This window comes from Clupea harengus, chromosome 22, assembly GCF_900700415.2.
Source record: "Clupea harengus chromosome 22, Ch_v2.0.2, whole genome shotgun sequence".
In the NCBI taxonomy this organism is placed as follows: Eukaryota; Metazoa; Chordata; class Actinopteri; order Clupeiformes; family Clupeidae; genus Clupea; species Clupea harengus.
The window spans coordinates 17,695,613-17,756,560 of NC_045173.1; the positions used below are offsets into that span (position 1 = coordinate 17,695,613).

The 60,948-nt window shown below is 46.3% G+C and overlaps 2 protein-coding genes across 2 annotated transcripts; both read right to left on the reverse strand.

The window, feature by feature from the left end:
• Positions 1–44,485: 44,485 nt before the first annotated feature.
• fndc7a (fibronectin type III domain containing 7a) lies at positions 44,486–52,936 on the reverse strand. The gene is made up of 12 exons (XM_031559921.2): positions 52,735–52,936; positions 52,374–52,634; positions 51,387–51,644; positions 50,517–50,771; positions 49,999–50,253; positions 49,309–49,566; positions 48,733–48,987; positions 47,860–48,114; positions 47,226–47,486; positions 46,874–46,903; positions 46,716–46,758; positions 44,486–44,912 (listed from the first exon to the last, which is right to left on the reverse strand). Exons 1-11 carry the CDS (start codon positions 52,838–52,840, stop codon positions 46,727–46,729), a joined length of 2,226 nt encoding a protein of 741 aa, XP_031415781.1. The 5' UTR covers positions 52,841–52,936; the 3' UTR covers positions 44,486–44,912; positions 46,716–46,726.
• A 3,752-nt stretch (positions 52,937–56,688) lies between these two features.
• Positions 56,689–60,350, reverse strand: LOC105893089. Its single transcript, XM_031560367.2, has one exon. The coding sequence runs from the start codon at positions 60,348–60,350 to the stop codon at positions 56,892–56,894; it is 3,459 nt and encodes a 1,152-aa protein (XP_031416227.1). The 3' UTR covers positions 56,689–56,891.
• Positions 60,351–60,948: the final 598 nt, after the last annotated feature.

A 60,948-nucleotide genomic window follows, 5' to 3' on the forward strand; every position in this document is an offset into this window, starting at 1 on the left:
CGTGGAGCTGCAGGGGATGGGCGTTTCGAAGAAAGTGGCGTCAGTCCAGTAGGAGTACAACTCGAACAGCATGTGGGGGTCTCCCAGCATACTACCAGAGATTTCCAGCAGGTACTGGGCGTCAGGGCAGTCCACACTGCTCCACGAGGCCACCAGGACCTGGCGGTCGTCCTTCATGGCCCTGAGACGGACCTGCAGGCCTTCCGGAGCACACGGGACTGGGGGAGGAAGGGGGACAGAGAGGGAATAGGAGCCGGACGTTATAGAGCTTCATGGTGAAGCCCAGGCAAACAAATGACCCATATTATCCAGTGCACTCTCACTGCACTCTGAGCAAACCCATATTATCCAGTGCACTCTCACTGCACTCTGAGCAAACCCATATTATCCAGTGCACTCTCACTGCACTCTGAGCAAACTCTCTGAGTTGGAGACTGCTTTTTATGTTTTGCTGTTTTTCACCCAGAATACACTTAAATAAACATTTTTAAAGTTTTGTCCTGTGATATTTAACAGATGAGATGAAAACCAATGACCATGTAAAATATAAATCAAGTTAATCAGTCAAAACATACACATCAGCTGTAGATGTAAAAGGTTGTGAGAGTACCTAGTCCGTCTGCCAGCGGCTCACTGAACGATGAGTTGCACTGCCCGTCAGAGGCCTGGACGGTGAAGTTGTAGATCACGCCACACTCCAGCCCCTCCATCACACAGGACGCCTCTGAGCTATGGCAGTGCAGCATGCTGGCGTTCTCCGCCTGGGCACAGCCTGTGTAGCCCACCGCGCCGGCGCTCGCCCCCCACGACAGCACAGCAGAGCTGTTACCACACTCCACAGCCAACAACAAGCTCTCAGGTGGACAGGGCACTGCACAACACAACAGGGTTAACAGACACAGGGTCACCTTCAAAACAGTTACACACCCAAACAGCAAGAGAAAGTGAAAACGATAGACTGGGCCAGAATATAGTATCCAGTATGTCTAAACTTTAAAAGAAAAACTACCACATTGCTTACATACTTCTAAACAGCTTGAGCATAGTACGTTGAAAGTATTTTGTGTCCTTATATCAGGGCCAGATACATCATGCTCTGGACTGGATCTGGTGAAGATTTTAGGGATCTAGGCCAATTTGGGGCCCCATGCATTCAACAGTCATTGGCTATCTAGAGTCTAGATTCTAGACTGTCCTTTCTATTTCCTTTAAGAGAGACGTCTAAAGGGGATTGACCCCCTACCTGTGTTGCTGGTGACAGGAGCACTGGGCAGGCTGGAGCAGTTCTCGTGACTGGCACTGAGTGTGAGGGTGTAGGCCTGGCTGCAGTGGAGGTCAGACAGGGTGCAGTTACTGTCGGAGGTGTTGCAGCTGCGCACGTCTCCATCACCTGCGCTGGCCGTCAGCTCGTAGAACTCGGCCCCCGGTGATGGGCTCCAGGACACGAGCAGCGCATCTGACTCACAGAGCCTCTTAGTGGTCATAGCCACAGGGGCACAAGGAGCTGAAAATAAGAGTGATGATCATGATCATTCACATCTTACTGTTTTCTGCAGGTTCATGTTATGAACCATGTTGTGATTCAAGGTGTGAACGAAAGTTGTCAAGATTTTGAGTTATTCAGATTAAAATATATATATAATTTGATATTGCCTCAACGGTCTTGACCCATGGCTCCAGTTGATCTACGCAGCAATTTATAACAGACCCAAAGCAATTAGAACTTATGGGTACCACTGCATCAGTACTAACTAGTCATGATCTACGCTTTAGTCTTCCCCTCCAGCCTTGTCTTACCCGTGCTGATCCTGTAAGGGGGGCTCCTGAGGCTGGTGCATGTGTCGGAGGACGCCGCCACCACAATGGTGTACTGCATGCCGCAGCGCACCTGTGTGAGGTTGCAACAGGAGCTGCTGCTGTTGCAGGAGAGCAGGGTGTAGTCGCTGGCCTCTGCCGTGGCCACATACACGTGGGCGCTGTCTGAGGACTCCCACACCACCTCAATGTAGTCCGCATGGCACTCATGGGAAGCCAAGATGGAAGAGAGGGAACAGGGGGCTGAAAGACACAACAAGAATGTTATGGGACAGTGTAACGTATTGTAAGTATTGTAAATGTCATAAACATATGTATACAAAGGCATATAGAGTTCCGGGAGTTTAACTGCCGAGCTAGCAGCTAACTACTGGGTTTCATCCCCAGAGGTCACACGCACAAGTAAAATACACCTGAGTTATGAGTTGCATTAAATTAAAGCATCTGCAAAATGACTGCATGTAAACTAATCTGTTATATAACTAATTTGCTGAGTAAAACTGCTGTGACTCTAGGTGTACAGTACGTAAAATACAGTACAACCAAATAACATACAGTACAACCAAATCTCTAATTCGTTTAAAATCAATGAACAATAACTAGTTTCTCATGTCACAGGATCCTAATCCTGAGCTTTGGGTGGGGGCTCTGAGTCTGCGCACAAAAGCATCCCTACCTGTCTCCATCTCTATGGCAGGGCTGGGGGGGCTCATGCAGTGGTGGTGCGTGGCGATCACGTGGAAGGTGTAGCGATTGCCGCAGCCCAGGTCGGGCACGCTGCAGGTGGTGTTGCTGTTGGTCGCGGTGCAGGAAGAGTTGTGCCCATCCTCGCCCACGGCCAGCACCGTGTACCCGTGGGCACCCGGCGCCTCCTGCCATGACACCCAGGCAGCGTTGGTCACGCAGTCCAGATGTCCAGATGCGTTTGCTGGGGCACATGGAGCTGAAACACACAAATAAGCCAACGACCTTCTGGATTCACAACTTTCAGGAAAAGTCCTCCTAAAATATATGACTAGGTTTATGGTCATGTTGTTTGGTAGACAAAAAAACAAAACCTATTTGAAAAAATAGCAAATAACAACAACAAATAAAGTACAATGCCCAATACAACGAAATGTGTATAACACTATTAATGATATATGATCATTAATAATGATTAATGATTCTGTATCTGGAATCAAAACCCTTCTACTAAACCTTACTTTGGGGCCTTGGGTTTTCTCTTTTGCATCATTTTACAGACAGACCCTTCTTTGCCAGCTTCCAGCATGGTGATTACTGGTACATCACAGGGAGTGGCCTCAGGTTCCTACCTGAGGTGACATTGATAGGCAGGCTGGGTGGGCTGTGGCATTCCCCCCTGACGGAGATGACCCTGACACTGAAGTCCTTCCCGCAGGACAGGGCGCTGATGGTGCACTGCGTGCCCGTGCTGTTGCAGGTAAACGTACTGCCATTGGCCGGCGTTGCCTCCATCATGTACGAGTCGGCATCCATGTAGGCGTCCCACGTCACCTCCATGCCCGAGGAGTTACAGTCCAGAAGGTAGCCCACATTCAGAGGTGGACACGGAGCTGAAAGGTGAAAGAATCGTCATGTTTTTCAAAAGGTTCAAGAATGCTTGTAAACAGAAGCACTAAACACACACGCAAACACACCTGTATGAACATGTGTAACACTGCTCTCCATACTGCTGCAGGCATTGTCCATCGAGTAGACAGACACGTTGTAGGTCTGTCCACACTGTAGTTCCTCCAGGTCACAGGAGGTGGCGCTGCTGTTGCAGGTGGTCCTGTGCCCGCTGGCTGCCTCACCCACAACCATGTACAGCATGGCACCACTGCTGTGCTGCCAGCTCACCGTGGCCACGCCCTGGTCACACTGCAGGCTGGTCTGGACATTGCCAGGGGGACAGGAGGCTGAAGGAGATGGGAGCAGAGGTCAGCACAGGTCAGATTTCTCAGGATTGAGGCAAAACAAAAAAGGCGCACACAGATGGACAATAATGTTCAGTCAGAACTTCCCTCAATAGGTGATAGGGTTGCAACATGTAACATATTACAACAGAATAAGTATGCTAAAGCATAACCAACATGTGGGTTAGACCACTGGAAATGAGCAAAAAGAATCAAAAGCAAAAAATTAAAACATTCTACAACATTTGAATACAACTCTGATGACCAGACAAGGTTATCATATGAATACATTTCATGTGGAGCTGCGTCTTGAGAAGCAGTACCCTGCAGGTCTGTAGTAAACCCACCTGACTGCAGACTGAACTGTGTGTACACACTATCACACACCCCATCCAGCACTGTGACAGTGATGTTGTAGCTCTGGCCGCAATGCATGCTGGGTAGAGAGCAGTTGCTGGATGAGCTGCTGCAATTGATGTGGTGCCCGTTTGCACCCACTGCCTGTACCAGGTAGGCATTAAAGCCGTCGCTGGCCTCCCAGGACACCAAGGCACCACGGGTACTGCAGTCCAGCTGGGCACTGGCATTCTGAGGCTCACAAGGGACTAAACAGGAGGAAAACCGCTTGTTAACATTGATGAACAGGAGAACACGGTCGAAGGACATGCTATTGCATTAGTCATTACTATTTGTTCATGCACTATTGTTACTATGTAGAAAAACAGTCAATTATGTGAATACATTACACAATATGTGAACATGGGAATCTCTGTCCTTCTCTCTGTCTATCCATCTGCCTTGGTCTGTCGCTCTTCATGTTTATCTTTCTGTCGGTCTCTGTGTCTGAGTTTTTCCCTGTTTCACTCCCCCTCTCCCTCTGTCCGTCTGTCTCTGTGTCCCCGTCTCTCTCACTCACATCCACACCCCCATTCACCCCCTAAGGCCCATGGCCTGTTGTGTTCACCGTACCAGTATTTATGCTGATGGGGCTACTGAGTTGACTGGAGCAGGTCTGGCCTGATTGGGCACTGAGAGTGATGTCATAGGTCATGCCGCACAGCAGGTCACTGAACTGGCAGCTGGTGCCGGTCGTGTTACAACTGGACGTGTAGCCACCGCTGCCCTGAGCGCTCGCGGTGTATGAGGCGGCACCATAGCTGTGGTCCCAAGTGACCAGAACGACACCCGTGGAACAGTCATCACTACTCGACACGTTGACAGGGGCACAGGGGGCTGAAAGGAGAGGTTAGGAGAGGTGATAAGAGCCTCATAACTTAAATCGGACATTTTGATTTGCTTTCAGTGGCCAAGGCTTCATTTCAAAGGTTCTGTTTTCTCCATCTGTACTGGTCCCTTATCGTTAGCTTAACTTTAGCATTTAGCTTCACAGTACCTGTTTGGAACAGCACCGGCTGGCTAGGGGTACTGGAGCAGCTGTCGTCTATGGCGACCACCTGAACACTGTAGTTGGCACCGCAGGTGATGTTGGCGAGGGTGCAGCTGAGGCTGCTGCTGTAGCAGGAACTGTTGCCATGGCTACTCTGAGCAGTCACCTGGTATGAGAGTGCCCCTACGCTGCGGTTCCAGGACACCAGGGCATTGTTGAGAGAGCAGTCCACCTCCACAGACACGCCCATGGGGACACAAGGTGCTGCAGGGACATGAAGACAAGTGTGGGTGAGGACGGGGACAAGAGAAGGGTTCAAATCGGTCTTTTCTTAGACACACTGCATTTGTTAAAGGTTCAGTCTGCGATTCTGGCGAAAAGGTTGTTGATATTTGATCTCGACAGGCAATCAAATGAGACCTATCTCTTCTGCGCTCCTAAAGCAACATGTTGGCTGTAACAGTTTATGGCTTGGTCAGAGCTACTATGTTTGTTTACAGAGCCAGGACTGTGTACGAGCACCAGAATGGACAGCTACAGGATGATAAAGAGCGATTCGCTGAATTTGACAAAAAGTGTATTAGATTAGTGTCGTGGACTGTACCTTTAAGTGACTATTACAACCCTACGACAGACTTCCTACACTTCACATGACACTGACTAACTTACCTGTGTCCAAACTAGAGCCAGTGGTTGTGATGTTACACTGCATGTTAGAGGCCGTGACAGACACTGAATAGTTCTGCCCACAGGTCAGTGTGGAGATGCCACATTGACCGGAGGAGGACATGCAGCTCTGTGATTGGCCATTCGAGTCCTGGAGCGTGGCTGTGTAGTAATCTGTCCCGTTGCCATCCTCCCAGGACACCACGGCGATATTGGACACGCAGTCTATGGAACTAGAGACTTCAGTGGGCGCACACGGCTCTAAACATCCAGAGAAGATACAGGAATTACCAATCAGTCATTCCAGCATCCGTTAGTAAACTGTTTGTTTGAATGTGAACAGTTAAAAAGTTCATATAAAATCATAAATATGTAATATTTGGTTTGTGCTGTTGTTTATTTTCTGTATTAAAAATCACTTTGTATGCTACAATAGCGAGACAATAGCAAGAGCAGACCTGTCATGAGGCTAGCAGGTGTGCTCTGAGCGCTGCTGCACTCCATGTTGTGTGCGGTCAACGTGAGGCTGTAGTTCTGCCCGCAGGTCAACTCAGAGAACTGGGCGCTGGTGCTGTTGGTGCTCAGCGCAACCATGGGGCCGTACGCCGCCTCAGCCCTCACTGTGTAAATCTGGGCCCCGGCACTGGCATTCCAGTACAGAGACGCCATTTTAGAACCGCAGTCAAACATGGGCATCAGAGACTGAGGGATGCACGGAGCTGAGGAAGTGAAAACGTGATATAGCTTTATTATTACAGAAGCCATAATCCCATGTGAGCACAGAGTACAATACAAAAATAGTTCAGCATTGAAATATGCTGATTTGAGGAATAAAAGTCCCAAATCAGTAAGAATAAATATGACTTCATCTTGCCCTTACCCATGTGTATGGCAGAGCTGTTGCTGGGTAGGCTGGTGCAGTTGTTGTCATATTGTATTGTATTAGTCATTACCATTTGTTCATGTAAATAATATTTTAACAGTCAATTATTTGTCTACATCACACGATATGTGAACATGGGAATCCCTGTCCTTCTCTCTATCTATCTGCCTTTGTCTGTCTCTCTTCATGCTTATCTGTCTGTCGGTCTCTGTGTCAGAGTTTTTCCCTGTTTCACTCCCCCTCTCCCTCTGTCCGTCTGTCTCTGTGTCCCCGTCTCTCTCACTCACATCCACACCCCCATTCACCCCATAAGGCCCATAGCCTGTTGTGTTCACCGTACCAGTATTTATGCTGATGGGGCTACTGAGTTGACTGGAGCAGGTCTGGTCTGATTGGGCACTGAGAGTGATGTCATAGGTCATGCCGCACAGCAGGTCACTGAACTGGCAGCTGGTGCCGGTCGTGGTACAACTGGACAGGTAGCCACCGCTGCCCTGAGCGCTCGCGGTGTATGAGACGGCACCATAGCTGTGGTCCCAAGTGACCAGAACGACACCCGTGGAACAGTCATCACTACTCGACACGTTAACAGGGGCACAGGGGGCTGAAAGGAGAGGTTAGGAGAGGTGATAAGAGCCTCATAACTTAAATCAGACATTTTGCATTGCTTTCAGTGACCATGGCTTAATTTCAAAGGTTCACTGGATGCATGTTTTACAACAGATATGCAATACAACTGTTTTTCAAACAGCTATTCTACCATTAGATTTGTTATTTAGTGTAAGGACCTTGGTTATGTCAACAGGCCAAGGCAGGCATTATCAGGTAAATGAAAGATATTTCAACAGTGATCATCAGCGCTTCAAGGTCCGGTATTTGGCAGACACTTTTATCCAAAGCGACTTACAAAGGCGGTAACGCTAGCTATGGTACCCCCTTTCCAGCCAGAGGTGGGAAGGTATATTTATTATTTGTCCTCTAATGCATATTCAAGACCTTAAAACAACAGAGCCATTTCATTCCTTTGATCACTGCTCTCTAATGGATGTAGGAGATAAGATAACATGAGCAATACTGTTATCCCCATCTGTACTGGTCCCTTATCTTTACCTGTTAGCTTAGCTTTAGCATTTAGCTTTACAGTACCTGTTTGAAACAGCACCGGCTGGCTGGGGGTACTGGAGCAGCTGTCGTCTATGGCGACCACCTGAACACTGTAGTTGGCACCGCAGGTGATGTTGGCGAGGGTGCAGCTGAGGCTGCTGCTGTAGCAGGAACTGTTGCCATGGCTACTCTGAGCAGTCACCTGGTACGAGAGTGCCCCCTCGCTGCGGTTCCAGGACACCAGGGCACTGTTGAGAGAGCAGTCCACCTCCACAGACACGCCCATGGGGACACAAGGTGCTGCAGGGACATGAAGAAAAGTGTGGGTGAGGACGGGGACAAGAAAAGGGTTCAAATCGGTCTTTTCTACTGCATTTGTTATAGGTTCAGTCCACGATTCTGGTGAAAAGGTTGCTGATTGGATTGGATTGGATTTCAACAGCCAATCAAATGAGACCCATCTCTTCTGCATTCTTAAAGAAACATGTTGGCTGAAACTGTTTATGGCTTGGTCAGAGCTACTATGTTTGTTTACAGAGCCAGGACTGTGTACGAGCATCAGAGTTGTTTGAGCGCAGACAGAATGGACAACTACAGGATGATAAAGAGCAATTTGCTGAATTTGACAAAAAGTGTATTAGATTAGTGTCGTGGACTGTACCTTTAAGTGACTATTACAACCCTACGACAGACTTCCTACACTTCACATGACACTGACTAACTTACCTGTGTCCAAACTAGAGCCAGTGGTTGTGGTGTTACACTGCATGTTAGAGGCCGTGACAGACACTGAATAGTTCTGCCCACAGGTCAGTGTGGAGATGCCACATTGACCGGAGGAGGACATGCAGCTCTGTGATTGGCCATTCGAGTCCTGGAGCGTGGCTGTGTAGTAATCTGTCCCGTTGCCATCTTCCCAGGACACCACGGCGATATTGGACACGCAGTCTATGGAACTAGAGACTTCAGTGGGCGCACAAGGCTCTAAACATCCAGAGAAGAGACAGGAATTACCCATCAGTCATTCCAGCATCCGTTAGTAAACTGTTTGTTTAAATGTGAACAGTTAAAAAGTTCATATAAAATCATAAATATGTAATAGCTGGTTTATGCTGTTGCTTATTTTTTCTGTATTATTATTTCTGTATCATTATTATCACTTTGTATGCTACAATAGCGAGACAATATCAAGAGCAGACCTGTCATGAGGCTAGCAGGTGTGCTCTGAGCGCTGCTGCACTCCATGTTGTGTGCGGTCAACGTGAGGCTGTAGTTCTGCCCGCAGGTCAACTCAGAGAACTGGGCGCTGGTGCTGTTGGTGCTCAGCGCAACCATGGCGCCGTACGCCGCCTCAGCCCTCACTGTGTAAATCTGGGCCCCGGCACTGGCTCTCCAGTACAGAGTCGCCATTTTAGAACCGCAGTCAAACATGGGCATCAGAGACTGAGGGATGCACGGAGCTGAGGAAGTGAAAACGTGATGTAGCTTTATTATTACAGAAGCCATAATCCCATAATCCTCAAACATTCTTGCATGATTGTGAGCACAGAGTACAATACAAAAAATAGTTCAGAAAAAAAGACCCCAATGAGTAAGAATAAATATGACTTCATCTTGCCCTTACCCATGTGTATGGTAGAGCTGTTGCTGGGTGGGCTGGTGCAGTTGTCATCACTAGCCATGACCCTGACGCTGTAGTGCTCGCCACACTGAAGGTCATTCCACGTGCACGACGTGTCATTAGTCACACACGGGTGGGTTTCGCCGTTACTACCTGTTGCCATGGCGCTGTACAGCTGCGCCCCGTCGCTGGGAGACCAGCTCACAGAACCAGTGTGAGCCTCACACTGAACGTAAGTCTCTACATGAGCTGGGACACAAAGGCCTGTAGGCGAGAACAAGGGGTAGAGTGAGAGTGAGGTCAAATGTGAGACTATGTGTCTCTAAACACACTGTTGTGCAAATGTACAAATGTATCTGTACCATGATGTAGCGTATCAACACTTTATAAATGCGTATCTACATTTGGTTGGCTTTGCTGGCTTAAATCATACTTTTTCATGGACTGTGTTTGTTTAGAGTACGTTAATGAATTCTGCACATAATACACGTAATATTGCTGTCAATCGGTTCTTCATCATTAACCCTATGGGTTGTTAAGAAGTACCTTACTCATCTGGGTTACCACAGAAACCGAACACTAGCTACACATATGAACACATATTGTAAGTGGGTGTTTGGACTCTACCGGTCTTGAACTGTTTGGGAGCACTCTGTGGCCCATCGCAGCGGTCGTCCTGTGGGGTGACGGTGACGTTGTAGGTCTGCCCACAGGGCAGGATAGCCTCCATCTGGGACTCTGTGCTGTTGAAGTCCACCATGTATCCCAGACACCCAGAGACACTGATGATGTAAGACATGGCTCCTTTGGAGTCGGCCCAGTCAAATTCCACAGTGTCATTGTTGCAGGCCACGTGGGTTGTTACATGTCCAGGTTGGCATGGTTCTGAAAGATGGGAACCACAAAATAATGTACAGATGCACATGGATAGTAGAGTACAGGCAAATCTACTTAGTAGAGTATCCAGTGTCCCTTGTACAAAAAGACACATATTACATACAAGACAAGAGATAAGATATACGATGAGATCAATGATATATGGCCCTAGAGATAGAAGGCCCTATATAAACTCTTGTAGAATCTCATACTTTCTTGTGAGGTGCATCAAAAAGTGTAAGTAGAAATAGAATATGCTATGATACAGAATAGAAGAGAAGCGTTAAGCAGTCACACACTTAGAGAGACCAAACACTGCCTGTCTCACCAGTCTGGATCTCCACAGCACTGCTGGCGTTGCTGGGGCACAGCTGGCCGTGGGCAGAGACGGTGAAGGTGTAGCGCTCCCCGCAGGCCAGACTGGGGAACACACAGCTGGAGCTGTTGGAGTTGCACATCACCACGTGCCCGTTGCTGCCCTGTGTGGCAGTGCCCGTGTAGTCCTCCACCCCATCCTGCCCCCTCCAGGACAGAGTGGCACTGCGGGAGCCGCACTGCTGCTCCACAGACACGGACGTTGGAGCACAGGGGCCTGCGCAGGAGTCAGAGACCAACGGGTGTCAGAACCATCTCCCACAGAACATTAGAGAATCAACCTCATTCAACTGCTTTAAAAGAAATCTCAAATCACGGTTAAATATATAACCAAAAATGTGATCATTAGTGGGTAAGCAGTAGAACTTGTATATTGGGATTTTATTTTATTTTATTTTATTTTTTATTTATTGTCAATGTTATGTTTGATGGTTGTATAGCCTTTTTCACTCTGGCAGGGGGACTGCCAATGGAAACTAGCATTTTGGCTATAATTGGGTGCATTTACATTTTAATGTTCATGAATGTACACTGTCCCTCTTGATCAAATAAACTAATTAAATTGATTGATTGATTGATTGATTGATTGATTGATATAATGTTTATCAGTTGTGTCGCACTGCATTGCATAGATGGGCTTTGTCAAAGGGGATTGCTGAGGCTCACACAAACAGGAATACTGAACTGTATCTCGCTCTGTCCGGTATGTACTCACGGGTCTGGAAGATGACTCCGGTGTCGCTGGTGAGGGCACAGGCCTGGTTGGTGGCAGTGATGGAGATGTTGTAGGTCTGGCCACACTGTAGCCCAGTGATGTTGCACTGGTTCTGCTGGGTGAAGCAGGGGGCCTGCTGGCCCTCGGAGCTCAGCGCTGTGACGGTGTAGTTCTTCACCCCCGTGCTCCCATTCCAGTGCACCATGGCTGAGTCCTGCTCACAGTCCACCTCGACCGTCACGTTACCAGGGAGACAGGGAGCTGAAGAACACGGACAGGGATCATGATCGTCTCAACTCATTCAATGTTCTGTGCTGTTCTCCTGCTAGGTCAACTGGTGCTAACAACACTGTGGTCATGGGATAGATTCCCAGGCAGTTCACTGTCCTGTGAGTCGCTCTGAATAAACTGCATCGGGGAAATGCATTTCACGCAATGCCATGAACATCCAGACTCATTACAGAATAGATAACAGCAGACTTTAACAGCTCTTAGTCACTCCACCTAACTGGAGCTAGTGTCTATGATGTCTGTCCATAAGTACCTGTTATCAGGCTGGGTCCACTGCTCATGGAGCTGTTGTGTTCTGATCCAATAGCCTTGACGCCCACAGAGTACACTGTGCCACACGCCAGGCCGTCCATACTGCAGTACGTATCCGAGGTGACGCAGGAGGCAGAGTGGCCATTCTGCCGCTCCAGGAGGACAGAGTATTCCACGGCAACCAGGCTCTGCTCCCAGGAAACGGTGCCGGTGCTGGTCTGGCAGTCCATGCTGGACTGGACGTTCTGAGGGGGACAGGGCTCTACAGTGAAGGAATAAAACACAGTCAACAACACTAACACTCACATTAACACTCACACTAACACTCACACTCACACTCACACTAACACTCACACTCACACTCACACTCACACTGACACTCACACTCACACTCACACTCACATTCACACTAACACTGACACTCACACTCACACTCACACTCACACTCACATTCACCCTCACCCTCACATTCACATTAACACTCACACTCACACTCACACTCACACTCACATTCACACTCACACTCACACTAACACTCACATTAACACTCACACTCACACTCACACTCACACTCACATTCACACTCACACTCACATTCACACTCACACTCACACTCCAACTCACACTAACACTAACACTCACACTCACACTCACACTCACACTCACACTCACACTCACATTCACACTAACACTCACACTAACGCTCACACTTTTCAAGTGTTTCAACCCACAGCAATCCTCACAGACATCGATAGTTTTTCAGTATTTAAAACCAGCCAACTCAAGACACAATAAACACACTGTATATGTTCTCAGTGATGTTTCAAAAGGCTGTCAATATCTCAGGCAGAACCATACCTATATCAGTGGAGAGAAAATCTTTCCTGTGATTGGACAACAGCAACACCTCACTCCTGCCACTCACCTGTCATCAGCTGGTACGCCTCAGATGTTTCCTGGCACACCTGGTTGTGTGCTGTGATGGTGATGTTGTAGACTTGACCACACACCATGCCAGAGAGGGCACAGTTGGTGGTGTTGGTGCTGCAGCTGGCGTTCAGGCCCTGGGGGGTCACGGCCTCCGCGGTGAAGTTGGTGGCCCCCTTGGTGAAGTCCCAGTAGAGCTGGGCAGTCGACAGGCTGTAGTCCACTCTCAGGTTCAGGGGCACACAGGGCTCTGGATGGGAAGGGAGCACAGAAGAGTACGTTTCACACAGACAGTACTCAGTGATGATGCAGGATATCAAAATACAACCTTCTTTGGTATATGAATGTGAATTCAAGATGAACTGTTCTCAAACGATACATAAAAAGAATACAGAGCAATAGAACCACATGTAGCAATGCTGATTTGTTTAATATGCTTATACACCTGGGAACAAACACACATAGCATAGCATGAATAATGCATGCTACATTGTACTTGAAATCCACTGTTCTGAAAGATATAGAATGTGTCATTTTGGCTTCTATCATCTCTACAACAGATGATACAGATTGCCCTATGTACTGCATCGTTGTGTCTGTGGTCAGTAACTGACCTGTGATCAGGTATTCGGGCATCTGTGCTGAACTGTAGCAGGTGTCTCCATGGGCCATCACAGTCACAGCATACTCCTCCCCACAGGCCAGCTTGTCCATCTCACAGTTAGTGGCGTTCGTGTCACACGTCATGTTTTGCCAGAGCGAGGATGTTGCTGCCACTGCAGTGTAGGACACGGCTCCAGGGCTGTTCTGCCAGGACAGAGTGGCAGTGCCCAGATTGCAGTCCACGATGGCTTGGATGCCCGTAGGAGTGCAGGGCACTGAGGGTGAAAGAGAGACAGGGTGTGAGATTCAAACAGTGGCATACCTTTTACAGGCTGGAACCTCATGTTTTCTGTGAGATCTGCCTCATGGTATTTGTCCAATTCAATTCAGTTAAACTCAACTCAACTCAATTCAGTTTTATCGATTTATATAGCGCCATTAACAATAAACGTTGTCTCAAAGTGCTTCACAGAGCCCAAAGCCTGAATCTATTGAGACAAACTAGACTCAGCTCAGCTCAACCCAGAATATCATCTTGCCATGTGAATCTGGTGTGATTTTTGCTGATGAGTTTAAACAGAATGTTTCCCCCTCACCAGCTCACTCTAGCAAGCAGTGAATATGGCTGCGTTTTGTGCGCCCACTATAGTACACTATCAAGTATCCTTCTGGTGTGTACTAACCTGAGTGAACAGACACGTCTGTGCTGGAGGCGCTGCTGCACTGGGCATCAGAGGCTGTCACAGACACGTGGTAGATCTGCCCACAGTGGAGGCCAGAGACATTGCACTGTGAGCCCAGGGACTGGCACGTGGTGGACAGGCCATTACTGTCCTCTAGGGTGGCCGTGTAGGTGTCCCCTCCAGCACTCTGAGTCCAGTTTACCGTCATGGAGTTAGACATGCAGTGGACTGACGCCATAACGTCGCTTGGCACACATGGTACTTAGGAGAGGGAAGAAATTGACAGCATGGATAAAAAGATTTCAGTTCAGTTACAGCGTTCCACTATATGTGACATCTCCTACGCTGGCTATTTCTTTAAAAAAAAAGATTTCAATTTAGTTACACTGTATGTGGCCATCTGAGCTGTTCCATATGGTTTTGTCCTATACTTAAACTCCATGGTCTAGCCATAGGGGAGTTTAAAAGTACCTCTGCAGCAGTTAAAAGTCTAATACCATTAATAAATGGTTAGTTGACTTTCAGATGTTGTCTTACCTGTGTGGATTTCCACAGGTGGGCTGCTGCCACTGCTGCAGTTGACATGCTCAGCAGACACAGTGATGGTGTAATTCTGCCCACAGTTCAGAGTTGAAAGGTCACAGGTTGGCATGGTTGAGTTGCAGGTGGCAGAGTGACCATTACCAATGGCATCCACAGTATAAGCCACTGCTCCGTAGCTACTGTCCCAGGTTACTGTTGCTATGTTACTGCTGCAGCTGACATTGACCATGAGGTTTCCTGGTACACATGGTGCTGCCAATACAAAACAAAATACAAACTCTCAATATATCACAAATACCTGCTGTGCCTGATCCTAATCACAAATACCTGTTTGTTGTCCCTAACTCTCACCTACCTGTGCACTTTTCCTGATCCTAACCTGATCCTCACTCTTACCCTCACCTTTAGCAGTCTTTTTCCACAACAATGATGAGCCAGTGTATTTCTGAGATATTGTATTCACTCAAAACTTTAACTTTTTATGAAACTTTCCCCTGTTCCAAACAGTTTACCAACACTGCCAAGCACCATCTCCACCACTGTACATCACTACAAGGAAGCCTCTACCATCCATTTCACATACCTGTCATGATAGGTGGGCCTGGAATCTGAGAGCTGTTGCAGGATTGTCCCTCCGCAGCCACCGTCACCATGTAGATCTGTCCACAGAGCAGGCTGCTGAAGTCACAACTGGACCCTGAGGTGTTGCAGATAGACTGGTGTCCGTCCGCCTGCTCCAGAGTGGCGATGTAGAACATGGCCCCAGAGCTCGGGGTCCAGGAGATGGAGGCTGTGTCATTGTCACAGTGGAGGGAGGACTGGACATTCTGAGGTGGACAGGGAGCTGAAGACAGTAGGAAATGGAACAGAGGAGCGAAGAGAGTGTATTTGAGAGAGTGATTTAGAGGTGATGATAAGATATAAACGATATTTTACAAACTTATATTTACAAATATTTCTTTGAGGAACTATGGAAACACTAGACATTTGTAACTGTTCAAATTAAGAAATTCAAATTAAGAGCCTTTAATTATTTTTATATTATATTTCTTATAAATTATAGTGAAATCCAATCTTTTATACAATCTTTTCTCGCAACACTGTTTTTGAAGAAATAAAAACATGAGTGTGAAAGTGTTCCCAGAACATTCCTGAATATTCAGTCTACTGAGCATTCCAGAACATTCTGTAAGATCTCCATGGTGCCTCTATCAGGTCTCTCACCTGAGTATTTCTGCAGCGTGCTGTTGGGCTGACTCTCACACGGTGACTCCGTCGGCGTGACACTAAACGTGTAGAGTTGACCGCAGCGCAGGCCACTGACCTCACAGGATGTGTTGCTGGAGGTGCAGTTAAGCCTGTGGCCGCCACCGTCCTCCGCAGTCGCCATGTACTCGCCTGCACCATCCCACCACACCAGCGCTGAGTCCGACTGGCAGAGCATTTCAACCCGCATCAGAGTGGCAGAGTGGCTGCAAGAGGCTGTGTGGAGGAGGTAAAAAAGAAACCTGCTTAGTTGCACTAAACACCACAAAAGCCCTCTTCCCAGACTGGGTGGGCTAGTATATTATGGCCTAACAAAAGCTACAGTCAATAGGCCACTAATCACCACATTACATTGACTGATTACAAATCAACCAGTCAATCATTCACTATCAAACAAAGTCGGAGTACCTTTTTAAGTTTTGGATATTATAAGATGGTGGTGCTTTTAATCTGTGTGTCAGTGTGAGGATGACTGACCTTGGGTGAGGGTGTGCGTTGCGCTGGGTGCGCTGGTGCAGCCGTGAGCAGAGGCTGTGACGGTGACGTTGTACTCCTGTCCACACATCAGGCCACTGAGGGAGCAGTTGGAGTTGGAGGTGCTGCATGTGAACACAACACCCTCGCTGCCGCTCACATTCACTGCGTATGTGATGCCGAGCGCCCCCTGAAGGTCCCAGGAGACCAGCGCCACCTGAGCATTGCAGTCCAGAGAGGCAGAGACGGACGACGGAGGACATGGGGCTGTGATGCGGAGAAACACAGGATATCAGGTCACCATCTGTCCTAGGGTTTAGATACTGCTATATGCTCTTCAGTAAGACCTTGAGAGAAAATAAAGCTCTGGAGAGTAATGACTTGAATTTGAAGTGAGCCGTGTTGTTTCACAAAAACGTAAGTATGCTTGCGCTTGCATTAAACCTGTTTCTACCTTACGATAAAGGCCATATATCGCTCAGTTCTTAGCAATGTTCAGCTGAGAAAAAACCTTTATATAAAAAAAAAAGCTTTAATGTTCTTCATAGAATTTTTTTTTAAAGAATTTAACATTTTCCCAAAGTGAGTCCCAAGAGTGCATAGGAAAAATCAAATAAAAATAAACATAGGATATCATATTACTGTAACACTATGATTTCTATTAGTATGTGTTAAAATACCAATGGAAAGCAAGCACAGGATACTGCATGATTAGACCCCCATCACCTAGCGGCACTGCACCCTTACCTGCCATGACCTCCTGGGCTGCACTCCTGGAGCTGTTGCAGGTGTCTCCCAGGGCAACCACGGTGAGGTTGTATGAGTGGCCACACGGCAGGTGAGGAATGTAGCACGTGGTGCTGGTGCCATCGCCACTCTCACACATCATGGGCTCTCCTGTGCCCTCCACCCTGGCACAGTATCCCACTGCCCCGACGCTCACCTGCCAGCTCACGTTCAGCCCGCCAGCCTGGCAGTCCAGATGAGAGGTCACGACCTGAGGGGTGCAGGGGGCTTTGGAGGCACACAGGCACACAAAGGGTTAAACACATCCTTGTTGGTGATTAAGCAATACTAGGTGTGCTGTAGTCCAACAGCTTTTACTAAGTGGATGGTATGGTTACATTTCATTATATGAGAGGTAATTTGATGTATAGTTGGCTTATGTTCATTAATGTTTCATTTAAGTTATGTTTATCATTATATTAGTATTGTTTCCTATATTTGCATTACTTCCTATCCCAATAATCAGGCTCTCTAAATGCATTAGCCTCTCCAATATTGATTCCTATACATTTCCCCATATGTTGTGCTGTCTGATGTATGCTTTACTCCATTTCTATGATCCCCTCACCTGTCCTCAGTGTCTGGCTGGTACTCTTGGTTCCATTGCAGCTGTTATCCATGGCTGTTACAGTCACCTCATACTCCTGGCCACACTGCAGGCCGCTGATGTCACAGGAAGTAATGTTGGTGCTACAGACGAGTCGCTGTCCGTCAGCCATCTCTGCAGCAGCCAGGTAGCTGAGCGCTCCATTAGCAGCTGTCCACGATACGGAGGCGGAGTCTGACTCGCACGCTGATGTCACCGTCACATTGGAAGGGGCACATGGAGCTAGAGGATGCATGAGAAAGGTCAAAGGTCAAAATAAAGACATGAAACAACTCCGACCAGTTAAAGGTGCAGTCCTCGAGCAAATGGTTGATTTCTGAGCTCAACAGACAATCAAATGCACCCCTCCCTTCATTGCTCTCTTCAGTCTAATATCTTGTTCACAGATCCACACAAGGGTAAGCCTGCAGTTCAAACATCCATCTCCCTTCCCTTCGTCCGGTTCTGACCATACCTGAGTCAACATAGGTGGATTCTCCAGAGGTGGCGGGGCAGGTGTGTCCCTCCCCACTGACACTGACTGTGTAACGCTGGCCACACTGCAGCCCGCTGATGTTACAGGAGGAGCCGCTGCTGGAGCAGATGAGTGGATGGGAGGTCTGAGGGGACTCAGCCGTGGCGTTGTAGGACACAGAGCCATTGCCTGGCGTCCAGGAGACAAGGGCGGAGCTGGTGAGACAGTCCAGAGAGGCCTCCAGGTTAGAGTGAGGACAGGGACCTGTAGGAAGGGAGGAGATGGGAGCCATGAGGTGAAGCAGAGTAGTTATTCAACTGTACGCAAATAAAAATGAGTTTTGCTCCTTCATTTGGAAAATGGGAAATGCTACCCCAGACTACTCGTCCGCTTCCACTGTTCCATCAAACCCCACATGAGGCAGCTGTGCTTGTGATGCTTGTCATGTACCCGTCATTTCCCAACTACTAACTATGGTTTATAAATTGATTTATGCAGCCCTGCGGTTAATATTCGGGTGTGTAAAACATGTGAGGTCTACACTTGCCATCTCTAGCTTAGGGATCCATCTTAGTAGTTGCTAGCGTGTGTAATATGAACTCATTTTAATATGAACTAAATATGAACTCATTTTAATATGAAGTGAATATGAACTCATCTTAATATGAAGTGAATATGAACTAATGTTACTATGAAGCTCCACAGGCTTCTACCTATCATAGCTTTTAACTTTCCTAGCTATCTCATGCTTAGGGAACCATCTTCATAGTTGGCAGCTGCTGGTATAATTAATATGAACGCATGTTAATATGATCATGCACAGGCACCCTGATGGTTTATACCTTTTACTATTATATTTTGAGTAGACTGTAACGTCAGCAAGATAACTAACTAGCTATCATGTCATGCAAATGGCAGGTTTAAGAAAAAAAAAATTTACTCACAGGCAGCGAGACTATTGACCTCAAATTTTGTTACTAAATTCACTAAATTCACTTTAGTTTTTAAATTCAGCACTCTTTTTTTTACACAGTGTGGAGCGTAGACCCTTTTTAATATTTCACTACATGTTTGTGTATGTGACAAATAAAGCACTTGAACTTGAACTTGAACTTGAACTTGAACTTGTGTCTGAGCTGTGAGACTGAATTTGAACCGAATCCACCTGCCAAACAAGTTAACTGAGACCAGTGTGAGACTTTACATCTCTTCCATCTAACACTCTCCAGCTTACCTGTGTTAAAGGTCACAGGTGCACCCACAGCACTGACACACTCCCCGTGCAGGGCCTGGACGGTGACGGTGTACTCCTCCCCACATCCCAGGTCACTGAAGGAGCACTGGGTGTCCGTGCTGTTACAGGAGCTCCTGAACCCACTCCTGCTGCACTCTACCATAGCCACGTAATGGCTGGCCCCCGGAGCAAGGCTCCAGGACACAGACACGGCGCTGCTGTTGCAGTCCAGGAGGGGAGTCACAGACATGGGCACACAGGGGGCTGCATAGGAGAGCATAGATTACACAGATGAGAGCAAATGTCATTTCAGCCAAAGCCCATTTTCCCTGATCTAGGATGCCTCCATTGTGGTTCTGTGTGAGAAGAGAGTCTTTACAATAGAGACTGAGGGGAGACCTTTGACGAGATACTACCCAAAGCATTTTCTCTAGCCGATGTGCTTTGTCATGTTGTCACAGTTTTTCATATCTGCTTAGTGTAAATCATACATTATGACATGTGGTTTTACATTATCAGTTGAGGACAAAATTATAAGGATATGAAAGCCATTGTTTTCTTCTTATGGGACCTGTGGGTCTTATGGGTCTTGTTGTTCTCTACCCATTACTTTTCAATGCTGCCTTGTCTAACTCTGTCCAGAGGGTCCCCTACCTGTCAGTAGCTGCATGCTGTCACTGGCTTCGCTCACACACTCCTCTGTGAGCCCCACCACGCTGAAGCTGTAGTTGGTGCCGCAGCTGAGCTGGCTGAAGGAGCAGCTGGTCTGGTTGGAGCTGCAGGACCAGCTGCCTCCCTGCCCGTCCAGCGCCGTAACGTTGTACGTCTGTGCTGTGCTGCTGTTCTGCCAGCGCACAGTGGCCATGTTAGAGCTGCACTCCAGCTCCACTGAACTCCCCTGGGGCTTACAGGGGGCTGTTAGGGGAGGAAGTGGTCATGAGAACACAAAAAAACTATACGGGTGATATATATAAAATGAATGTAGTATATCTGAAGTATATATTATATGTCATTCACATTACATATGCTATATTTTTTAACTCCCAGTTTCACATAAATGTTGAAAAATAACTTTCAAGAAAAACTCATATATAACATAAAATAAATAACAGACCAAGTCATTTAAACGTCTTCTTCCAACACAAACAGGCATTTCAGCTCACTTGCCAAAAGATGAGACACTTCAGCCTAATAAATCCCAACATTAGGTTCTCAGTATGCCACCCGTGTCACTCTCCCTCTCTGCCTACCTGACTCAATCTGGTAGTCTGTCTCGTGGCTGATGCTGCAGTTGACGGCGGAGGTGGTGACGGCGATGCTGTAGGTCTGGCCACACTGCAGGTTGTGGATGGTGCAGGCGGTGGAGGTGGTGTTGCAGGAGGCCCGATAGCCGTCTGTGCCAATGGCCAGGGCCGTGTAGAGGTCAGAGCCCGGCATCTCCAGCCACTGGACCGCCAGCTGGTTAGCACTGCAATCCAGGTCTGCGGTGACATTCTGAGGGAGACAGGGGGCTGGAGGAGAGGAAGAGGGGAGACAGGAAAAGAGAGAGAAGTTAAAACGGGATAAGAGAGAGGAGAGACGACACGAGAAGGTAGAGGAGAGAAGACAGGATGCAGAAACAGACAGGCAACAGGAGATGGATATGAAAGAGGAGGTTAGTGTTTTGCGATTAACTTTAACAATTTGTCTTGAATCCTACCCTTCCACACACTAACCTCTATATGATAAACAAGTAAATACAACACTGTTAACATGGTTGATCCCTCCTTGTCGGCAAAAATACAAACATATTTCACAGAGCACTGGCTTTGAACTTAACTTCCCAGTCAACACTAACACTATGTACAGTATTTACTACCTCTTATAGTGCATCTTCTACTTTCTAACCCTGTGCAGTTACCTGAGTCAAACTGAATGGGGGTGCTCTGTGTGCTGTTGCAGCTGTCTGTGACGGCCACCACCGTGGCATTGTAGCTGCGACCGCAGTGCAGTTTGACGGCGCAGGACGAGCCGTTGGAGCTGCAGGAGGCCATGTGGCCGTGCTCACCGCTGACCTCGGCCGTGAAGAACATGGCACTGCCACTGTGCTGCCAGGTCAAGTGAGCCTTGCTGGAGCCACAGTCCACCTGAGCTGCCAGGTGAGTGGGCTGGCATGGAGCTGGTGGAGAAGGTGGGGAGATATGTGATAATATGATGTGTGATATTATGATGTGAATGTGTTACATATGTAAGCATTTAGTACATGCAAGGCATCATAATCCATGCCCTGACATTTTATCAAAGACCTATCTATTCACATACATTGAGAGAAAAAATGGCACACTTTTACATGCTTACAAGTTAAAGGTATATCTATTCACTTTGAAAATAAATCCTTCCCAAAATGTAATTAATGCACCAATTTCTCAGATGAAGTTCAGTATCAGACAGATACAGTGCAGCAACCAATAGTCAAAGACTCAGCAATGGGTCTGGCCCAGGTAAATGCCAGATCAGGGCCACACCTGCTCCAGAGGTAACACCTACATGTTCATCCTGCTCACCTGTGTACATGTCCAGAGGCGTGCTGAGGCAGCTGTTGCAGTGGCCGTGAGATGCCGAGACACTGAAGTTGTAGTGCTGGCCACAGCTCAGGCCTGGGATGGACAGGGAGGTACCAGAGGCAGAGTAGATTGTGCTAGCGCCACCCTCTTCCTGGGCAAACAGGAAGTAGGTGGCACCACTCACAGGGCTGGAGTTCCATGTGAGTGACAGGACATTAGTCTCACAGGAAGTGGTGCCCGCCAGATTCATGGGTGGACAGAGAGCTGAGAGGAGACAGAGAGGCAATTCATAGGATTTCATTTAAAAATATATATAATTCAGTCCTCATCTTAGTGTAACAATATAGAGTAATAATTACTATCTGTCTCTGTTTCCGACTGAAAGTAAATTTTTTTCACATTATAACAATGAACATATCATGGAGTCTTACCAGTTCTGAGTTCCACTGAAGGACTTGGGTCACTAGGGCACCCATTAACGACTGTTGCCACGGAGACAGAGTAGGTCTGTGCGCAATGGAGGTATGTGAAGGAGCAGTGGGTGGAGTTGGAGCTGCAGGTGGATGTGTTTCCATCGGGCCCGGTCGCCGTGACGATGTACAATTCAGCACTAGCGACGGGTGACCACATCACAGAGGCTATGTTCCCTTCACACTCCAGTGAGGTAGAGACATTAGCAGGTGGACACGGACCTGTATGGAGAGGAGAGAGAGAGAGAGAGAGAAAGCTTATATTTCCATATGAATGTGAGTGTATACATGACTTCCATATGGCTTAAATCGAACACATAACAAATTGAGAAATTACCACCTAACAATTAGAAAATAATGAGTGCTACAGGCTGGATCCCTAGTCAGGTGCCCCACCTGTGTTTGTCTACAACAGTACCTGCATTTAAGGTGATGGCTGTGCTTTGGACCCCAGAGCAGTTCACTGCGTATGGTGTCACAGTGATGTCATACGTCTGCCCACAGTGCATGCCTGAGAAGTCGCATCTGGTGCCGTAAGTATGGCATCCCCTGGCATCCCCGTCCCCGCCCACTGCTGACACGTTGTAGGACATGGCACCGGCACTGGCATCCCAGCTCACCATGGCCGAGTTGTTGGCACACACCAGCGAGGCGTTGACAGACTGTGGTGCACAGGGCACTGAGGGGGTAAGAGGAGATCAGTCAAAGAGGTAAGAGAAACCAGCCGACACTGGAATAAATAAATCTGGAAGACTTCCCAGTTCTAAATTACTGAGAAATGTAGACTTTGTACACTTTGTTTTTGAAGAAATAAAAACATGAGAGTGTGAAAGTGTCCCCAGAACATTCCTGAATATTCAGTCTACTGAGCATTCCAGAACATTCTGTAAGATCTCCATGGTGCCTCTATCAGGTCTCTCACCTGAGTATTTCTGCAGCGTGCTGTTGGGCTGACTCTCACACGGTGACCCCGTCGGCGTCACGCTAAACGTGTAGAGTTGACCGCAGCGCAGGCCACTGACCTCACAGGATGTGTTGCTGGAGGTGCAGTTAAGCCTGTGGCCGCCACCGTCCTCCGCAGTCGCCATGTACTCGCCCGCACCATCCCACCACACCAACGCTGAGTCCGACTGGCAGAGCATATCAACCCGCATCAGAGTGGCAGAGTGGCTGCAAGAGGCTGTGTGGAGGAGGTGGAAAAGAAACCTGCTTAGCTGCAATAAACACCACAGAAGCCTCCTTCCCAGACTGGGTGGGCTAGTATATTATGGCCTAACAAAAGCTACAGTCAATAGGCCACTAATCACCACATTACATTGACTGATTACAAATCAACCAGTCAATCATTCACTATCAAACAAAGTCGGAGTACCTTTTTAAGTTTTGGATATTATAAGATGGTGGTGCTTTTAATCTGTGTGTCAGTGTGAGGATGACTGACCTTGGGTGAGGGTGTGCGTTGCACTGGGTGCGCTGGTGCAGCCGTGAGCAGAGGCTGTGACGGTGACGTTGTACTCCTGTCCACACATCAGGCCACTGAGGGAGCAGTTGGAGTTGGAGGTGCTGCATGTGAACACAACGCCCATGCTGCTGCTCACATTCACTGCGTATGTGATGCCGAGCGCCCCCTGAAGGGCCCAGGAGACCAGCGCCACCTGAGCATTGCAGTCCAGAGAGGCAGAGACGGACGACGGAGGACATGGGGCTGTGATGCGGAGAAACACAGGATATCAGGTCACCATCTGTCCTAGGGTTTAGATACTGCTATACGTATGTTCTTCAGTAAGACCTTGAGAGAATAGAAAGCTCTGGAGAGTAATGACTTGAATATAAAATGAGAAGTATTGTTTTACAAAAATGTAAGTATGCTTGCTCTTGCCTTAAACCTGTTTCTACCTTATGATGAAGGCCATTTATCACTCAGCTTCTTAGCAATGTTCAGCTGAGAAAAAACCTTTATATAAAAAAATGCTTTTTCTTTAAACAAAGAGTTCATCTCTAATGTTCTTCATAGAACATACTGTATACTTTTTGCATAGGAAAAATCAAATAAAGATAAACATAGGATATCATATTACTGTAACACTATGATTAATATTAGTATATATTAAAATACCAATGGAAAGCAAGCACAGGATACTGCATGATTAGACCCCCATCACTTTGCGGCACAGCACCCTTACCTGCCATGACCTCCTGGGCTGCACTCCTGGAGCTGTTGCAGGTGTCTCCCAGGGCAACCACGGTGAGGTTGTATGAGTGGCCACACGGCAGGTGAGGAATGTAGCACGTGGTGCTGGTGCCATCGCCACTCTCACACATCATGGGCTCTCCTGTGCCCTCCACCCTGGCGCAGTATCCCACTGCCCCGACGCTCACCTGCCAGCTCACGTTCAGCCCGCCAGCCTGGCAGTCCAGATGAGAGGTCACGACCTGAGGGGTGCAGGGGGCTTTGGAGGCACACAGGCACACAAAGGGTTAAACACATCCTTGTTGGTGATTAAGCAATACTAGGTGTGCTGTAGTCCAACAGCTTTTACTAAGTGGATGGTATGGTTACATTTCATTATATGAGAGGTAATTTGATGTATAGTTGGCTTATGGTCATTAATGTTTCGTTTACGTTATGTTTATCAATGTATTAGTATTGTTTAACGACTGCATTGCTTCCTTTCCCAAGCACCAGGCTCTCTACATGCATTAGCAGCTCCTATATTGATTCCTACACATTTCCCCATATGTTGTGCTGTCTGATGTATGCTTTACTCCATTTCTATGATCCCCTCACCTGTCCTCAGTGTCTGGCTGGTACTCTTGGTTCCATTGCAGCTGTTATCCATGGCTGTTACAGTCACCTCATACTCCTGGCCACACTGCAGGCCGCTGATGTCACAGGAAGTACTGTTGGTGCTACAGACGAGTCGCTGTCCGTCAGCCATCTCTGCAGCAGCCAGGTAGCTGAGCGCTCCATTAGCAGCTGTCCACGATACGGAGGCGGAATCTGACTCGCACGCTGACGTCACCGTCACATTGGTAGGGGCACATGGAGCTGGAGGATGCATGAGAAAGGTCAAAGGTCAAAATAAAGACATGAAACAACTCCGACCAGTTAAAGGTGCAATCCTCGAGCAAATGGTTGATTTCTGAGCTGAACAGACAATCAAATGCACCCCTCCCTTCATTGCTCTCTTCAGTCTAATATCTTGTTCACAGAACCACACAAGGGTAAGCCTGCAGTTCAAACATCCATCTCCCTTCCCTTCGTCCGGTTCTGACCATACCTGAGTCAACATAGGTGGATTCTCCAGAGGTGGCGGGGCAGGTGTGTCCCTCCCCACTGACACTGACTGTGTAACGCTGGCCACACTGCAGCCCGCTGATGTTACAGGAGGAGCCGCTGCTGGAGCAGACGAGTGGATGGGAGGTCTGAGGGGACTCAGCCGTGGCGTTGTAGGACACAGAGCCATTGCCTGGCGTCCAGGAGACAAGGGCGGAGCTGGTGAGACAGTCCAGAGAGACCTCCAGGTTAGAGTGAGGACAGGGACCTGTAGGAAGGGAGGAGATGGGAGCCATGAGGTGAAGCAGAGTAGTTATTCAGATGGTGGTGACACTAAGCTGTACACAAATAAAAATGAGTTTTGCTCCTTCATTTGGAAAATGGGAAATTCTACCCCAGACTACTCGTCCGCTTCCACTGTTCCATCAAACCCCACATGAGGCAGCTGTGCTTGTGATGCTTGTCATGTACCCGTCATTTCCCAACTACTAACTATGGTTTATAAATTGATTTATGCAGCCCTGCGGTTAATATTCGGCTGTGTAAAACATGTGAGGTCTATACTTGCCATCTCTAGCTTAGGGATCCATCTTAGTAGTTGCTAGCGTGTGTAATATGAACTCATTTTAATATGAAGTGAATATGAACTCATCTTAATATGAACTAAATATGAACTTATTTTAATATGAAGTGAATATGAACTCATCTTAATATGAAGTGAATATGAACTCATGTTACTATGAAGCTCCACAGGCTTCTACCTATCATAGCTTTTAACTTTCCTAGCTATCTCATGCTTAGGGAACCATCTTCATAGTTGGCAGCTGCTGGTATAATTAATATGAACGCATGTTAATATGATCATGCACAGGCACCCTGATGGTTTATACCTTTTACTATTATATTTTGAGTAGACTGTAACGTCAGCAAGATAACTAGCTAGCTATCATATCATGCAAATGGCAGGTTTTAGAAAAAACATGTTTTTACTCACAGGCAGTGAGACTATTGACCTCAAATTTAGTTACTAAATTCACTAAATTCACTTTAGTTTTTGAATTCAGCACTCTTTTTTTTGCACAGTGTGGAGCGTAGACCCTTTTTAATATTTCACTACATGTTTGTGTATGTGACAAATAAATTACTTGAACTTGAACTTGAACTTGAACTTGTGTCTGAGCTGAATTTCAACCGAATCCACCTGCCAAACAAGTTAACTCAGACCAGTGTGAGACTTTACATCTCTTCCATCTAACACTCTCCAGCTTACCTGTGTTAAAGGTCACAGGTGCACCCACAGCACTGACACACTCCCCATGCAGGGCCTGGACGGTGACGGTGTACTCCTCCCCACATCCCAGGTCACTGAAGGAGCACTGGGTGTCCGTGCTGTTACAGGAGCTCCTGAACCCACTCCTGCTGCACTCTACCATAGCCACGTAATGGCTGGCCCCCGGAGCAAGGCTCCAGGACACAGACACGGCGCTGCTGTTGCAGTCCAGGAGGGGAGTCACAGACATGGGCACACAGGGGGCTGCATAGGAGAGTATAGAGTACACAGATGAGAGCAAATATAATTTCAGCCAAAGCCCATTTTCCCTGATCTAGGATGCCTCCTCTGTGGTTCTGTGTGAGAAGAGAGTCTTGACAATAGAGACTGAGGGGAGACCTTTGACGAGATACTACCCAGAGCATTTTCTCTTGCTGATGTGCTTTGTCATGTTGTCACAGTTTTTCATATCTGCTTAGTGTAAATCATACATTATGACATATGGTTTTACATTATCAGTTGAGGACAAAATTATAAGGATATGAAAGCCATTGTTTTTTTCTCATGGAACCTGTGGGTCTTATGGGTCTTGTTGTTCTCTACCCGTTACTTTTCAATGCTGCCTATTGTAACTCTGTCCAGAGGGTCCCCCACCTGTCAGTAGCTGCATGCTGTCACTGGCTTCGCTCACACACTCCTCTGTGAGCCCCACCACGCTGAAGCTGTAGTTGGTGCCGCAGCTGAGCTGGCTGAAGGAGCAGCTGGTCTGGTTGGAGCTGCAGGACCAGCTGCCTCCCTGCCCGTCCAGCGCCGTAACGTTGTACGTCTGTGCTGTGCTGCTGTTCTGCCAGCGCACAGTGGCCATGTTAGAGCTGCACTCCAGCTCCACTGAACTCCCCTGGGGCTTACAGGGGGCTGTTAGGGGAGGAAGTGGTCATGAGAACACTATACGGGTGATATATATAAAATGAATCTATTATATCTGAAGTATATATTATATCTCATTAACATTACATATTCTATATTTTTTAACTCCCAGTTTCAAATAAATGTTGAAAAATAACTTTCAAGAAAAACTCATATATAACATACAATAAATAACAGACCAAGTAATTTAAACGTCTTCTTCCAACACAAACAGGCATTTCAGCTCACTTGACAAAAGATGAGACACTTCAGCCTAATAAATCCCAACATTAGGTTCTCAGCATGCCACCCGTGTCACTCTCCCTCTCTGCCTACCTGACTCAATCTGGTAGTCTGTCTCGTGGCTGATGCTGCAGTTGACGGCGGAGGTGGTGACGGCGATGCTGTAGGTCTGGCCGCACTGCAGGTTGTGGATGGTGCAGGCGGTGGAGGTGGTGTTGCAGGAGGCCCGGTAGCCGTCTGTGCCAATGGCCAGGGCCGTGTAGAGGTCAGAGCCCGGCATCTCCAGCCACTGGACCGCCAGCTGGTTAGCACTGCAATCCAGGTCTGCGGTGACATTCTGAGGGAGACAGGGGGCTGGAGGAGAGGAAGAGGGGAGACAGGAAAAGAGAGAGAAGTTAAAACGGGATAAGAGAGAGGAGAGACGACACGGGAAGGTAGAGGAGAGAAGACAGAATTCAGAAACAGACAGGCAACAGGAGATGGATATGAAAGAGGAGGTTAGTGTTTTGCAATTAACAGAGCACTGGCTTTGAACTTAACTTCCCAGTCAACACTAACACTATGTTCAGTATTTACTACCTCTTATAGTGCATCTTCTACTTTCTAACCCTGTGCAGTTACCTGAGTCAAACTGAATGGGGGTGCTCTGTGTGCTGTTGCAGCTGTCTGTGACGGCCACCACCGTGGCATTGTAGCTGCGACCGCAGTGCAGTTTGACGGCGCAGGACGAGCCGTTGGAGCTGCAGGAGGCCATGTGGCCGTGCTCACCGCTGACCTCGGCCGTGAAGAACATGGCACTGCCACTGTGCTGCCAGGTCAAGTGAGCCTTGCTGGAGCCACAGTCCACCTGAGCTGCCAGGTGAGTGGGCTGGCATGGAGCTGGTGGAGAAGGTGGGGAGATATGTGATAATATGATGTGTGATATTATGATGTTAATGTGTTACATATGTAAGGATTTAGTACATGCAAGGCATCATAATTCATGCCCTAACATTTTATCAAAGACCTATCTATTCATATACATTGAGAGAAAAAATCGTTTAGCAAGTTGGCAAGTTTACTTGCTTACATTTTAAAGAGATTCTTGCCTAACCCCTCCTGTCAAACTGGAAATAAATCCTTCCCAAAATGTAATTATATGCACCAATTTCTCAGATGAAGTTCAGTATACGACAGATACAGTGCAGAAACCAATCAATAGTCAAAGACTCAGCAATGGGTCTGGCCCAGGTAAATGCCAGATCAGGGCCACATCTGCTCCAGAGGTAACACCTACATGTTCATCCTGCTCACCTGTGTACATGTCCAGAGGCGTGCTGAGGCAGCTGTTGCAGTGGCCGTGAGATGCCGAGACACTGAAGTTGTAGTGCTGGCCACAGCTCAGGCCTGGGATGGACAGGGAGGTACCAGAGGCGGAGTAGATTGTGCTAGCGCCACCCTCTTCCTGGGCAAACAGGAAGTAGGTGGCACCACTCACGGGGCTGGAGTTCCATGTGAGTGACAGGACATTAGTCTCACAGGAAGTGGTGCCCGCCAGATTCATGGGTGGACAGAGAGCTGAGAGGAGAGAGAGGCAATTCATAGGATTTAATTTAAAAAAATATATAATTCAGTCCTCATCTTAGTGTAACAATATAGAGTAATAATTACTATCTGTCTCTGTTTCCGACTGAAAGTCAATCTATTTCACATTATAACAATGAACATATCATGGAGTCTTACCAGTTCTGAGTTCCACTGAAGGACTTGGGTCACTAGGGCACCCATTAACGACTGTTACCACGGAGACAGAGTAGGTCTGTGCGCACTGGAGGTATGTGAAGGAGCAGTGGGTGGAGTTGGAGCTGCAGGTGGATGTGTTTCCATCGGGCCCGGTCGCCGTGATGATGTACAATTCAGCACTAGCGACGGGTGACCACATCACAGAGGCTATGTTCCCTTCACACTCCAGTGAGGTAGAGACATTAGCAGGTGGACACGGACCTGTATGGAGAGAGAGAGAGAGAGAGAAAGCTTATATTTCCATATGAATGTGTGTATACATGACTTCCATATGGCTTAAATCAAACACATAACAAATTGAGAAATTAACACCCAACAATTTTTTTTTTTAATAAAATAGTATTAGAAAATAATGAGTGCTGCAGGCTGGATGCGTAGTCAGGTGCCCCACCTGTGTTTGTCTACAACAGTACCTGTATTGAAGGTGATGGCTGTGCTTTGGACCCCAGAGCAGTTCACTGCGTATGGTGTCACAGTGATGTCATACGTCTGCCCGCAGTGCATGCCTGAGAAGTCGCATCTGGTGCCGTAAGTATGGCATCCCCTGGCATCCCCGTCCCCGCCCACCGCTGACACGTTGTAGGACATGGCACCGGCACTGGCATCCCAGCTCACCATGGCCGAGTTGTTGGCACACACCAGCGAGGCGTTGACAGACTGTGGTGCACAGGGCACTGAGGGGGAAAGATGAGATCCGTCAAAGAGGTTAGAGAAACTAGCCGACACTGGAATAAATCCAGTCTAGATCTGACGCAAATCCGGAAGACTTGGGCCACATCAGGCTAGAACATTTTCCAGAATCATCCTCTATGGCCCAATGTACTTGCCAGTAGACTGTATGGTTGACAACCTCAATAGATCTGATGCCTTCACAACCAATGTAAATTACAATAGTAATCCCCATTCTTTTTACAAACCTGGCAGACGTGTTATTGTTGCTGTGATTAGTTTCATACATACATGTGTCTGTGTGTGTATTTGATTTTTGTGTATTGTGTACATGTACTGTATGTCTACTTGCATATTAGTCCATCCTAAAATGTTCATATCTCTGAGGGAGCTCTTTGTGAAACTCTACCTGTGTGGATTTCAGAGGGAGAACTGTAGCTGCTGTTGCAGTGGCTGGCGACAGCTTTGACAGCCACAGTGTAATTCTGCCCACACTGCACGCCCGTCACGGAGCAGCTGGTGCCGCTCGTCTGGCATGACTCCATGTGCCCGGCCCCTTTAAGCATGGCAACGAACGACACACTGCCATCGCTGTCGTCCCAGCCGATGGTGATGGTGTTAGTGTCGCAGTCGTAGAGGGTGGAGACCGCAGAGGGGGGGCAGGGGGCTGGTGGAAGTACGTAGGGTTACCACAGAGATAATTTAAATCCAACATATAACACTTAACAAATACTATTTAATGTGGATATTAGTTCGTACTAGTGGATACATAATCATACAGTCATGACAAGCGTGATTAATATCGTACTTCACAGAGTGAGAGTGGTGACCTGAATATTCAGTGGCAGCACTATCCGTTATGGTGTTCACTGTTAAAATAGCTAATGCTGATGAATCTGAAGGTCTAAGAGCTCCCCCCTGTGGATGCACCTGTGATGACGTTGGTGGTTGCACTGGGATTACTGTTGCACTGCTCGCCCAGAGCCGAGACGAAGACCCCGTACGTCTGCCCACACCGCAGCTCGCTCAGGGAACAGCTGGCATTGGCAGACCTGCAGGAGGCCATGTGCCCATTGGTGGACGTGGCGTTTACCAGGTATTCAACTGCATTGGCTACACCTGACCAGTAGATGGCAGCACTGCTGGAGCCACAGTCCAGACTTGTGGTGGTGATGTTGGGTGAGCAGGGAGCTAAAACGAATGTAAGAAAGAGAGTTAGAGTATTGATACAAAGAGAGAGTCATACAAAAGTACCTCTGTGTGTACTCCATGCTTTGGACAACTGTGTTCAAGTCTACCCGAACTATTGTGTCCAAAACTACCCCACTACCTCCCCAACTACCCCCCTACCTCAATCACTTCAGTCAAAAGCTATAAAGGGCAACCTGTTACCTTTAATATGACTTCTAAAGGAATAAAGATTTCATGCAACTGTGATGTATTTGTCATCATGTTTAAAGCCTGTCCTTGTCTGTACCTGTGTGCAGAGTAGCGCTGGGTTCAGAGGTGTCGTTATAGCCCGTCCCACCATCCAGCAGCACGGTGATGTTGTACACCTGCCCGCACATCAGTTGCCCAACCTCACAGGAAGTGCCGTTGGTGTGGCAGGAAGTCTGGTGTCCTGCACCCAGTGCCCTCACGGTGTATGCGTTCGCTCCAGGGCCGGCCACCCAAGACACCAGACCAGCATTGGAGCCACACACGGGCACGGCAGTGACGTTCTGTACGTCACAGGCAGCTGAGGAGAAACAAGACCAGACACACACCTGAGACACATATAAGATACTGGCTGAAATAAAATACTCATGTACATGTTGTCTCTTTCTCTGCTGCCTAGCAAATTCTAATTCTAATTATTTAGTGGCGCGTGACTCTTCATGTACAGTGTTGCCAAAGCAAAGTATATTAATCTCAGTAAAGCAGTGCTAATTATCTCCTCTTCTCAAGCTCACTTCTCCCTAGAGTCTCTCTAAAACACACACACACAGACACACACACACACATACACGCTACCTGTAGTCAGTGAGACAGCAGAGCTGTAGCTGCTGTTGCAGGCTCTGTTAGAGGACGCCACACTGAGGGCGTACTGACTGGCACACTGGAGGCCCCTGAAGGTGCAGGACAGGCTGGCGGTCGAGCAGACCTCAGAGAACCCGCCGGGACCCGTCACCGTCGCCCAGTAGTCACTGGCATCAGGGGTGGCATCCCAGGATGCCACCAGAGTGTTGGAGCCACCGCTTTGAGACCAAGTCACATTCTGAGGAATGCAGGGTGCTGCCGGAGCGAGAGAGGGAGAGCAACAAAGAAAACCTTCAGTACTATGATCATTTAAAAATACATTTTACGCTACATATCGAATTATGGATGAGATTCATGTAGTGCTGTTCAGAAATTCAAGAATTAAGAAGCTGTCTCAGGGGCGGAGCCAAGGGTGCCATGGAGTAGATGTGTTTGGCAAGAGCTCCAGAAACTTCGTTTTTATAAGCTCTTTTTTCACACTTTTTTATTTACTTATCAAACCCACTGATTTAAATCTGCTCAAAGAAAATATGGGGAAGAAGAAGGGCACACTCACATCTTCAGAAGGCGGCGGCAGTCCTAGCTATGAGGAGAATGAGGCAGTTGCTAACTCTGCTAACGCTACAATTCAAGACGTGCTAGCCGCCATCAGAACTCTACGTGAAAATGTGGACAAGCGGTTTATAGAGTTAAACACCACTATCACAAGCCTGAAAGCAGACGTGTCGGATATCAATGCCAGAGTGACCACTACGGAAGAAGCCACTGTCTCTCACGAGAAGCGTATTGAGGATTTAGAAAAAGGCTATGCACTAGCCTAGCTTCCCAGTCCAAGCAACAAGAAGCTAAGCTAAGTTGTATGGAAGACCGCGCTCGTAGACAGAACATACGCATTGTGGGCATCAAGGAGAAAGCTGAAAATGGCAAGCTGACTGATTTTGTGTCAACACTGCTTCCCACTCTTTTAGGTGAGGAGCATTTCAGTGTGACTATCCGAATTGACAATGCATATCGAAGCTCAAAAGTCAGGATGGACCGTAAGCCTCGGCCCATCACAGTGAGATTCCGTCACTTGGCGGTTAAATAACTTGTGATGAAGCTAGCTAGAGATAGCTCCGGGATACGATATGACAACTCTCCAGTGCTCATCTACCCAGATCTGCCGGCTGACATCCTTCAAAAGCGTCAACAATTTACGGCCATAAATTGTATGGCCGTAAATTCCAGATAGGCGCAATATAGGAGCAGTCAGGCTAGTCAGTTGGAACGTGAGGGGCATGAACAGTCCCGTTAAAAGGGGAAAGGTTTTTGCACACTTGAAATCACTTAAAGCAGATATATGCTTCCTTCAGGAAACGCATATAAAAAAAAGTGCAGCAAAGGTTCTAATGCTACGATGGTCATCACAGATATTTCAGTCTAATCTTTCAGTCAAGGCAAGAGGGGTTGCTATCCTTATACATAAAAAAAGCTACATTTCAACATGAGCAAACAATTACCGACCAGAACGGTAGATATTTAATTGTTAGAGGTTTACTGAACGAAATACCAGTAACACTGATTAATGTGTATGGCCCTAACTTCGATGACCCTGGATTCTTCCTAGCCCTTTTTAGGGTTATACCCAATCTCTCTGGGTCTAAGGTGATTATAGGGGGTGATTTTAACTGTGTAATGGACCCATTGACAGACAGGCAACAACCACAGTTATATAAATCCAAAAGTAGCTTGACTCTCAACAGCTTAATGCAGGGCTACAACCTTGTAGATGTCTGGCGACTGCTTAATCCCTCACAAAAAGACTTCTCATTTTTCTAATCAGTACACAAAACGTATTCAAGGATAGATTATTTTCTTTTAGATTCCACCTTACTCTCCACTGTCTCTGGCTCTCGTTAAAAGAAAAAAAGAAGCTGTCTCAGGACACTGATGTTTTAAACGTTGTATAACTTCATATAGTGCTGCAGTATATGTACTACTACTAGTAGTACTACTTGATAGCACTAAATTAAGTATATACCACTAGTTATGAATAATTCCTTTTGAAACAAAAGAAGATTCATTTCAAATTGACCATGTTTAAATGTAAATCTTTGAACTAAAAAGAAAAAGGATGTTAAGTCTCACCTGTCTGTACAGAGAGTAGAGCACTGCTTGAGCTGGTGCAGTCTCCATGGGATACGGTTACCGTGACGTTGTACCGCACGCCACACTGCAGGTTGGGGATGCTGCAGCTGCTGCCCGGGGAGCTACAGTGAAGTGCAGTTCTTCCCTCTGCCCCGGCGGTGGCAGTGTAGTTCATGGCAACTGCACCTGCACTGGAGTTCCAGCTGACCGTCAGGGTGTTGGTGGCACAGGAGAGGGAGGTGGCCACACTCACCGGAGCACACGGGCCTAAGACACAGATGGGCAGGTGCAGGATGAGGCTGAGATCTTGGCTCAGATGTGTACCATGGCTAATCTGTGTGATGCTGAGTCAGGAACAGCTCTGGTGCTGGTCTAGTAGGGGACTGGATCCACACTAGATCTCATCAGGACCAGATCTGTTCTAGACTCAAGTGCTACCTAGGTAGAGGTATTAGATGTTTGGAACATACTATGAAACTATACATACTGCATATTACGCATTCACTTTCACATGACCTTGACTTTTGTGACAAGAGCATTAATTAAAGCCATTTCATATTGTACACAAAGTGGATGAAATGACTGTGCTGTCAATTAAATCAGATGTTAACATATATAGTGGCCCTGTACCTGAGTCCAGCCTGTACGGCGCGCTGTTTGGGCTGTCACACCTTCCGTCCGTGGCCGACACGCTGAAGTTGTAATAGGTGCCGCACTGCAGGCCGCTAAGCTGGCAGCCTGACTCACTGCTGCTGCAGTTGAGGACGTGCCCACCGCCGCTCACCGCTGTCCCCATGTAGAGCAGTGCAGTGGGCATGGCGTCCCACGTCAGAGATGCTGAGCCACTGGAGCAGTTTACAGAGCCCTGGATGCTCGCCGGTGGACAAGACGCTGGAAGAGACGGAGATTGACAGTGGCTGGTTTGTGATTCGGAGTGAAAAAGATGTGATTACAGGATTATATTGATTTTGAAAAGAACAGGATGAGATGAGTACATTGAGAACGCCTGTACCCCAAAATAGATGCTAACATAATGGGGTCATTACAGCAATGCATTCGGATAAAATCTATATCTTATGTGAGGTAAGTGCCTTTAGTTAAAAGTGTTTAAAGGAGTGAATATAAATATAAATGTGTCGACAGACTTGGCTGTCTCATAAATGCATACATGTCAATTTGCACGGATTGCTCGTAAAGCATACTGACGCAAAAAAAAAAACCTGGTTCCAAATGTATTGCGTGTAGTGTAAAATAACGCATATACACACAGACACACACTACATTGAATAAATGTGCTTCGCACAATATCGTGTACAGCTCCCCGCACCCATAACCTGGTTAAGGCCCTGATTTTCGATGGATTTTACGGATTTTTCCAGAAGGTTATACAGGTGGCCATCTGAAGGGGTTGACATGAATGTAAATACTAAATCTATATGTAAATATACTGGTTATATTTAGGTTATAATAGACTTGGTTTGGGTTGTCACTTCTCTGTGCAGTATTTACCTGTCTGCAAGATGACTGCTTGGCTCTGGTGGCTGGTGCAGTTCTCGTTGGCTGCTGCCACGCTGACGTTGTAACTGCGCCCACACAGCAGGCTGGGGATGCTGCAAGAGGTGCTGTTGGACATGCAGTTGGAGCTGTGCCCACTCGTGGTGGCCAGAGCGGTGTAGTACTTGGCTCCAGCGCTGGCTGCCCACTTCACATCTATGGAGCTCTCCCCGCAGGTACGAGTGGCATTCACATCAGTAGGCACGCATGGCACTGCAAATACATACAATCATGAAAAGGTTTTTGTATTAATATGAGCATCTGTGTGTATGCACTACTGTACATGGACATCATAGCTGCATGCGTGCGTGTACATGAGTGTGTGCGTCTGCGTGTTTTCCTTCACCTTGCTCTATAGTGAGCTCCTGGCTGGGCAGGCTGTGGCAGGCGCCTTGCACAGACTGCACCGACACCATGTAGGAGCGCCCGCACTCCACACCTCCCACAGTGCACTGCGTCACTGTGGAGTTGCACGGGATGCGCTGCCCTGTTCCTGTGGAGGCGGTGGTGGTGTAGGTCTGTAACGACAGGGCACTGGTGATGTTCCAGCTCACGGTCAGGGCTCCTGTGTCACAGTTCACATCACCAAGCAGCTGCTGAGGAGCACACGGCACTGAAACACAACCACAACACACATCACTTCCTGGAGACTACAAAACATCACTGCAATCCTCACTAAAGCACCTATAATACATACACGACTGTGTGACTACAGTATAATTCACATCCTTAGTAGCTAAATATAACTGTATAAATCCTGTAACATGTTGGCACATCTTAGGTATATACTGTATATATAATATCTCAGATGTGATTTCAGCAGACAAGTGGGCTCAATTGCATCCCTCATCCATACCACTCCACATAGCAACATTGGTCACACAGTTGTGGACCTACCGGACTCCATGTATGTGGGGGTGGAGGGGGAGCTGGTGCATCCCCTGTCAGAGTGCTGCAGCGTGATGGAGTAGTTCTGTCCACATGCCAGCTCACGGATGGTGCAGTGGTTGTCTGCGGTGCTGCAGTTCAGCTGCGTGCCCTCGCCGTCCTCCATCACTGCCGTGTAGGTTCCTGTGGCCAGGTGCTTCTGCCACACCACCAGGGCATGGTTGGCAGCGCAGTCACGCATTGCCTCCGCAGAGGAGGGGGGGCACGGGGCTGGAGCAGGGATAGAAGATGGAGGAGGGATTTATGAACAGCTGGAGGATGTGAGATGTGTGATGTGGTGGGTAAATGATTGTTCTGGATTGGCAGCTGTTCATAGATGGTCGATAAATACCCGTAGTTGCGGTGGCGTGCTGGGTCTGGGAGCTGTTGCACTTGATGTTGGTGGCGACGACGTAGGTGTCGTATGTGGTGCCGCAACGCAGGCCCTGGATGTCACACTGGGTGTCCATGGCCATGCATGACTGGCTGGAGCCGTCCGAGTGCACAGCCATGCCAATGTAGAAGATGGCGCCATTGCTGGTCTCCCAGTCCAAAGACACAGAGTCCGCATTGCAGCTCTCCACCAGTGTGAAGTTCTGAGGTATGCAAGGCACTAGGAGTAAAGTAGAGAGAATTTGTTTACCTCTTTGTGTGTGTGTGTGTGTGTGTGTGTGTGTGTGTGTGTGTGTGTGTGTGTGTGCGTGTGCGTGTGTATCTCTTTTCATTCCATTTCTATCATCTCAGTTACAAACTTCACACCGGGTGGTGATTTCACTCCTCTCCAGTCCCACGTACTGATCTTGTTTGTGGTGCAGAGAAAGATGGAGAACAGAAAGAGCAGCACAGCCCTAGGAGCACAATAATGAACCCCTGTCCTGGTGAACCCCTGTCCTGGTGAACCCCTGTTCTGGTGAACCCCTGTACTGGTGTAATCTCTTCATCATATCCTCCCCACACTATCCCATGAGACCCTGAGATCATCTCACCCGTCTCGGCCACCTCTCCCAGAACACGGTCAGTGGTGCACTCATCGTGCGAGGCGGTGATCCAGATGCTCAGCACCTCGCCGCAGTTGACGAATGGGATGGCGCAGCTGTTGGTGAAGGAGCTGCAGTTGTACTTGTCGCCGCGGTTACCCAGTGCCTCCACTGTGTATGACAGCGCCCCCGCCGCCGAGTCCCACGTGCTGATCAGCACATCCGAGTCGCAGTCGGCCGACGTCTTCACGTTTTGCGGCAAACAGGGAGCTGCGAAGTGAGTGAAACATTAGCACAGGAGGGGAAACAACCATGGTTTGTGTTGTTCATAGATTTCACTCTTGACTTAAATGACCACAGGAAATGACCTTAACATTTTCACTTTTGTTGTTTCTTTTATATATTAACGGATGTTCCATGAGCTAAAGCAGGAGTAGAAATAAACCCTGGATATGTGAGCTCATGTTTGTCTTAGTGCGTATCAATCCTTATCCAGTGGGAGGAGTATTTCTCCTCATGTGCTCACAGATGGTGTGTAGGTGATTGTTCTGAATTGTTGCTGCTGTTTGTAGAGGCTTTATTACTTGCTGTTTGTAAAGGCATTTCTTCCATTTTCTAGATAAATAACATTTAAAGTTTCCTTCTAAAGGAGATCGACGGATTCTTGTTTTGCGATGACCAGGAATAAGAAATCTGAAATATAATCACTTGTTGATATGTACTACTATACAGTGCTGCTCTCAGTAATAGTGCCCTCTCTTCAAGTACACCACTTCTATCTGTCATATGCATGATCTGGAACTGTAGTTTCCAGTCTCCCAATCTGACCTGTGCTCTGGTAGATGGGATTGCTGAGTCCGCTGTTGCAGGCCCCAGACACTGAGTAAACTGTGTACTTGTATCTCTGGCCACAGCTGGTGCCAGTGAAGTAGCAGGACGTCTCCGTGGTACGACACTCCACCACCTGGCCATTGGTATCCAGCGACGTGGCCACATAGTAGTTGGTGCTGTTGGTGGCCTCCCAGGAGAATACGATGACATTACTGGCACACTCGTGATATGTGGAGAGCCCGACAGGCGGGCAAGGCACTGGGAATTAGGAGACAGAGAGAGAGAGAGAGAGAGAGAGAGAGAGAGGACGAGGCAGAATGAGGGAGGGAGGGAGGGAGGGAGAGAGGGAGACAGAGTCAGAAAGACAGACAGGCAGGCAGATGGGCAGACAGACAGACAGAAGGAGACAGATTCAAATATTATAATGACACACCAAGTAACAATTGCCACCCGAAACTACTTTAAAATCATTGACCTTTTTAAAATCATTATTTCCATTCTACATACTCTGTGAGCTTCTCTGAGACATTCAGAGGCTAATCCTTCTGGAGTCTCATATTTACACACAAACGCTTGGGTGTGTTCCATCATCTGAGAATGGCAAAGCCAATACCGGATACCTATGGGAAGACTCCTAATCGCCTGTCCCCGGGGAGAGCTTCAGGCAGATTGTTTATTTGCGTCTGGCGACATTTCGCAGCAATTTCACGGAAACTTTCCATGTGAAACGCTCATCGGCGGCTGGCTCACCTGTTTGGAAGGGGACCGAGTAGTTGGAGGTGCTCTCACAGTCGTCTGAGATGGCGGTGACGGTGACCAGGTAGCGCTCGCCGCACCGCAGCATGGTTATCTGGCAGCTGGTCGACTCTGACGTGCAGGTCAGCGCGGTTCCATTACCGTCCATCGCCGTGGCCCTATAGGAGTCCGCCCCAAACACCCCGTTCCACGTAACAGTGACCATGCCACTTGAACAGCTGTAGTCCACTGATGCAGATGTCACTGAGTTTATTGCTGAGGGGCAGAATGGCAAAGATAAAGGGTTTCTTCATCAGGGAGGTGAAATGCGTGATTCACTTTACAGGCACGCCCATAATTACAATTATAGGTCTACAAAGGGATTAAAAATCTAGGCAAATTATTCGTAAACATTCCACTACTTACTGCTGGTTGTGTGAATGAAATCTGAAGGCTCGCCAGGCTCCAAAAAGGCATTTATAGATGATACTCCTATGGTGTATGAAGAGCATGGCTCAAGATTGGTAATATCCAGACTAGTTGTGCTCGATTGCTTGATGACTGGTGTTGTTGCTGAGTCGTTGTTATCCGTGATTTTAACTTGATACAACAGGACGCCTTGCACAAGGTTCCACGTTACTCGCGCGGTAGTTCTCCCCGTTGCGGTTACAACTACACCATCTGGCGGCTGCACCACTGGAGAATATAAGGGAGTTAGGGAGTGCAGTCCACTTTATCGTCACAGGTGTTTAGGAGAATTTGTGTTACTTACATGTTGTAACGGTCTTGACAATACTTCTGGCCCCAGACCCAGCTTCATTAGATGAATACACAAGGCAGTTGTATGCTGTTGCTGGCTGAAGACCAGTTATCTGCGCACTTTGAGATGTGATGGTGATGTTATGATAATCGTCGATAAACGTTCCATTTACCACCAATTGATAGTTTTTGGCGCCGGTCACACTTGACCATTGCAAACTTATTGTCGTGCTTGATATTGCTTTAGAATATGTCAGCTGAGATGTCGCTGGAACTGGAGGAGGAATCAAGCAATCATTTTCAATCAGAACCTAACCGATCAACCAATCAATCTGTCAATGAATTAGCTATTTATGAAGTTGCCTGATTTTTGTGATATAAACATGTATCTTACCTGTATAAGACTGTTTACTATTTGTGCACACAACATAGTAAAATTTAAAAACTTTTAAAGTGATATCGTAGAATCTCCCTGGCCTTAGTCCTTGAACCAGTCTTTGAGTACTGGATGCGGGTAACGTCACCACAACTGGAGCAACGCTTGTGTCATTCACAATGCGCAAGTCCAGAAAGTAGTTCGTAGCGTCCGTAAAACTCGTCCACTTCACGTTTAAGGCTGATGCAGAAGGGGATGTGACTGAAGTGATATGACACTCTAAAGACAAAAAGGACCATATTCGTGGAATTAAGATAACATATTGAATATTTTTTTCACGTACAACAATATTTGTATCTGTAAATTTGTAAATATCTGTTTCTGTAAATGTACAAATAAATCACAATCCTCTGGAAATAACTCAAACAAAAGAAACAATTAAACACATTTCCAATATGAAGTTTAAACTGAAGTTAATTCTTACCTGCAAGTACATTCTGTATCTAGAAAATAATGAAAAAATACGAATAATATTACAGTCATACTACTAGATAAAAATGTATGTTAAGTAGGTGTTAATGCACTTCGTTGATAACCCAATTTAGTTGCCTAATTTCTGAGCAATCAGCCATTTATTATGTAGAGATTTAAAATACTTCAGTATTTAATGACTTTTTCACATATAACATATACATCCCATAATGTCACAGACAATTCCATATCAAAATCAATAATTGATAATCAATTACTTGAATCAGAGATGCCAGCAATATTGGAATAAATAATCTTCCCAACAAATCCATTATGCCTGTTGGTTTCCAGCGTATTGATGTACTTTACATCCAGCAAAAGGTAAGGTCCCAATAGGAAAGCAGTTCTGGAATCTTTTTAGCAGCAACACAGGTAATCTAGTGAGGGGCTGGCCAATCAGAGTGATGCACAGAATGAGGACAGGTGGAATCCCAGTGCCCCTGGCTGTGAGATAGAATGAACATATAAGAGAAAGAGAAGGGCTGGTGGTGGGGGGTGGGGGTGAATTGGAGGATGCTCCAACCAAGGGCTTGGCCGTTTGAACCCCTCTGGCAATGACTCTTCTGGGAAGAGAACAGTGTGGTTTGAGGGGGAAGCACAGGGTGGGAGGGTGGGGGTTGGTCCTCCCCCGTTTAGGTTTACCGCAGGTAGTGTTGTATGGCTTTACTGCATGCAATTCTCAGATCAAATTCAGAGGGTTACATTTCAGTATGATTAATTAGTTAGACAAATTAATTAGTACATAGTATTGAAAAAAATAATTTGATGACAGCAAGAGTCAGAAACTGAACAAAGACTCATACTGAAACACAAGCTAAGATAACAGCACCAGAAGCAAAAGGTTCTAAAAGTAAAGTGTAAAACTCCAGGAACAGGAAGACATCTGAAAAACATGTATTAACTGACCACAGGCTTTTAGCCATAAAGCACTTGTGATACTGCATTTCCTGAAAATGCTGCTCCTTTACACTGACCGTCTGTCTCCCTCACTTTCTTCCTCAAAATACATAAAGCACTAAATTGGTAGCATTCAGACTGCATAAACATTAGATGAATAGTGACTTTCTGTAGTAGCTTTTTAGCCGATGTTGTAAATATATTACTAGTGTTAATGGCTTGGCCAAATCTCTCTCTCTCACACAGACTGAACATATCAAAGCATTTCCAAATTAGTTCTATTCTTTTCTTTCCAAAGGTAGTCTATTGTAAAGATAGGAATATAAATCCCAATGAAGTGATTACTTTATCTACACTTTCCTAACCTATCAATCAAGCATTTGATATTTAGTCTACTCTGCTGATGTGATGTTGAAAGTAAAAATGAAAATATTCAAATACAAAAACACTGATAAGTAATTTCTATGCTGTGAATTTTTATTTCAATTGTTCAGTTCTCTCTTAGGGATTTAAATGTCAGTTGGTCTTCTCAGAATCTGTGCGTTTGTTTAAAGACAATGACAGGTTATAACATAAAATGTTCTCACATTTGAACAAAGAGACACAGAAATCCATGGGACAATGAATATGAACTCAAGCTACAGCACCCTAACCCAAGAACTTTAAATTATCCTGAGAGGCGACGAAGACTGGTGTCATCCACATCCTCCTTTTGTCTAAGTACTAACTACTTTTGCCACAGTTTCAAGACACAAAACTTAATTTCTTCTTCCTTGTAAGAGACTACTTTTCATCCTTTTTGACAGTTCCTTTGATCCCTCTCTTCTGCCCAGGATCATCTGCCTAGGACAGATACTGAATTACAAACTGTTTACTAGATAAAGTTCATTTTAACAATTATAGTATTTCAAGATTTTTCATTTATTGTTGCGGATTCATTACCTTGCTGAAGAACACTGGGGTACTGAAGAGGGAACAATCTGTGACAGTGTTCTTCTTTTGTAATAGTTTCAGTATTACCAGTGTTGTCCTTAAAAAAACTAAATGTAAAACTAAATGAGAAAATATGAAACTATGCCTTCTCATCAACTTAAACTCCCTCACTTGTTCTCTGTTATGTAAGCAAACGATATATGTCGAGGTGATGAGCAGTGATTTGTAAAGATTGTGAGAAAGCAGCACCATATCTTCACCTTCCTAAAATAATTGCCTAAGTCATTTTTTGACGAAAATTACTTTTTTGCCTAAATCATGTCTTCCACTAGAACCACGGTTACATACGTAACAAGCGTTTTATTTTGCCTTAGTCAAAAGACAATATGACTTAGGCAATTTTACAAGCTTTATTGTTGACAGAGTTGAAGGTTTAAAATTGCTTAAGTCACGTCAGGCATGTCCAAAAATCACGTCAGGCATGTTCAAAAGTCACGTTTTCCTCTTGTGTTACATAATTGACATACATTGTTATTAGTATGTCGAAAGTCATCCTTTGTCAACCTTTTTGAGTGAAATTATAAATTAATATCATATATTACATTTTTGGTTAAGTTTTTTGTGTTTTCTGAAAAACCTGAAAAAATGACTTAGGCAATTATTTTAGGAAGGTGACGATATATAATATATCCTCATAACCACGGCCCCCCACCATTGCTCCCTCACTCTCTCCCCCATCCCTCCATCATTGCTTTCTCTTCTCTTCCCCTGTTGGTGTTTGTCTTACAGCTACATGATCTACTGTCATCTGTGAAAGTCAAGTGTCAAGTAGCAGATTCAGGCGAGCCACTAACACTCCAAGTGTTTCAGGCTGGAGATTCTTCTTTCTTTCCTCTGCTACACAGAAACCTGTTTCACTTCTTTCCCCATGAAAAGCCCCCCTGCAGCTAGTGAGCATATTCATTAATATGGTTCAATACTGTGATTCTGCTGTTTGAACCTTTACTGTATATTATTGTAACAGGGATCTGATCTTTATGTTATGTAATTAATAACATAGTACGTCAGCATGCTGTGGAAATAGTTTGGCGTGTTCATACTATCAGTAATATATGCAGTTTCACTCACTCAAAAATGACAAGGTGTGACAACGCAGTAATGCAAGTATGTGTGTTTTATTGAGATCAGACTACTAGGGACCAGGGTCCTAGCAGTAAACATACACATGAAGCAATTCAATCTGCCTTTATCATCCAAATGATATGTGTCTGGAGGCAAACAGCTAGACTGCGTTGTTTTCTTACTTTCCTACTTTCAGGACGGCTGTAAACTTCCAAGACACCTCACAAATCATCCCGAGGAGGCTTCTTACTTGGGGTAAATCTTTTGTTTTTTTATTGTGTATTTATTATCGATTACTTCAAACCAATTTTCATAAAGATGCAGACTAGAGTTTTGTGTGTCAAAAGTTTACAAAGGTCTTGTTTGGATGGCAAGTAATTGAGATATATAATCCAACAAAAAGTACGCCAAGAAATGAAAAGAGATATCCTATTCTACAATTGTCAGGGTTGACTGGTTGACTTCCTGTAGGTCCTGGGGTTGCTAAAACAAAACAAACAAAATCTTACAAACTCATACAACCACAAACACTAAAGTTCCATGAAATATCCTCTGAAGTAACATAATGGGATTTTCTTTTTTGTAGTTTTTGCATATTTGTTCAAAATCCTTAACAAAACGTACTTATTGTCTCAGGTATCTGTTGTTATAACCCACATTTTGAAAGTGGGACTCACCTTTACTACACGTTATATCTTCCTGCCACACATTATGAACAATCCAGGAGCACTCTGTGCACAGTGAATTACTCTCTGGAGATACTTATGAACCTCAGGTCAAGAATCTCATTCATTGTTATGAGGAAACCAGAAGCCATGTTGGTATTACTTTACTACTTTACTGCAGAGTATATACTGTACAAGCTGTCATGATTTGTGTAATAACCGGGAAAGCTTGTCAGTTGTAAGTAGATGCCTGAGTTTACCCTTTACCCAACCTCACTTCACACCTTCTAGAACCTTCTGCAGTATACCTTCCACTGTAAAATACCTCTATGCTTTAAAGTATTGTTCACTATTATTACCATAATGGCATGCGGGATGTGCTAACATTGCAGTATGAGTGTGAGGAGCCGAGGGGGTGGTGTGTGATTGTACAAGAACAGCGCTCAGGCACATGTGTATTGGTCATGGGTTAGTCCCCTGCTGTAAGGACTAATATTCCCTGCCTTCAGCACATGCTCAGCACACAACAGGATTCTTCAGCTGTCGTAAACGTGTCCCTCATGCGTTCGACACACCTGTTGAAACCCCTGTGTCACACTGTCTCAGTCCTTTAGTCACATTCAGGAAGTACACATGCGTAACCCACACATGAGCAGTATTCCCAGCAGTCCAGCCTGCTCATCCACCTGTGTATTCATTAACACACTCTGAAAGAGGATGCCATCTTATTGTTGCAAATACAGAAAGACGTAATTTCTCTGCGCTTGTGATGGGATATGATCCTGTTTAAGCTGTCCTTGATGCACAAAAGGGATGGGTAACGCAACCCTCTCTGTGGTGATTCACGCATGGGCGACTGTGGAGACATCTTAAGTGTTTGTGTCTGTCTTAGGACGCCATTTTGTCTATCTCTTAACTTACAGCAAACTCTCTCTGCTTTTGTGTAAGCATCATCTACATTTACATTTATTATTTTTCTTTGCTGTTCTCCAAAGGTATACATTTACACTATGAAACTTAAAGAGCTGTACATTTCAACTACAGTACTAAAAGAGACAGTGTACAGCTATTTGGCACTTTTTTGAAGCACGTTTTTATGAGCAACTACTACTGGTATCATCTTCAAATACATTTTTCAAGGTATCTGGTCAAGTGAAGGACAAATAAACATGCCTGTCGTCGCAACTAGCCGCCTAGGCTATGCTCTATAAAGTTTTGTGGTTGGGCTGGAACACCTTGCGGAAATGTAAAAAAGCTTTCACAGCACCACATCGCTATCACTATCACCAAAAGACATCGACTTAGCAAGCTTTTCCTCAGTGGCAACTGTGAGGTTGTTGGTGTTTGTAAGGTTTTTGTGTGCCTTTTCAGCAGTTAGATTGCTAGTTTTCAACCAACACTCCTTACTGCTGCTCTATGGTCAATGAACAAACAGTAAGATCCAGCTTTTTCACATTTTCTTAAATTATTATTTTTAAACATTTAATACACTCATTCATTTAATGGTCATTTTTATCCAAAACAGCTTACAGTACAGGTATCCATTAGATTGGTATGCATGTTCTCTGACAGTCAAACTCATGGCCTTACTGCCCCTCACGCTACCTGTTGAGGTACTCACTTTGGCTCTGGTTAATCAACACTCCTCTTTCCACGGTAGATCACTGCAGAAGGAGAGAAAACACACAACAATGATACAGCACAAGCCATTCCTTAGGATTCATATATTTTTACAGAATCATTTTTTTTAGGCAGAAGTGTATCTTGGGCAATACCTACCCATTCCGAGAGTATTTCCTGAGCATGACACTGCAAAGAAACAGATTGTAGGGGATTAAAAAAAGCATTTTATGGAAGTAGTATTGTTTTTTAAATGTGCATACGTTTTTCATTTCAATTTCCTCTTTTGATAGCTGAATCCAGCTAGATTAAAATCTTCATTTCAAGTCTGGCATCTGGCAAAATCTTACAGCTTACACATATTTTTGACCGTTGTTCAAAATCTCTGCTCCATCCAGAATGAGTTGCATTAACTATCTAGCATCTAAACATGTATGCATACTTTCCACTCTTCCCAAACATGTATTACTCTACCAAGTGAAATACCCCCCCCCCCCACACACACACACACCTGAGTACATCCTCCTGGGGCAGAAGGTGATGTTGGTGCCGTCCTGGGCCAGAGGCGCCACCACCACTGTGTACACCTCCCCGCAGACAATCTCAGACACGTCGCAGTAGTTGGAGCCCATGGGTGGGGTGCAGGTGTAGTTGGAGCTGGTGCCGTACAGGTCGGCCACGTAGTTGTGCAGGCTGCCTGACGAGCGCCAGTACACCCGCAGTGTGTTGTTGGCCATGCGGTACAGCCTCACGCTCGAAGGGCAACATGCACCTGGGACACAAACAAACCATCATACATCCTAACTGACAAACATACATACATTCGGTTGCTACCACTGAGAAAAATAAATGACTCCCTGAATCTGGTCTTAAACTTAATTTTATGTACTTTACTTTCCAGCACCTTTACTGTTACTTCCATACATACTTTTTTTCTTTTCAGAAAATGAAGAGTTGTTAAATACCTGTAACAAGTCATTATAATACTTTAGATTTTGACCGACATCTCATTTTGTCAGCATTTACTCTGTAATGTTGTTGTCATTTTGTTATGAATGAGTGAATGAATGAATGAATGCATGAATGAATGTCTAATCTGGTGCTGGTAGCTTTCCCTGCCCAAAATGGCTTCCCTGTGCCCTTACTAGAGGAGAAGCCATGGTAGCTGCACTCTCTCTTGTGTCCGGTTTTGCTGATGGCCTCCAGGGTGACAGTGTAGTTGGTACCACAGGTAATGCATCCCATGATGCAGTGCGTGTCCATGGTGTGGCACTTGGCGTGTCCTCTGGGCGAGTTGAGAGAGGTGATGTAGGAGCGAGCCCCCGTGGCCGCTGACCATGTGACCTGGGTCATCGCCTGGGTAACCTGCTCTACCGTCAGGTTCACAGGACAGCAGGGCTCTAGAGAGAGACAGAGAGACAGACAGACAGTGTTCACCCAATCAAAATGTTGTGCAGTTTTGGCTAACAAGTGAAATGTGTATGGTATAGCCATGGGAAACCCAGTAACATTTGTCGTGACAATCACAGAAGATCTTGTTGTTCTGTTACTCAGCTCTCAGTGTGTGAAACTTTACTACAAATTCGGCTCTGCTCACGTTTTTGACGCACGTTCCATTCATCTGGCCAGTCACACCTGCTCAAAGCCTGTGCCATGTTCTTTTTGTGTTTGAGGTATATGATATGTACATTACACACGCATTGGAAGTGCTCGCAGGTGGAACCTCTGCTTCTACTTCAGTTAATCTATGCAAAGCTGCTATTGTTGCATATTCACTATAGACAGGTTTCATGCCTTGCTTTATGCAATGTAATGTGATCCTTTATCTGTATTTTATTGTGCTTTCCATGAATGTGGTACAGAGGTTAAAGGTATAGGCCTATAAAGACTATACAGTATTTAAAAATCAGGCTTTATTGTACGTTCAAGGCTATTACCAGGTATATATGCTGACATCAACGTACACCTGTGTCTCCAAATGTGTGTGTTTGGGCACATGCGCATGTGTGCGTGCCTACCTGTCTCCAGTGTGTGTGAGAAGCTGGGCAGGCTGCGTTCGACGGTGGTCCTGGCGTAGGCGCTGACCTCGAAGGTGGTGCCGCAAGCCAGGTCGCTGATCTCACAGGCCGTGCCTGAGGAGTGGCAGCTGTGTGAGTTGGTGCGACCCACCGCGCTCACCGTGTAGTTGGCCTCGGTGTTAGCTGCGCTCCACTGGATCAGCACGCTCGACACCGCCGTCTTGGTGATGTTGACAATCTCTGGGGCACAGGGGGCTGAAAGGAGAGGGGATTACTTTGTGTGTGTGCGTGTGTGTTTGGTGTGTGTGTCTTATGGACGTGTGAAAGATGACTTGTTACACAAGTTCTGTGTGGATGTGGTATGGATGTGTCTGGGTGTGTGTGATTATGTTCCCTGCCCGCTGTGTGAGTGTACAATGCAGGTGTGTATGCATGTGTTACCTGTCTCCAGTGTATGCACTCTGCATGTGTTACCTGTCTCCTGTGTGTTACCTGTCTCCAGTGTATGCACTCTGCATGTGTTACCTGTCTCCTGTGTGTTACCTGTCTCCAGTGTATGCACTCTGCATGTGTTACCTGTCTCCTGTGTATGCACTCTGCATGTATTGTTGCAGCCGCTGATCTCACTGCAGGGTCTGACCACCACTCTGTAGCGGCTGTTGCACCGCAGGTCAGAGAGGGCACACACTGGCACCGTGTCGTTGCAGTGGATTATGTCATTCTGGTCAGCTGCTATGGTTTCATAAAGCTCCGCCCCACGCACTGGCATCCACGTGATCTCAAGGGTCTCCGTGGAAACCAGTGACACAGACACATCCTCTGGACAACAAGGAACTGGACCACAGATTCAAGAAAAGACAAAAAAACAATTCAGAAAATATTTGAGTCAGTCTTATTTAGACATATTTTAGCAATTATGGCCTTGGATGACTTTCCTATGCCATGACATTTTATTGACAAATAAAGCACAAATACAGAACAAGATTCGGAGGGTATTTGAAGCACAATTGAGAGCTTTGTCCTCTGTTTTCAATGTAAAACAAAATGTTCAAAGGGAGCCTTTGTCCCGTGTTGAAAAACCTTGCTTAACATTAGCATTAACTGGTTCTGTCATGTCAGTTAGTTGTATCGTGCATATTGCATGTGTTATGCTGTACTGCATGTTGCTGGTGTACACAGTATATAAGTGGTGTAATATACAGTGTGTTGTGTTGCATCAAGCTGTGCTAGTTTCCACGTTGCTGCTGTGAGCAGTGCAGCTTATACCTGTGGTGTAATTGAGGACAGGTCCCGGCAGGCTGGGGCGATCCTGGCTGTAGGCGAAGACGGTGGGGAAGAAGGTGAAGCCGCAAAGGCAGGGGAACTGGCAGAAGGTGTCTGTTGTGTTGCAGCGGTCCTCCAAGCCATCGTCATGCTTCACGTAGGCGATGTAGAAATCGGCGAAGGCCACCTCACTCCACATGAAGGAGCACATGCCAGCCTCCGTCTCCTCCACCCACACAGACTCAGGTGGGCTTGGGCCTGAGGAGGGAGACATGGCACAGGGTGATATGACTCACTGGCATGTGTGTGACTTGTAGCTGTGGTTGTGGGTGGTTTACAATTTATACACAGGATGTGTGTGTGTGTGTGCGTGTCTGTGTGTTTGTGTGCGTGTATGTATTTGCATGTGTGTGTGTGTATGTCAACATGCTAAGCACAGAAATGTATAGATTATTCTTCACACAGCATATAATACAGTTCTAATAAAGTGTCTTCCAGCTGTGGCTTTGTGTGATACGTACAGGGGACGAATGGCTCGGACTGGGACGGGACACCAGGGCCGGCCTGGTTCTCTGCAGTGACAGTGACCGTGAGGTTCTGGCCACAGGAGAGCGTGGTGATCAGGCAGTAGTTCCCCACGCTGGAGCTGCAGTTTTGGTCAGTGGAGGTGCGGGCCAGGTAGGATTCTGCTCCATGAACCTCTGACCAGAGCACATACATACCCATGGTCCGGCCGACGGTCACAGACAGCTCCACCTCCAATGGATTGGAGGGCCCTAGTTGGATGTAGAAATAAATAAATATAACCAGTGGATCAATAAAGTTGGCACTAAGGGTGGCACGGTGCTTGCACTGCCTTGACATAAAAATGAATCGTTTTTTGGTTTTCTTTGTCTCTTTTATGTTCCTTTAGGTGTCATGTTTCTCTTGTTCTGTATTATCAATCTATTTAATAGATAATCAAAAACCCACTCCAGCTCATTCAATCGGATATAATTTCATTGAGATCAAGTTTAGTCAGAATCTATCCTATTCTATTTCTTATCTGATCTACTTGAAGCTTTAATTGATCATTTGACTGTATGCCAATGTAACCATGTGTAATCACAGTTTAATTACTGTTACTGTAGTGAGGTTGGTCCATGTGTAATCACACTGTAATTACTGTTACTGGTTGGTCAACATGTAATCACAGTTTAATTACTGTTACTGTAGTGAGGTTGGTCCACTTCTAATCACACTGTGATAACTGTTACTGTAGAGAGGTTGGTGCACATTCTGATTTCTAATCTGATCAAGCTTTTAGCTGATTTTACCTTTTCACTTAGCTGCATGTAAAAAAAACTGAGTAATCAGTGTTACCATGGTGATGCTGGTGCCCATTGTCTTACGTGTGATCTGACGGACGGTAAAGTCATCGCCCATGTTGCCGTCCGGGTCCCAGGCGTAGCCCTTGATCGAGTAGAAGGTGCCGGACTCCAGGTTGGAGAAGGTGTAGGTGGTGTCAGTGGTGTTGACTTTGAAGCGGTTGACTGAACCCTGCATGATGATACACAGGCTGTACAGCACAGCGTGCTCCACCGGCTCCCAGCTCACAATGATGGTGTCGTTGCTGGGAGAGGTGGTGTTCATGGCAGGAGCTTCAATCACTGAGGGAAATCGAACAGGAAGAGTGGGTTTTAGAGTTTCCTACGCTTCAGGCCTACAGGCCCCTTTTCACTTAAACATGAACACTGGGAGAATCACATTTAGGAACCAATGGAATGTGCTTAGGTTGGATTTAATGGGGGAAATGTGATTATCATCAAATAAATTAAATCAATGCTTTGATTATCATCAAATAAATGAAATCAATGCTGTGTTTATGTGATTACTTCAGAACATATCATGAATCTAAACATCAATTTTTGGTTATAATAAGTAACAATGCAAAGTCATTGGGTGTGAAATGAAATCAATAATCTCTGTCTTGGATTACATCAAGCAGTCCCTTGGGACAAGAGACAACCTAGTTCTCAGGGTCTATCTTTCCTTATTGTATGTTTGTCCAAAGTGCACAGGTGGATACAGTTACCACTGATGGCCAATGAGGTTTTAGACTTCCACACCACAATAGACATGGGAAATAATATGCTTCTTTCAGATCACGTCTAAAGTTGCGTATTCTTTCTCTTCCTGAGGAGGTAGAATAATTCATATTTGCCTTCATGTATTATGATTTCATGTAGAGTGAGGGTTGAAGGAAGAGCCAATAAAAATGTTATGTGGGCACCAAAAGTATGACCATTTAAACTAAGTTCAAAGTAATGCATTTAAGAGTTGTGATGATAAGGTTTCTACATAGAGAGGTGGACATCCTACACGTAATGTTGAGATACCTGTGCGGGCTACTTTTGGTAAAGATGGCTGACTTCTTCCTCCGCTGTTGACAGACAAGACGTTCAGGGAGTAGGTGGTGTAGGGCTGCAGGTGATCCACGGTGCCGGGGGAGTTGCTGACTTCAGTTTCAGAGAAGAACTTCCCGTCCAGGGTCTGAGCCCGCAGGATGTAGTGGGTGGCTCCATTCATCACTTCAAACTCCACCGTGATGCTCACGCTCTGTTTAGAGTAGGCCTGGTAGATTTTTGACACCGCGGGAGCTGCCAGGTACACAATCACACGACAAATGACCAAGATCAAAAAAATAATTTCAACCTTCAGCGTCAAGGTCAAGGATGATGCCGTTCAAACAAAACTCACCCGTGAGCCCCTCTGTCTTTCCGCTGCTCAGAACGTTGTCGGAGTCCATGGCGTCCACGCGCACAATGTACAAGGTGTTTGGTGAGAGTGGTTTTATCGAGCCCATCACGATATTTCCACTAAACGAAGTGGTAACTGGTGTGCTGTGAACATTCTTTGCCGTGACTGTGACACTATAGGAGCTGGCCCCAGAATACCTACTCCAGCGTACGGTTATACTTTTTGAGGTGACCGTGAATATTGATACATCTGAAAGAAGAGCGGATTCTAATTACAATTCAGCTAGGAAAGAAAACAGGCTTTCGTTGTCAACATATTTCAGTATTAATAATCTTTTGAAAAAAAAAAGTTGAATTACCATTTTGGGCTGCACATATCTATATGTAAAACAGAAAAATGACAGTTTGTAATTATTATTCTAAATAGCCTATACTCTTGGCTGATAAAAATCATATTTAAATGATGCTGAATCTTGCTTTTTGTGTTACAAAAATTGTTCCTCTGTCAGTAGGCCTATAGATTTTTACAGAAAATGTTACTGCATAACTTTTTTCTCTCTCTAGAAATGAATTGTACATTTAGTTCAATGTAGCCTAACGAGCAGTCGCTGTCAGCAAAGTTTATCAAAATGGCCTGGGATTTAAGATAAATACTTTCCCTTTCGCCCGTAAAGGTCAGTTCAACGATGAAGTAGGCTACCAGATTGCCTTTCCGTACGCATTTTTTACTCGAAATCAATCCTGAAACACGAATATTAAATTACATTCTTACCTTGCACAATCCGATACTTAATAACATATACTTCAGCAGTATAAAATATTTTGAATCCATGGTTCAAATTTCCTGACGTCTTGCCGCCTTGAGCAAGGGAGTTTGCTTCTTCTGATATTCCTCGTTTTGATAACTCTGGTTTAGCCCTTTCCTTTTTCTTTTCCCTTTTTTATAAATACCCAACAGGTATTTTATTGTTCAACGAATACCGAATTCCCATGTGACCCCTCCCTCCGGCGATTATGGAGCAGACCTATCAGCACCTGGAGTGGTTAGCACCTTGTCTGCAGGTGCGCAGGCGCTTGTGGTGTAAGAAAGAAGAATATCTTGGTTACAATGTTTTTAGACTAGAACTTCACAAACATACACACATGCACTTGTACACGTTCAGATCGGCGATCGTGAATTAAAGTTTAACATAATGCATTATTCACGTGATAGTCTAGGGTACGATCGGACAAGTCAATATTGACATGAATATTCCCCCATATGGGCTTCTATACTCCTACTTGTGTTTTCTGTGGATCCTGCGGTCCCCACACCAAAGACTGCTTGATTATGTTCTTTTTTCCCCACCGTGCTGTTGTGTAATAAGTCCTGTCTGTTTGAGTTACATACCTGAAATTGTAGCTCGAAAAGTCTAACGTTGAGAGTTTTAACTATTCTCTGTTTAAGGGTAAATTGATGGCAAAAGGAAAAGGAAGTAGGACAGACTTAGGGGAACTCTGTTCTTTTTCTGAGTAATCCAGCTTGGCAATGAAAAACACAATACAAAAGTGATTTCAATGGAGGTGAAGTAAGAGAATGAGTGAAAGGCATGGTACCCGATGAAGTTACATGACCTGAATATTAACAATTGAGAACAATTGTTGCTTTTTAAGAAGAACAAGATGATATTGCACGATCAAAAAACATGAATCTTGCTCATATTCTTTCAATCCCATATTATTATTTATGCTTCCTACTGTTGTAAGGACAGCCAAAATGTTACCAACGACAGAAAACACCAGGCTGGAAGGTTTATACTTGTCTGAACCTTATGGGTCAGTAGAAAGCATTACATTGATTTGGCAATTGATTGCGGAAAATACAATTAATCTGACTCCATTAAATATCAAGCTACCTACAATGTTACCAAACACTATATACGCCAATTGTGAGATCTTAATTAATGTAATGGCCTGGCACATGAGGATTTATATGAATGGTTATTGAATGAACAGTTTATTAATACAATAAACGGTAAGCTTAAATGTTACAAGTGTCAGTCAAACTAAATGTAACAATCCAAATTAATAAGTACAACTGTAAATAATAGCAAGTGAATACACAGGTTGGATGCCAAATTCACGTAAATGACCAAATAAACCTGAATGCATGAGATAACGTGACGTCAGATGAATAACTAAACCTGAAATGAATAGGTGAGAGCAAAGGTGAAGTGTTTGGTTTTGAACCTCAAGACCCATTGCTATGCATTTGCCACCAGCCAATCCACAATCTGTCCTTGATGCCCCAAGACAACATTTCCCCCCCACCAACCCTGGTCATCTGCCAAGGCAGAGGTTACAATGAGCTAATCAAATTATACAGCTATAGCAGGTACTTCAGGTAGCAAAGAAACCATGATCAGACTACTGCCCACATCACAAGGATCAATTCAATACCAAACATGAATATGTTTACATTTACATTTAGTCATTTAGCAGACGCTTTTATCCAAAGCGACGTACAAAGAAGAGAATATGTCTCATCAAGACTCATTCAGACTACAAATCTAACATCCACACTACAATCCCTTGATAACTTCCAGAATATTCTCTGATATCAGGTTGCTCCTCAGTGTCTGTGAGAGATATGAGTCTTTATACTGTCTGTCCTGAGATGAATACACCTGTGACTACCTGGAAGTGTTGAAACGTTAACTCTTTGCCAAATGAAGGGATGACCTTACACTCTATTATGCCTCATGAAGAAAACAGTCTACCTGATTTCACACCCTTCCAATCAATCTGAGTACATTTCACTGGTGGAAAGACCATGTGCATTTATGTGATACATACATACATACATACATACATACATACATACATACATACATACATACATACATACATACATACATCATATATGTTTCATACATGTAAATACAAGCTCCTCTGCCAACTGATGTACTGTGGTACATCAACACTATGAATGTGTAAGTAAAATGTAGCCGTTAGTGTTTCAGTGAGTGTCATAGTAAACGCTGAAGTCCCGTGTGCTGTGCATGATGGGAGAAGAAGGGAGCTGGTGTAGAGGTGCGAGGGTACACTTGGCATACGGGTTCCTACTGGGACTCCAGTTCCCTCTGCGGGAGGTGAGGTCTCAAAGGCCCGGTGTCTCAGGGGGGATATTACTGCTATGTAAGCATATGATTCAGCTACACACACACATTATGACCAGTGTGTTACATCAGTCAGGGACGGTCTGATTCACTCACAGCAGTGGGGACTATTGTCTGTTCATTAGGCCCACAGTAAACAAAGACACAACAAAGAAAAGCAGTGACTGATCAGTTGTGGGTTTTGCCTCATTAGTTACATAGTTCATATAGGAACCAATATTTTTTTTAGCAAAACAATGAAGGTAGACATCTTTTGCAGATTCCTTACATAAATTATTTTAATTTATTACAGAACATTTTTGATATTGCTATATTTTCTAATGCAGCATGAGGGCTGGGAGTTGGCTGCACCTTAACATTGACAATAAGCGTCACCTCAAATTCCCAGATGACCTACAACCAGTGAATAGCTCTTATTCAGAAGACGGGAGTGGCATGTAAGGACTTTATGAGTGAGTGACAGCCAGAGAAGATGTAAGCCCCTGATGTCTGCCGTGGCTCAAATATAGGTCAGAGATGGCATGTTTTTTGTTTCCTCGGTCCTTGAGTGATATATGGCTAGTCGCTCCTACAGCCAAGAAAGAGTCTCATCAGATCAGTTAACATAAAGCGTTGTATAACAGGGGGCTGTGACTGCTTAGCTCAGGTAGAGGTAGTTGACCCAGATGTGTGACATAGTAGTCCTATTGTATGTTGCATCATCATGTGTAGTACTCATATGTTGCATTCTGTGTAAAATAAGTAGGTTTATCAGTAAAGCTTTCCTACTTTCCTCCTTTGGTTACCACATTATAGTTTAGATCTGTTATGTAGGACAAGGTGTTAATATCCCTTTCTGCATACTCGAGACTCTGTGGGTTGGTCGAATGATTGATGGCATCCTATGGGTTGTCAAGTGGGCGCCCTCCTTCTTCGATGTTTCGCTGATTGACCCACGACACCTCCAGAGGGTTCAGCAGTGAGATCCGGCGTCCCGGGCTCACTCCCTAGATGCCATCACTCATCCGACAGCCCAGGCGGAGTCCTTCCTCTTTATCCACAGCCACTGACTTCCCTTTTCAGCAGCCCTGGAAAGGTCTTTGACTGCCTGCCTGTGGGCCTTCCCCCGCACTCCCATCTCTCGAAGAAGCCTGGATGTTGAGGTGGCTACAAATCCTCTGCAGCCTACTTCAACTGGGCAGACCTTAGCTTTCCAGCCTCGTTGTTGTGCGTCTGCTGCAAGGTCCGCATACCTTAGCTTCTTGCGCTCGTAAGCCTCTTCCACCGCACTCTCCCAGGGCACCGTGAGCTCGACGATATAGACCTGCTTGAGTGAGGCCGACCAAAGCACAAGGTCTGGTCGCAGATTTGATGTTGCTATTTCTGCTGGAAATCGGAGCTTCTGGCCTAGGTCTGCCAGCATCTTCCAGTCCCGTGCCCCACCTAGCTGTCCAGTTTCTGGTCTTGTGGTGGTGAGAGTGGCTTGGCCCCCGCCCTCCCGGACAAATGTTGTTGCCGGCCTACGAGATGGTGGAGGAAGGGCATTGACGCTCATCCGTCGACTCTCCATCACTGCCGCAAGACACTGTAGCACCTGGTTGTGCCGCCAGGTGTACCGGCCTTGAGTGAGGCCGGTCTTGCAGCCCACCAGGATGTGCTTTAGTGTAGCTGGAGTCGGGCAGAGGGAGCATGTCGGGTCTTCTCCGTACCACTGGCTAAGATTCTTGGGAGACGGCAGTACATCATAAGCGGCCCTGATGGTGAAGCTAGCCTTAAATGCCTCCATCTCCCACAGCTCCTGCCAGGAGATCTTCCTCTTCTCCACTCCCTCCCAAGTCATCCACTGCCCCTGCTTTGCCTGTGAAACAGCTTTTGCACACCTTGCTGCCTCCTCTTGCTGACGTACCTCCTGGACCACCAGCTTGCGTCTCTGGAACGGAGTAGCCTTGTTCCAGGCCGGTGTACTGGCTCCGGCTCCAAGACCACTCCTCCCGTGCTGCACTCGGCCCACGATGTCCCTGTGCTTGAGTGCTGCCTTTGCCTGCTTGGTTGCTTCCAGTGGGGTCCACTTCCTCCCAGTAGCCAGGATGGGTGCAGCTTGGGCTACAAATGGATCACTCGAATCCAATAGCATCATCTCCAGTCTAACTTTGGCGCATTTATACTCCTCTGCTAGACTGGAAATGGGCAGTTCTAATACTCCTTTGCCATAGAGCCCTATACTGCTGAGGCACCTGGGAAGCCCAAGCCACTTCCTTGCATATGAGCTGACCAGCCTCTCCAGCTTTTCCACCTTTGAGATCGGGACTTCATACATGGTAAGTGGCCATAAGAGGCGTGGAAGGAGCCCAAACTGCATACACCAGAGCTTCAACTTGCCAGGTAGTGCGGTTCTGTTGATGTTCTCCAGGCCGCTGGCTACATCCTTCCTGAGCTGATCTACTTGCTCTTTGTCCTTAAGGGAGGCATCATACCATCGGCCAAGGCTCTTCACAGGCTTCTCAGAGACAGTTGGAATAGGCTCATCGCCAATGAGAAAGCGTTGGTCTGACAGCTTCCCCTTGACGATGGAGATGCTTCTGGACTTGCTCGGCTTGATCTTCATCCGAGCCAGCTCGATGTTATCTTGCAGCTTTTTCAGTAGCCGTACAGTGCAAGCCTTGGTCGTGGTGAGGGTGGTAAGGTCGTCCATGTAAGCTCTCACAGGCGGCAGCCTCAGGCCAGGTCTTATAAGCTGTCCTCCAACCACCCACCGAGATGCTCGAATTATCATCTCCATGGCCATTGTGAAGGCTAGCGGGGAGATGGTGCAGCCGGCCATAATTCCCACTTCTAGATGCTGCCATGCTGTGGTGTACTCTGCTGTTGATAGGCACACCTGCACGTCCTGGAAGTAGGCCTTGACAAGGCTTGTTAGGGCTACAGGGACCCTGAAGAAGTCAAATGCGGTCCAGAGGAGGTTGTGAGGGACTGAGCCAAAGGCGTTGGCGAGATCCAGGAACACCACGTGAAGATCTGTTCCCTCCGTCTTGGCAACTTTGATCTGATGCCAGATGGTACTCGCATGTTCCAGACAACCGGAGAAGCCAGAGATGCCTGCTTTCTGGATTGATGTGTCAATCAGATGGTTTCTTTGCAGGTATCCTGCCAGCCTGTGAGCGACCACACTGAAGAATATCTTCCCCTCGACGTTTAGGAGGCTGATCTGGCGGAATTGGCCGATTTCTGAGGAGTCCTTTTCCTTTGGGATAAGGATTCCTCCAGCTCTCTGCCAGGATGTTGGTATCTCCTTCTTTTGCCAGACCACCCTCATGAGCTTCCAGAGGAATCGCAGGGCATCTGGTGCATTTTTGTAGAGCCTGTATGGAACTCCGTTAGGACCTGGGGCTGAAGCAGCCCTTGCTCTACGCACAGTTTTCTCCACTTCGCTCCATCTGGGTGGGCTGATATCTAGCTGGTGCTCTGGCGGGTTGATTGGTGGCATATCAGATGGGAGAATAACCTCTTCGTGGCGTTTGGCATCTGTGCAGGACTTTTCCAGATGTTTTTCCAGGTCTGCCTTTGACACTGAGAGGCTTCCACTCTTCTCCGCTGTAAAGAGACTCTTCACAAATTTGAAGGGGTCTTTGTAGAAGCGTGATCTTGTCTGTTCCTTCCTTCTGCGCTTCTTTACCAGATTTTCCGCTCTTCTCAGTGTCACAAGTCTACTCCGGATGGCCTCCTGCAAGACGTTGATGCCCTCCTTTTCCTCCTCTGTGGCTTTCCTCCACTGCTTCTTCAGCTGCCTCCTCTCTCTGACTAGGCGATCTATTTCCTTCTGCCTCCTGGACTTAGTGGGGATTGTCGGTTCAGATCTCTTTCTTTCGACTGCTCCAAACCTTTCCGATCCATAGGTGTATATAAGATCTCCCATTTTCTCCAGCTTCTTCCTGGTGGTGCCTTTGAGCCCCTCTAAGATGTTGCAGAGGTCGGTGTTGACCTCCATCCACAGTGCCTTTTCGCAGGATTTTGGCCACTTGATCAGTGGCCTTCGCCCCTGGATCTTCTTTTCCACTGCAGGTCTTGCTGGGCTGGGTTCAGGTTGGTTTCCTGTGCAAGGTTCGTCCTCTTCTGGGACAGGGATGTTGATGTCCTGCAGACTGTGGTTTTGGCCCCGCTGCTGAACTTCAGTCGACTGACTCGACCTGCTTCTCAGAAAGTAGCTGTCGATGCGAGATCCCTGTTGACCCTTCTTTAGGCACCCTTTCTTGCCCTGATGTATTTTTAGGCCTCTAGTGGAAGTAACCTTTTCCCAGCCACATGTGCAGCTCTGGAGCTTGTGTCCTGCTGTAGCTGTTGCAGTGTCGGGTATGCTGATCATCAAACTCGTAGTCTGTTCCGTTCCTATGTCAATAACCGGGTTATCCGCCGATGAGTCATCTTCCGCCCCCGCTCTCGCTGACTCAAGGGGTATTTTTTCCTTATAATTTTTCGTAGCCATTGGTGGGTGGGACTCATACACAGTTCGTGCTGGGTCCCGCTACCACGGGTAGCTAGCCCGTGGCAGCCCCGTTGGGGTCTATTCCCTCCCGCCAGCTGTCTTTCCATGCTGTCACAAGGTCTTTCCCTAGTTGCCAGCTGCTCTTTCACAGCAGTCACTGGTTCTCCAGATGATCAGATCTGTTATGTAGGACAAGGTGTTAATATCCCTTTCTGCATACTCGAGACTCTGTGGGTTGGTCGAATGATTGATGGCATCCAATGGGTTGTCAAGTGGGCGCCCTCCTTCTTCGATGTTTCGCTGATTGACCCACGACACCTCCAGAGGGTTCAGCAGTGAGATCCGGAGAGTAACAAAATATCTAAATAGAAAAGTCTTTAATAATAAAATCTATTTGATTATTGAACAAAACATTTATATATCAATACGTTGAAAGGGTAATAGTTGTATAATAGTTGTGCTAATAACTGTCTTAGCATTGTCAAGTTTCATTATATTCATTGTGGTCTGGATACTCTCAGTAAGAAATTGTTTGAGTTAAAAGTACATGTTATCACCCTGAACACAAAAAAGATAATCTCAAGAAACTTTCAAAGTA

What these genes read in the sequence shown, in the direction of transcription:
- fndc7a (XM_031559921.2), bottom strand. Translation starts at nt 52,840, where the DNA reads ATGGGCTCGATAAAACCACTCTCACCAAACACCTTGTACATTGTGCGC. An exon ending in TGTCCTCAATTACACCACAG is followed by an intron (nt 49,567 to 49,998) that starts GTATAAGCTGCA and finishes TCTGTGGTCCAG; the next exon opens with TTCCTTGTTGTCCAGAGGAT. An exon ending in CCCCAGGAGGATGTACTCAG is followed by an intron (nt 46,904 to 47,225) that starts GTGTGTGTGTGT and finishes GTTTCTTTGCAG; the next exon opens with TGTCATGCTCAGGAAATACT.
- LOC105893089 (XM_031560367.2), bottom strand. Translation starts at nt 60,350, where the DNA reads ATGGCTACGAAAAATTATAAGGAAAAAATACCCCTTGAGTCAGCGAGA.